A 72089-nucleotide genomic window follows, 5' to 3' on the forward strand; every position below is an offset into this window, starting at 1 on the left:
TGACTTGGCATCAATGAAAGTCCTTAAGTGTTCAATTAATGACCTTGTTAAGAGCCTTAACTTGTCAGCTCCACAATTACCTCCAGCAGGCGAGAATGTGGGCGGTCTCCCGGAAGCCAGGGTGACCTACCTGCCCGGGTTTGGGAGGGTGATGGGCAGAGCCAGCCTCCAATCACCCCAATCTGGTGGTAATCAGAGGTATAGATGAGGGGGCAAGGGAGTAGCATCTGACAGCCAATCCCTCCGCTCTGGCCCCTGAGCCCCCTGTCCCCATGACCCCAATGTCTGAGATGAAGGAAAATATGACATACCTTTCTGTAGCTCAATCTTCTCCCAGTAGGCATAGACTGATGGTCCTCAGATTGGCTGGCAGCATGTGGCCACATGACATGCCAGTGTTGAGGCACCTGATAGGCTGAAAAATGTGTCTTCAAGCTTCCAATAAACCGAGTGCATTGGTGGAGATGTGATCAGGTGAGTTAGCTCACTGATGGGGTTAGTATGTTCGTCACCATCTAACACCCCCAACTCCACACTTGGTCAAAAAAATGGGGGAGTCCCAGCTAAAGAGTAACTTCTCCACAAAACCAGTTAAAAAAAAGTATCAGTATTTTAAAATTGAGATTCAAGGATGGCATGGTAAAATACAACGTGGTACATTCAATTGATGTGTATTTATAACTACAAAGCAACTTTTAAGTCTTCACAAAGTAAAACATTTAATTGCCCTCCCAGGTAATTTGAAAGAGAAGTGACTTCTCTTCCGGAATTACGTGTAAAACTAATTGAGGACATCACATTGGGGTCTTTGTCTTAATTCACATGATGGGCCCTTGTGTACAAATTATTAAGGGTCAGTTGCTAAGGATGGTCATGCTTAATCCAGACTGGATCCATTCAACTGTGATAGTCAGCAAGTTTAGCGTCCCGTAGACCCTTGGCTACATGAAATATAGTAACATAGAAAATAGGAGCAGTTGCAAGCCATTCAGTCATTCAAACCTGCTCCCGTTCAATACGATCACTGCTGATCATCCAACTCAGTATCCTGTTCCTACTTTGTCCCCATATCCTTTGAGTCCTGAAACTTGAAAGGGCCAGAAAAGATTTACAAGGATGTTGCCAGGGTTGGAGGGTTTGAGCTACAGGGAGAGGCTGAATAGGCTGGGGCTGTTTTCCCTGGAGCGTCGGAGGCTTATAGAGGTATATCAAATCACGAGAGGCCTGGATAGGATAAATAGACAAAGTCTTTTCTCTGGGGCCAGGGAGTCCAGAACTACAGGGCGTAGGTTTAGGGTGAGAGGAAAAAGATATAAAAGGGACCAAAGGACAACATTTTCACACAGAGGTGCATGTATGGAATGAGCTGCCAAAGGAAATGGTGGAGGCTGGTACAAATACATCATTTAAAAGGCATCTGGATGGGTATATGAATAGGAAGAATTTAGAGAATTGTAGGCCAAGTGTTGGCAAATGCGACTGGATTAATTTAGGATATCTAGTTGGCATGGACGAGTTGGACTGAAGGGTCTGTTTCTGTGCTGTACAACTCTATGACTCTATGACTCTATAACTACGTTTAACTGCTTCTTGAAGGCAGTCAATGTTTTGGCTGCTTTCTGTGGCTGTGAATTCCACAGGCTCGCCACTCTCTAGGTGAAGAAATCCCTCTGTATCTCAGTCACAAGTTGTTTACCAAGTATCGTTAGATTCTAACCCCTGGTTCTGGGTTCCCCAGTTTTTGGAACATTCTTCCTGTTTTTATCCTGTCTAATCCTGTTAAATTAATCCTAGTTTTTTGGGATACTGATTAAAGTGCACTGTCCAAATCTGATTACAATTAAACAGAATCTCATCTTGTGTTACTTGATCAATACACTTTCATTACTTGACCGTTGCACATAGTTAAATGAAAAGCTACTTATTAAAGCTGAGCTTTCTTATCACAGTGCTGGTTGGTTATCTCAAATGCGCTCAATAAATATATTTTCCTTTTGCCTGGAAGAGCTTGTGGTGGGACAATCACATTCTCCTGATGGTCAGATCAGGGACTGGGATACAGCTCATGCTGTGGCTATTGTTTCTTTTATACACTCATGGGATGTGGGCACTGCTAGCTGGGCCAGCATTTATTGCCCATCCCTAGTTGCCCCTTGAGAAGGTGGGGGTGGGCTGCCTTCCTGAACCATTGCAGTCCATGCGCTGTGGGTAGACCCACAACGTCCTGAAGGAGGGAATTCCAGGATTTTGACCCAACAGCACAGAAGGAACAGTGATGTAATTCCAAATCAGGGTGGTGAGTGACTTGGAGGGGAATGTGCAGGTGGTGGTGTTCTCATGTATCTGCTGCTCTTGTCCTTTTAGGTGGAAGTGGTTGTGAGTTTGGAAAGTGTTATCTATGGTTCTTTGGTGAAGTTCTGCAATCCATCTTATAGATAGTGCACACTGCTGCTACTGTGTGTTGGGAGGAGATGTTTGTGGATCTCATGCCAATCAAGCCAGCTGTTTTATCCTGAATGGTGTCAAGCTTCTTGAGTGTTTGTTGGAGCTGCCCCCATCCAGGTAAGTGAGGAGTATTCCATCACACCCCTGACTTGTACCTTGGAGATGATGTTGAAGGTACAAATCTGTTGTGGAAGCTTGAACGGACAATGTAGAGCAGACATTGGAAGTTCTTCTATCAGTTTCAGTCAGTGTTACAGACACATTCAAGGCATGAATCACCTTCCTGGAACATTTTGAAGTCTGCGTTTTTAGATAAAATGCTTTATAAAACTCAGTGCAAGGGAAGCACTGGTTGGTCACTACAACAGATGAAAGACATGTTCCCTAGAACTGGGTAGTTTCAGGGAGAACACACACACAAACATCCTTTATGTGTCATCCAGAAGCTTCAAATGAAGACAAAATAAATATTAGTATTGTACCTCTAGGAGAGGTCTTTGGCTTTTTGGATAGAATCAAATCCAATGTTTTGTTTGTTTACGTGATTTGCAACTGTGCAGAACGGAACTGTTTTTGTGACAATGTATATGTGCAGAGAGACATTTTTGTGAATAAGGTATACTTTTGAAATTTAAAAAAAAAGACAAAATACTGCAGATGCTGGAAATCTGAAACAAACACAGAGAAAGCTGGAGAAACTCAGCAGGTCAGGCAGCATCTTTGGCGATAGAAACAGAGTTAACGTTTGGGTCTGGTATGACCTTTCTACAGAACCCTAATGAAGAATCATACAGGGTTTGAAGCATTAATTCTGTTTCTCTCTCTGCAGATGCTACCCGACCTGCTGAGTTTCACAAACTTCACATCCTGATTTTCCGATCTTGGCTTTGCAGCTGCAAAGGTTACATGAGAAAAAACGGTCAGCCTGGTGTGGACCGTGAGGAGGTTATTGGTTAGGAATGGGCCCATTGTACAATACAAATCCTGAAGAATCAAAATGGTCAGGGACAAGCTCAGAAAACCAACAAACCTTCCCAACGCTGAAGGGAGGAAATGTAGAAAAGTCCTTTGTGAACAAAATAGCCTGAAATTCCTTGAACATCATTCACTCCTCAATAAGCCCATGTGGATGTGTGCAGGCACCAGGAATTAGCAGGTACACCAATCCCATCTTGTTTATTCCATTCTCCATAGTAACCAGGAGCATCTTTATGTGCCCAGAGTTCATGGGGTAATGCAACCAGCAGAAAGTTACCAGAACAAGTTAGATTGCTTGTTACTTTCAACAGAAGCTTGGCTCAGGAGCTATTACTAACACTTGGGCTGTTCTCTAATGAGCTCAAATGTTTTCTTCATTTCTATTCGTAAGTTGTTTGCTTTTTCATTTACAGATTGTAACAAAGGCGTATCATTTCATGAAATTTCAATCTATAGCGAACTTACAGGGAATTAATCATTGTCCCCGGAAATGTGAATTTTGAAATGCACTTTTTTATTCACTCATGGATCACAGGTATCACTGGTTGGACCAGTATTTACCGCCTGTCTCTAGTTACCCCTTGAGACAGTAATGGTAAGCTGCCTTCTTGAACTACTGCTGTCCATCTGCTGTAGGGATGCCACTTAGGGAGGGAATTCCAGGATTTCGACCCAGCGACAGTGAATGAACAGCCACATATTTCCAAGTCAGGATGATGATCAGCTCGGAGGGGAACTTGCAGGGGATGGTGTTCCCATGTATCTGCTGTGTTTGCCCTTCTCGGTAGAAGTAGTCATGAGTTTAGAAGGTGCTAAGGATCTTTGATGAATTTCTGTAGTGTACCTTGTAGATAGTACACACTGCTGCTACTGAGCATTGGCAGTGGGGGGAGTAGAGGCTTGTGGATGCGATACCAATCAAGCGTCCTGGATGGTATCAGTGTTGCTCAGTGTAGATTATAAGCAGATCTCAATCACCATCTGGAGGTCAGGGTGATACTTTTGAATCAATTCTATTTTCTCAAGAACTTAGTCGGTGAGTGTTGTTTTCTTTCGGATTGGCAGTGGATGAGCGAACTGAAAAGAAAGAAACAAAGAATCGCATTCACATAGTGCCTTTGATGGTTTAGGACAGCACAGCCTGTAATTTGCATACACGGGGACCTCACAAAGAGCAATGAGATGATGACCAGATATCCTGAATCGTGGATATCTTTTACAATATAATCCATGACATAGTAAAAAACACCTCTCTTCTTTCCTTCTTCCATTAGACCATAGAATCATTGAAGAATTGTCGAATCACACAGTACAAAAGACACCCATTGAGTCTTCACTACCTATTCTGGGACCCTGGCCTTTAATGTTACAACACTTCTGTTTAAAGGTTGTGTGATTTTCTACCCCAACTACCCACTATTTAAGGGCATTGTGGCATGCTGTGACTCTGACAGCTCTCAGACGTTCCTTCCCATTCCCTGTAAATCTGCATATTCTTCCTGTCACCATCTGCTGAGGTGGGATTCGAACCCCTGTCCTGAGAGTATTAGCCTGGTGTCTAGATTATTCAACCATCTCTAAGGTACCACCTATTCCCCCCCAGTCTCCATGGGATCTGTGGTTGGGCTCAGCATTCAGGAGAGTCACAATCACAAGAGGGAAATGATCATGGAGAGTCCCTGTAATCTCCTTGGATCCTGCAGTATAGTTATTTATGAACTCCCCGCCCGTCAGTTTTCAGTGGAAGTGGAACTGCTTCACAGAATTCTCAGAAAAAAGTTGCATTTTTAATTACAATTTCCATTGCGTTACTCCCCCTTTATGCTGAGAATTGGGACCAGAGTGAGATTAACAGTTAGGCCTCTCCTCAGCAGAAGTTCAAATTTGTTGTATCACTTTACAGACGTACCATGGGCTCAAAGAAGTGAAGTCAAATCTGACCCGACATTGGTTCTGACTGTTGTTCAGGCATCTGGGGTGACTGTACAAAACAGACATTAGCCCCTTGTAGATGCTGATGGGGATCGTGATACCTGTATAACGAGCTTCACCTGAAGCTGGGACCTTTCCCTCATTACAGCCTGAGGCCTAGGCCTGGTCTGCTCAGGGTGGCTAAATGTAGTCCAGTCAATGAAGGAAATTTCACTGGAGCTTCAAGGGAGGGCAGGGTCATCTGCAGTACTTTCGATTGTTGCTACTTGGCTGTAAATAAAAAAGGTTGCATTTCTGTAGCACCTTTCATCAGCACAGGACATTGAAAGGTGCTTTACAGCCAGTGAAATCTTTTCTTGAAATGCCGTTACAGTTATAGTGGATTGTACAGAACACAACCTTATGAAGAGCAGTGCAGTGACCACGTACTTTGTGATGAAACTATGCAGATCTGGCAGCACCTGTGGAGAGAAAAGAGTGATTTTCTGAGTCCAGTGACCCTTCTATTCTTGTGCATTTCAGATCTCCAGCATCCACAGTTCTTTGTTTTATTTTACATACTTTTAATGTTGGTTGAAGGATATATATTGATCAGACATCATAAAGTTCTAGAGGTCTATAGCACAGAAAAAGGCTCTTCAGCTGATTGAGTCTGTACTGGTCAAATACAAGCACCTGAGTATTTGAATCCCATTTTCTAGTTTTTCACCCATCGTGTTGTATGCTTTGATACCACGGGTGTAGATCTATGGAGAGCTCCCACATTATTCTTTGAAATAGAGGCATGAGATATTTCATATCCACCAAATATATGATGTCTTGGATTATAGTGCTCCATTCAAAACTTTCAGCTGTGGCGGCGCAATGGTTCGGTGGTTAGCACTGCTGCCTCACAGGACTGTCTGTGTGGAGTTTGCACATTCTCCCTGTGTCAGCGTGGGTTTCCTCTGGGTGCTCCAGTTTCCTCGCACAGTCCAAGGATGTGTAGGTAGATGAATTGGCCATGGGAAATGGGAGAGAGGTGTGATGCTCTTTTGCAGGGTGGTGTGGATTTGATGGACCAAATGGCCTGCTTCCACAGTGTATGGAGTCTTTGATTCAATGCAGTACTCCATGACAACTGCATGGTGATTATGAACTTAATTCTCTGGTATGGGGAAATAGGCAACAATTCTTACCAGCTCTCCCATTTATAGTCATGGCATGATAGGCTGCATTTCTGTCAGCCGATTTGTAGGAATAAATATTTATGCACAGTGCATGAGTGTGAGAAACTTCATAAAATAACACACAGCCAACCAACAGGTTTGTAAATTACAGCAGGCTCTCTCTGTGGAGCAGTCAAGGGTGCCCATGCTGCTTCTTAAACTGTTAACACCTTGACCATTCATTGTTTAATCTTGCTGTCTTCCCAGTACTTTTATTTCACACTCTCTGCATTTAGATTTGACAATTTAAAGATTTGAAAAGCGTGATTAATAAAAGCTGATTAACACAGCTATCTCTCTCTCTCTCTCTGTCTCTCTCTCTCTGTCTCTCTCTCTCTCTGTCTCTCTCTCTCTCTCTCTCTCTGTCTCTCTCTCTCTCTGTCTCTCTCTCTCTCTGTCTCTCTCTGTGAGGGACAGCATCAGTTAAAAGTCTAAATGGAATTCAGCCACTAAAGTATCAGGGAAGTGGTAATTATTTGAGCCTCTTTAGGGAGAAAAGGGTTTGGTGGAGATTTCCCCAGAGCGCTAACTAACAAAAAAGTAAACATGTTCAAAATGAGGTATACAATCTGGTTACATAGCATCCTGGCTGCATTGGGATTTAATTGTGTTGAGCTGCCCAAGCCACATTACACCTGTGTGTTTGTTGCTGCTGCTTGTTTTTCAGCGACATGTCTGACATCATCAGCCAGGGGCTGCGCCCTCACCTTTATCTCTTCAGCTACACTTTAACAATTCCTTTGTACTGAACAGTTTACTAACCTCGGTCTCAAATATACTCAGTGACTCAGCGTCCACACCTCTCTGCGATAGAAAATTCTCAAGATCAACAAACCCTTTCAGAGGAAAAATTTCTTATATGTTCATCTTAAATGGTCACTTCCTATCTTCTGTTGCCGTGACCTCACCGTCTCCCCCTGCCATTATGTTCTAGATTTAGGAACAAAAGCGTCTTGGCATCTATCCTGTCAATGCCCTGTAAGAAATTCTTATGTTTCAATGTGATCACCTCTTTGAAACGCCAGCCATTGTAAACTTGATGTTATGAGCTGTTGATGCAGGGTGGGGTGGAGGGAGATGGTGAGAGGAGAGCAGAGGGGAGGGCTAGAATGAATAAGGGTGGCCCACCAGTTCCTGAGAAGCTGCTGGAAGGTAGTGGGGGCTGTGTGATTGGAAGATGGGGCGGTGGTAGTCTGGAGAACGGACCTCCAAGCCACAGAGGCTGACGCCAACTCTCCGACACCACATCCTACCTCCGCCTTGCCCGAGACCCACCAGGCCAAAATCACTGCACAGTCAGTGACCCCAATGCTTCCAATGATCTCCCCATCACCAGCTCCAAGCTCATAGTCCCCCAGCTCCACACTGCCCCAGCTCATAGTCCCCCAGCTCCACACTGCCCCAGCTCATAGTCCCCCAGCTCCACACTGCCCCGTTCTACCTGCTCCCCAAAATTAACAAGCACAACTACCCCAGCTGACCAATTGTCTCTGCATACTCCTGCCCCACCAACATCCACGACACCAACCACACTCTCCATCTCTTCAGCAACTTCCAGTTCCCCGGCACCAAGTGCTTTATCTTGACTATGGACATGCAGTCCTTACTCACAAAGACGGTCTCCAGGCCCTCCACTTCTTCCTCTCCAACAGACGCATTCAGTTCTCCTCTATCAATACCCTCCTCCACCTCACTGAACTGGTCCTCACCCTCAACAATTTTTCCTTTAACTCCTCCCATTATCCAGGAGGTGGCCATGGGCACCCGGATAGGCCCCAGATATGCCCGCCTCTTTGTTGCCCATATTGAACAGTCCCTCTTTAGTACCTACACAGGTGGTGTGCCCCAACCCTTCCGCCGTTACATCAGTGACTGCATCGGTGCAGCGTCCCACACCCAGGTTGAACTGGAGAAGTTCACTGACTTCGCCCACAACTTCCACCCTGCCCTCAAATCCACTTGGTCCATCTTGGACACCTCCCTCCCCTTTCTTGACCTCACCATTTCAATCTCTGGCGACAGTCTCCAGGAGGATGTTAACTACAAACCCACAGACTCCCATAGCTACCTGGATTATACCTCCTCCCACCCAATATCTTGCAAGAACTCCATCCCCTCCTCCACCTCCGCTGCATCTGCTCAGACGAGGAGACATTCTATTTGTGAGCATCCCAGATGTCCACCTATTTTGAGCAACCTGCTTTTCCTCCCTCTGTCATCCAGATAGCCCTCTGCCACACTACCTCCATTCCACTGCTCTAAACCACTCCTCCTCCCAACGCCATAAAGACAGAGTCCCCCTGGTCTTCACCTACCACCTGACCAGTCTCCGCATCCAACGCACCATTCTTAAACACTTCCACCAACTCCAACCAGACCCCATTACCAAGAACATCTTCCCCTTCCCCATCCCTCTCTGCCTTCCACAGGACCATTCCCTTTGACAGTTTTGGTTTGCACCACTCTCTCCACCAACATCCCTGAACACACAGGTACATTCCCCTGTAACTGGAAAAGATGCAAAACCTGCTGGCACACCACCCCCCTCACCTCCATCCAGGGCCCCAAATAGCCCTTAAGGTGAGTCAGAGGTTCACCTGCCTCTCCTCCGACCTAGTTTACTGCTCCCGATGTGGTCTTTTCTACATCGGGGAGATCGCACGTGAATGTAAGAAATGGTTCATCAAGCATTTCAGCCGGGTCTGCAGGGGCCAGCTGGACCTCCCAGTCACGGCCCATTTCCCACGCCCTTTCCTACAAAACCATCCTTGGCCTCCTCCATTGCCAAAACTGCCAAACTGGAGGAACAGCAGCTCATCTTCCACCTGGGAGCCTACAGCCCAGAGGACTCAACATTGAGTTCTCCAATTTCAAATAACTTCCCTCCCCATCCCCCAAATTCCTTCCCAGCCTCCCCCCTCCCTTCCACTGATCCCAGCCACCTACCGAATTAATTCCTCCCAACTGCCTCTAATGTCTTCACCTATTCCCCACTTTACCATCCTGTCCCCGCCACCCCTTGTATCTGCAGTTTGCTCCACACCCATCCCCAGTCCTGAAGAAGGGTTACACCTGAAACATCAAGTTCTCCACCTCCTGATGCTGCCTGGTTTGTTGTGTTCTTCCAGCCTCCTGCCTGTCTACTTTAGATTGAAGAAAGACCATTCAGTTCAGTATGTGCTTTTCATGATCTAAGGTTGTCCTAAAGTATTTTACAGTATTTATGAATGGAGTTCCTGCTGTAATTTAGCAGATTCATAGTTAATTCGTTCACAGTACGATCCCACAATAATACTGTGATAATTAGGATAATCTGTTGCTGACTGAGGATTAAATATCTAACTTATCGTCTATTCTTCGACTAGTTCAATGGGAAATTTTAAAACCAGTTCAGAGTACAGAGATTCCCTGAGAGGGGTCTCAGTTCTGTGCCTCAATTGATAGCACCTCGGTATTGACCTGTGTCGAGAGTGTGGTGCTGGAAAAGCACAGCAGGTCAGGCAGCATCCAAGGAGCAGGAGAGCAAAAGCCCTTCATCAGGAATGTTCTGTGTGACAGCCTTAGTTTATGTGTCGAGGTGTCCTGCTCGGGAGTTGACCCCATGGCCTGACCTGGAAGTGGTTCTGAGGCATGGCTGACCTCACTAACACCATAGTGGGAAGCAAACAGCCAAAGTGCCGAAGGGAGCTCCATATCAGTTTGAGGGGTAAGGCAGGAATGTGTGAGATGATGAATTCCTCAGAAACATTCTGGTCACATCTTCCTTACACATCCTCTCTCCTTAGCGTAGGTGTGAAAGCTGCAGACTTCCATTCACCTCAACATACAGTACTTTCCAGATGAGGGTGTGTGGGTTGGAAGTACATGCTCCTGCTCCTCCTCCAGCGGAAGACAGTGTAATTGAAGGCAGACTCAGACACCCTTCAATCACCATGGGGCCGGTGAAGAATCAATCCATCCTTCACACTTCACCTGAAGGCATCACATTGCAGCATCTGTTGTGCTCTGATTTTTATTTCATTCTTTGGCTCCGACACTTGTTCTGCACAGACAGGCTAAGAAGGGGTGGTCTTACTCCTGTTTAGGATTATGAAAACGATTCATTTGTTTGGGCTGATGAAGCTGATTTTGTGCACAAAATTTAAATCCTTTGTTCTCCTTCATTCTCATTCTACCTTTTATTAAATAAAAGTCAAATCTTGTGATGTAGTCACCACCGAGAAAGCCAGCATTTATTGCCGGTTCCTAGTTGTCCTTGAGAAGCTGGTGGAACCTCTGCAGTCCATATGCTGTATGTAGACCTACAATGTCCTTTGGGAGGAAATTCCAGGATTTTGACCCAGCGACAGTGAAGGAACGACGATATATTTCCAAGTCAGGATAGTGGAGGGTAACCTGCAGAGGGTACTGTTCCCATGTGTCTGCTGCCCTCGAGGGTGTGGGAATGAAAGGTGCAGTGTAAGTCCTGCTGCCTCTGTGTGTCAGTGGAGAAGGGAGTGAATGTTTAAAGGGGTGGATCCATTGCTGATCCAATGGGCTGCTTTGTCCTGCATGGTCTTTGGTTTCCTGAGTGTTATTAAAGCTTCACTCATCCAGGCAAGTGGTGGAACCTCCTTCATCATTGACAAAAAGACTTCAATGAAATGATTGTTCTTCAACTTGTCTTGGATGTTCAGAACACCAAATGTGTTGGTGCATTCACTTCTCAAATTATGAATGAGAGGTTGCTCGGTAAAACCATGGAAGTTTTGATGAGCAATGAAATGAAGAGGCATTCCTGGTCTATTGGATAGTGATTTGTATGGGTTCCTAAGGACTGTTAGACCACCAGTAATAAGGCCTAGGTGTGGAAAGAGGCCATTCAGCCCATCAGGTTTTCTCCATCATTCACTGTGATTCTAGCTGATCTGACAATCCTCAATCCCACTTTCCTGCCTTTTCCCTTTCACCATTAATTCCCTTACAGTTTAAACAACTCTCTAGCTCAGTCTTAATTGTAACCAGTGAGGCACCAAGCATTATTATCCAAATGGAGCCAACATGCTCATTAGACATTTGCAAAACCACAATTAAGTAAACATGGTGCAGAATTACTGGATCCACAATTCAGAAACACTCTCTCCAAACAGAATTCTTCGGCTAATTCTCAGGAATTCACTATTGGTTTCATGAAGTCAAAAACTGCATCAATGATTAACACAGTGTTATTCCAACCATTGCGACCTTCGAAGGAGAACGTTGGACTATGAATCAGGCAGTTCATTCATTTTAATGGCCAGTAAGGGCATTCTTCTATCGCGGTGGAATATTTGCTAAATATGCCGCTGGCAGCTCATGACAGAACATTAACAAGATGCCAACATTTATTTTTATCACACCAATAGGCTCTCGTAGTTTTGATCGTTTCCATGGCAACTCTGAGATTTCATCTGCCATTGAGTATCTCAATATGAGCTGTTGTTACCCAGCCGACATTCACAGAGCTAAAGTTCATATTTTAAATCCAAACATCATTAGATTTTCATTCCTGAACCAACTAGGAAGTTCGTACTCAGATTTTTATATATTTCTTATAAGGCTAGGAACCATATTTTTAATGTAAAACCTCTCTTGTATTCCATAGATATGGTACGGATGGGGGATTCATTATCTCTTACACATTGACAGACCTGAATATGCACATACGTGGTCTCTATACATCAATCTGGTCTCAATAGATCACTCTGGCCCCTGATCATCACTCTGATCTCCATACGGCACTCAGTATCTAAGTCAATGTTATCCGACTATATATCCATTTCTTGCTGCATTTTCACTCCATTTTAAGACCAGGACAGTGAAATTTGAGTTGTTTTCCATATTTTGTGTATCCGGTGTCGTGAATTGAGGACATTCTGGGTAGCTTCACTGCAAGGTGTATTTACTAAACCTGTCACAGATTGCCTCAAAAACTGGACCTTGGACTCACCGTCAGTAAATTGGTTTTCAATGTTGTGCATCTCCCTTCACCTTGGCCATCTGGTCACTGTCCCAGGAGTTACCCTGCATCACATCGCAGACAAGGACGGAGCAGTGACCTGGGCCTCTCACCAAATGTTGCTGACTCGAAATAGTCATCAAAACAGATTTGCTTAGTCTTTGGACCCAATCCAAAGTCTCTGCTCTGGTCTCTGAAGTGGACTATCACAGAGATGCCCAACATCCTGATCCAACGCTATTCATTATCAAAATCCTCAGATACTGTAATCTCTCTCAATTCCGAAAGGACAAGGCTTTATTCCTATTAATGAATCCTTAGTGGTGGATAACACAGGCAGTGCTAGGAATTTTAATGTTCCTACTATCTAACTTCCCAATTCTTTGACACTTTCTTTCTATGTAATAAGGCTACAAATGGAAGCAGCCCATCTAACAAAAAAGAGATCTATCAACACCTTCCCTTTATTCTTACTGCAAAATCATATGTCTCTGCAATGTTCCAGATCAAGTACAGTGGCAATTAGCTTAAAAAGGTTCTCCATTTATAAAGCACCTATTACAGCAATGCAATGATGTCCAGGTAATGGCTTTGAGATGCTGTTTACGATAAATATTGCCAGACGTGCAAGAGAACTTTCCCGCATCCCCGCACCCCCACCTCCCCCCACCCCCCCCCCCCCCCACCTCTTCAAATAGAGCTGAGGATCTTTTATTTCCACTTGTAAGGTGAGTTATTATCCAAAAGATGGTATCGACAATGGTGCAGCTCTCACTCAGTTCTGCCCTCAGATGGTCACCAGTATTATTTGACCCAGTCTGTAAAATTTGACTGGATATTCCACCTGGATTGTGTGCTTAAGACTCTCCAGTTCTAAACTGGGAGGACTCACACACCGTTGAGATTAGAAATTATCCTACAAATGTTATCCAGTATTATGTGATGTAGTACTTCTGGTATAAGGCTGGTAGCTCAGAATCTTGGGGTACAAATGCTGGGAATTCTGTCAGGACAGATCTCAAGTTTGGATTCAGTCAAATATGTCTTAAGGTGTCAGGTAGAACCATTAAAAGAAAATAGGTTCACTCAAAATCTGGCAACCCTACCCAGTCTGGATTTAAACATAACTCAGGAATGAGAGGAGATCTAACTGACGTCTATAAGCTCCTAAAGGGGATTGACAAAGTGGATGTGAAGAGACTGTTTTTCCATTTGGGGCAATCTAGAGTAGTTTTAGGATCAGGAGTATCAGATTTAAAACAGAAATGAAGAACAATTACTTCTCACAAAGGGTCATAAATCTGTCAAATTCACTACCTCAGAGTGTGGTGGATGCCAGGACTCTGAATAAATTTAAGCAGGCAATAGACAGATTTTTGATTAGTAACGGGTTGAAGCGTTATGGAGAATGGGCAGGAAAATGGAATTGAGGCCAAGGTGAGATCAGCCATGATCATAGTAAATGGTGGAGGGGCTGAATGGCCTACTACTTAGTTCTTGAGTTGTTATAACTTGGGTTCCACACCAAAATAGTTACATCCCAAGTGTATTCTGCGTATTGTGGGGACACTAAGTGTAAGGATCCTGGGATTGTATTCGTTGGAGTTTAGAAGATTGAGGGGAGACTTAATAGAGACGTACAAGATAATACATGGCTTGGAAAGGGTGGACTCTAGGAAATTGTTTCCGTTAGGCGAGGAGACTAGGACCCATGGACACAGCCTTCAGAACAGAAATGCGGAGACATTTCTTCAGCCAGAGAGTGGTGGGCCTGTGGAATTAATTGCCGCAGAGTGCAGTGGAGGCCGGGACGCTAAATGTCTTCAAGGCCGAGATTGATAGATTCTTGTTGTCTCGAGGAATTAAGGGCTACGGGGAGAACGCTGGTAAGTGAAGTTGAAATGCCCATCAGCCATGATTGAATGGCGGAGTGGACTCAATGGGCCGAATGGCCTTACTTCCACTCCTATGTCTTATGGTCTTATGGTAAGGAACATAGTTTAAAAATAAGAGGTCTCCTTTAAGACAGATGCATTTAGAAACATATTTCTTTCTTTCAAAGGGCCATTAAAGTGTGGAATTATCTTGCCCAGATGGCAATGGAGGCTAGCCTTCAAGCTGCATGGGTTTGATTTTCAATAGACAAGGGAGTTGAGGGTTATGGGAAGTAGACAGGAAATAATTTTAAGATCACAACTGCAACAGCTCTAATCTTATCAAATGGCTGGGCAGACTCAAAGATCTGAATAACCCACTACCACTCCTATGCCCAAGGTCCTAACTGCCTCAGCAAGCTATTTCATTGACTAGAGTGAGAACGGAATATAAAATGTACCCATGGAAATAACGAGGAGAAAGTGAGGACTGCAGATGCTGGCGATCAGAGTCGAGAGTGTGGTGCTGGGAAAGTACAGCAGGTCAGGCAGCATCCGAGGAGCAGGAGAATCGACATTTCAAGCATTTCCTGATGAAGAGCTTATGCCTGAAATGTCAATTCTCCTGCTCCTCGGATGCTGCCTGACCTGCTGTGCTTTTCCAGCACCATACAAATGGAAATAATGTCAAGTCAGCTGTCTCTCCACCATCCTAGTGAGCATGCCCAGGAAGCATCAGGCTTAAAAACAAAGCAGGATTCCTCCACATTGTCCCCTGTATCAAAACAGTGTGTTCCCAGAACATCCACCATCACAGCAATTGGCCACTCCTATTTGTCGTCCCATGTCCTCGCGTTCAGAGAGGGTTCTAATGCAGTCACTTACTATCATACAGAGCTGTGGCATTGCTGCTGACAGTTCTGCCACATCGGTCTGATGAAAGTACCTTCCTGGTCAGAAGGGAGCCCAGGAATTGAATATGGGGAATGATAACACTGAGAAAGCTACTTCAAATAATCAACATGTACAGACTGGTTTAGGCATAATCAGAGGATAATCTGGAGGAGTTGGCAAATTGCACAGAGATGAGAAAACATGATCTAAAGAAAATGACTCCCAGGTAACTGAAGCTGCTCTTTGTTTCTGAGAGTTAGTTGAGATCAGATGTTTCCTGTTGTGGGCAGAGCTCATGTAGACAGGATGTTCTGTTGAAACAAAGACCAATTCTCAATTAATGAGTTTTATGCAGTTCATACTGAAAAGGGGAAGAAAGTCTCAAGTTATTCAGTAAATCCTTTCAGCACAACGCTGTTTTCTGAAAGGTACTGTGTCAGCTGTTTTGATGGGAATGACCCAATTTAAAGAGCTGGTGGGTTAACATGTGTTTATTTTTAACAGTAACAATTCAACTGGTTGCCTAGAGACAGTCTGCCAGAACAGGAAATCAGTCTCCCTTCTCCCTTCTAAATGTTCCAAGAGCACATTCCAATGTTTCTCAAATGCAGCTATTCTGGCACAAGTCCACAAACTTAGTATATTGTCAAAACGCCCTTTAAACAGATAACACGTGGTCCCTCACAGCATGAAGGCCATGGAAGAAATGAGTATATCGGAAAAAAAACAAATCAAATTATTGCTCCTTATACATTTTTAACTTTTGAAAAAGCCTTGGTGAATGTTGTTGCTTCTGCATTGCTGGACAGGGGGCCAGTTTACCATTGCAGCTTTCACCGTGTGGGCCTTTGTCTGATTCTTAATGAATACTATTGCCTTGGCTTACAACAGAATAATAACTGGACTCGAAAGTTTAACTCATGAGGAAAGATTATGTAAGTTAGGCCATCAAAAAAAAATGCTAGAGAACAGAGAAGGTCAGACTCTGGAGGGACAAGCAGAGATAACCTTTCATCAGGTCAAACCAGGAAAAGTTTAACATGTAAGAGGTTTTTAAAAACTAACTTTATGCAAACCAGAGCTGCTGTCTCTGGAGTTTAATGGTTTAATGATTGAGATGGTCAAAGTTTTCAAAAATAGTTAAGGGTAACTATTTCTGCTGCGTGGTAAGTAGGTCTATGGGGTACTTTCTAAATATTTCAGCCAAACACATCAGGAGCAAATGAAACACTTTAAAATACAGAATGGCAGAAATTTGGAGCCATCTTTTCGCAAATGGCAATTGACTTTGGGTGAATTGTTAATTTCAAATCTAAGCTTGATGGATATCTAGATAGATGTCATAGATTAGCCATGATCTCATTGAAAGACAGAACAATCTAAAGAGGCTAAATAAGATGCCCCGTATCTGTCTTGGTATCTTTTAAGGTTAAACCGAAAGAACTACAGATGCTGGAAATCAGAAACACAAACAGCTGGAGACACTCACCAGGTTTGGACGTATTGTTGGAGAAAGGAACAGAGTTCATGCTTCAGGTCCAGTGACCCTTCTTCATATCCTTATCTTCGGAAGAAAGGTCACTAGACCCAAAATGTGAACCCTGATTTCTATCTCCTCAAATGTTGCCCAGCCTGCTGAGAATTTTCCAGCAGTTTCTGTATCTTTTAACGCTGCCTGATCCTTGCCTGAGATAGATATTTCTCGGTTGGGGGTCTTTGCCCAGTGTAGTCTGGCCCCTGAAGTCCTAATCATGAATCCTCCTTAATCTGTTTACGTGAGTACTGCTCAAAAGGAGGTGGAACAGCCAGTATGCTTAAATTTACACAATCGCCTGCAGAGATATTCCAGTGTGAGAGCACTGACAGCCCGGTAGTTAACCTTTGAATATGGTCCAAGCAGATAAATACACTGCAGTTGAAAACATGATCAGCAGTGGAAAATATGAATCACTGAAGGAAAAATCTCCAGACAATAATATCTGTTGTTTGAAATAAATTTGACAGTGTTGTCAGAACAAGTCCACTGGCTATAATCATATTGAGTGTCATGCATTTAGCTCTTGATCAGCAAAAACTGTAAAGTGATCACTTTTACATTGCATCATTGTGTGCACTGGCATGGAGATGGCAGAGGTGGTGGGGCTGGTGCGTGTATGTGAAAGGGGGGTGTCATGGGAATCTGAGTTTGGTGGGTTTCCTCCACAGAACAGAGCAGCCAGTCTGAGCATAGCATTTGTGTAAACTCTGCTGATCATATTTTATACTGTGAGATAATTCACTTCACAGGAACAGTGAGACATTGTTAATTTTGACTTCCAGATGGCTAGAATTTCCTTTTCGTCTCTCTTCCTTGTCTTATGTTGACCTGAGAGAATGAGATCAAAGTTATTCTGGGTGGGGGAGGTGGGCAGATTTGGATAAACTCTCCCACTTGCATTTCAATAATAGCAAGAGTAGAGAAATTCAGCATCTGGAGAATGATTGTTGTCAGACTATACTACTTTTTGCTCTGTAACGTGTAGTTGGAATTTAAACTGCAACTCCTTGTCTTTACCTTCTCAATTCCTCTTTCACCATTTCAGGCCTGTACACAGATGATGCCTAGTCTACGTGCCCCAAACTTTCTGGGTATCTCCTGATTATAGACTGACTGGTCAAGAACACAGAGCTCTGGGGCAGGACTCAGTTTTCTGAACCAGGCACTGGACAAAGTATCATAGAATCCCTTCAGTGTGGAAAAAGGCCATTTGGCCCAACAAGTCCACACTGACCCTCTGAAGAGTACCTCACCCATTCCCCTACACTATCAATCTACATTTCCCCTGACTATTGCACCCAATCTATACATCCTAAACACAATAGATAATTTAGCATGGCTAACCCACCTAACCTGCACATCTTTGGACTATGAGAGGAAACTGGAGCACCCTGAGGAAACCCACACTGACACGGGGAGAATGTGCAAACTCCACACAGACAGTCACCTGAGGCTGGAATCAAACCCAGGTCTCTGGTGCTGTGAGGCAGCAGTGCTAACCACTGAGCCACCATGCTACATTACAAAGCTGCTGTGATGCCCTTGCCTCACCTAATGCATAGGAACAGAGAAGACTATCTGAACCATTAACTCTGTACCCCTCTGTCTCCACAGATGCTGCCTGACCTGCTGAGCATTTCCAGCCTTTTCTGATTTTATTTCAGGTTTGCTTCACCCACAGTATGTTACCTCTGGGTCCGCGGTCTGAACATCAACAAAGATCCACCTGCTTCCCAGCATTCTGTGGTTCAAGTTGGATGTATCCAGCTACTATTTATACTCAGACTGAGACTGGTCCTAACTGCCTGAAGGTCAAATAACAAAAATCACAAAATCCTAGCAAAGTATCTGTTAAAAGATCCAAAATCTACACAAGACAGGCATCCTTAGTGGCCAAAATATTAACACGAACAGAAATTCTTGCAGAAACTCAGCAGGGCTGGCATGATCTGTGGAGAGATAAACAGAGCTAAGCAGATATGACTCTTAGAAAGCAAAAACATAGGTAATAGGAGCAGGATTAGACCACTCAACTTTTTGAGGCTGGTACACTATTCAATATAATCCTGGCAGATCATCCAATTCAGTCCCCTGTTCAAGATTTCTCTCCATACCCTTTGATTCCTTTAGCCCTAAGATTTATATCTATCTTCTTTTTGAAAACATTCAATGCTTTTGTCTCAATCCTTCTGTGGCAGTGAATTCCACAGACTCTGAACTCTCTGGGTGAAGAATTTTCTCTTCATCTTAGTCCAAAATGGCCTACCCTGTATCCTTAGACTGTGACCATCTGGTTCTGGAGTCCCTGGATTTTGGCAACCCCGTCTAGTTCTGATTTTGACTGCTCTCTTGTGTCTCTTGAGCGATCCCGTATTTCTAGGACAGCCCGTGGGAGGCTGAGAATCTCTGGGGTGAGTGATTTGGGTGAGGTGGAAGCTGGATGATGATAATGACATGACTCAACATGAGAAATTATATGCCATTTAGTGAATTTGATCCACTCCCTCCCCCCAACTATCTTGATGCTAAGACCTCAAAACAACAACCCACCCCCATATCCAGCGTTGAGCATGATGCCCTCACTCCAACCTTCTCCACTCTTACATTGACCAGCACCCACACCCCTTCGAACCGTTGTCCCTTATTTTATTTTATCCAGGATGGCTCACTTCAGGTGGAGTTTGGATCCGCCCTATGTCCCTCACTGCTGTTTTGTGGAAGCAATCACTTTTTCAACAACACAGTTTTGAGAGACATAACTGAATGGAGTTGAAGTAATTCACTGCAGGGCCGTGTGATGTTGAAGTGATCGAGTCACTTAACTAGTTTAACCGGTCGAAGAACAATTTTGTTTTGAAAAATGGCCCCACAGTGACAACACCTTAAATGAAAAGTGGGTTAGAAGGTTACAGCACAGATTTCGGCCCATCTGGTCTATGATTTACTTTCAGAAAAAAAAGTGATGAATTGGAAATGCTGACGCACTTTAGGTCTCAGGATTGTTTCCTCAACTACAGCGTTTCCCAATAGTTCCATTTATACCCTCCATTTCATCAACTAAATATGGGAAATGTTGATATAATCCACATGGGATAACCCCACAGTGGATTTATATCCCAGCATTCATCACCTTCGGACTGAAGCCACTGGAACAAACCATTGCAGCATAAATGTTTTTTCATTGATTCATGGGATATGGGCATCACTGGCCAGGCCCAGCACGTATTGCCCATCCCTAGTTGCCCCTTGAGAAGGTGGTGGTGAGCTGCCTTCTTGAACCACTGCACTCCATGTTGCCAGGGTTGGAGGGCTTGAGCCACAAGGAGCGGTTGAATAGGCCTGGGCTATTTTCCCTGAAGTCTGAGGCTGGGGAGTGACCTTATAGAGGTTTATAAAATTATAAGAGGCATGTATAGCGTGAATAGCAAAGGCCTTTTCCCTGGGATGGAGGAGTCCATAACTCCAGGGCATAGATTTAAGGTGAGAGGGGAAAGATTTAAAAGGGACCTAAGGGTCAACCTTTTCACACAGAGGATGATGCGTATGTGGAATGAGCTGCCAAAGGAAGTGGTGGAAGCTAGTACAATGACAGCATTTAAAAGGCATCTGGATGGGTATATGAATAGGAAGGTGTTAGAGGGGTATGGTCCAAATGCTGACAAATGGGACTAGATCAATGTAGGATACCTGGTCAGCATGGACGAGTTGGACCGATGGGTCTACTTCTGTGCTGTACAAAACTATGATGCTACATGCTGCAGTTCACAATGCATGTTGATCCACAATGCTGTTAGGGAGGGAATTCCAGGATTTTCATCCAGCGATAGTGAAGAAACGGCGATATATTTCCAAGTCAGGATGGTGAGTGGTTTGGTGGGGAACTTGCAGAGTGGTGGTGTTCCCATGTATCTGCTGCCCTTGTCCTTCTAGATGGAAGTGGTCATGAGTTTGAAAGATGCTGTCTAAGAAGCCTTGATCCCATCACTGGAGATCTAATCCATTAGTTCCAGGATGCTTTGAGAAAATGGGTTCACGTCCTACCACAACAACTCGCGGAATTTTAATTCAAGCAATAAATCTGAGGGATAAAAACCATCATCAATGGATGAAAACACCTTACGTGAGTCACTAATGTCCTGTAGGGAAGAAAGTCTATCATCTTTACCCACTTTGGCCTACACATGACTCCAGCCGCACAATAATGTCGGTGGCTCTGAAATGGCTGAGAGAGCCAATAAATTCAAGGGCAATTGAAGATGACCAATAGATGTTGTCCTTGATGCCCACCCTCTATGATATAACGAAGAGAAATAATCTCACTCTGCTCCGTAAAGTTTCTTTCATGAGATTGTACATGGCTCAGTTCACAGTGAGACAACAATTTGCATTTATATGGCTCCTTCTGATGCAGTAAGACATGAGAACATTATCAAACAACTTGAGACATAGAAGTAGAGGAAACAATGAAGCAAGTGGCCAAAGGACTGTGAATAAAATGGATTTGCAGTAATGCCTGAAAGTAAGAGAACGCAGGGAGAAGATATATGGAGGGAATTCCAGAGCCGAGAGCCACTGAGCTCTTGGCAATGATGCCGAGTGAAGCACGTCTTCACACATAGGGTAATGGATGTTCAGAACTCTCTCCCCAAAGCTTGAGTTAGAACGGGAGAGGGAGGTTCATTGAACTTTTCCAATCTGTGAGTGACAGATTTTTGGTAAGTAGGGATATTAAGGGTCGTGAACCAAGGAGGGAGAAAGACTGAGATACAGGTCACTGGGATTCCATTAAATGGTGGATTGTGGGTTAAAAGACCTCCCTACTCCAGATTTCTTCATGTATTTGACTCATCTCCTGTCAGTTTTAGGAAAAAAATATGGAATTTCAAGTCCCAGATGGAAACACACAAGAAGATCTGGTCTGAATAAAGTCTCCGAGGAGAAAGGTCAGCAGGGGCCATGCAGCCGATTGAATACTTGCCTCTTGCTGACCATGAACATTCACCACCATTTGGCCTCCTGAAGCACAGCTTGATGACCTGACCAAATTCGGTCCTGGTGTGTGGATATTAACGGCATGGCCAATATTTATCGTAGATACTGTTCCTGGCTGCCTATGGAGTTTGGTCCTAAGTCCTGACTTTCCCAGCGTCCCTAAAGGAAGAAACAAAAACAAAACATAATAATCACTCACCATAAAGCTTTACAGGATGATCATTGGCATTCAGTAGAGATATAAACAGTAGCAATATCCCACCATAAATCAGTTGAATGGCTATATAATTGTTGACTTTAGAATTCTTAAGGGACTGGATTATGTTACAAACTGCCCCATCTTGCCTTGAACAACCAGAGTTGATGCCAGCACCTAGTAACTCATTCCTGCTGGGTGTTTGTTCTCTCTGATTGACGCAGACACGGGGAGACCGTGCAAACTCCACATGGACAGCTGCCCGAGGCTGGAATCCCTGGCACTATGAGGCAGCAGTGTTAAACTACTGAGCCACTGTGGCACCCCTCAGCCCTGGCATCATCTCTGTGAAACTCTTCTGTACCCTCACAGTGGCAAGGTTCCTGAAGTCAGGCACCAAAACTAGGTCGATTATTCTAATCGCAGCTGAGCCAATGATTTGGAAAGGTTGAGCCTCCGAGTTTTGCTTTAGTATGTAGGAATTTGCTTTCGAGCTAAAAGCATTTCAGCTGACTGCTCGATATTGTTCATCAGTAATAAAGGAGAGGTAACATATGACCTGCCTGATGGACCTTTTTCTGTTTATCAGCAATTCCATCTGTATTTTCTGCTGCTGAGACAGTTTTCAATTCAATTAGATAATTTGCCATTCATTTCATGAGGGTTAATCTCATTAAAAGCCTCGTTAAAATCCAAATAAATGATGTACAATGAGAGGGCTATTAATTGGATGTATCATGGGAGTCACGTAATAATGACAATTCCAATTTTGTATTAGAAACCTCCTCATTTGAATTATTGCTGTTGTTTTCTGTCACTGGGGGAGAGATGGCAGAATGATGCTCCTTTTTCCCATCTCTTAACTGCCCTCAAACAAGGTGAGTTTAAAAGAAGTTTTGAACCATGTGAGTCTCTAAAACAATACAAAGCAGATTTCCTTCCTCTCTTGTTCTCAATGCCTGATTATAATCACAACAGCAGCCATTCACAAGACAGGCACGTGCAGGAAAATATGATTATAAAAGAAGTAGCAAGCACGTCAATCTTTAAAGAGTTCCAAAAGTCTCAATTACTCTGCTTTCCAAGATGGAAGCTAGATACATTGCAAGCTCAATAATTTCCGTTTGGTTTCCTGGTGAAAATAGAGGTTGGTAGATTCTGTTGACATCTCACTGTGCCTTCCTGCTTGTAGAAGCAGCTATTTGACTTTGTTCCAGCTGGATGACATGTCCTGAGGATCTGACATGGTTCTGCACGTCAGTAGTGAAAGGACAGCCCTAATCCTCTGCCTGTTAAATGGATTTGAGGATGGGTAGGATCCCTTCTGTTTGTGATCTGTTTCCCAGACTGATTGATGTGTGCATCTCAAGATGTCTGCTTGCAAACGGTTCTTTATCGTAAGTTGCTTTCTGTCAGGTGACCATAGTGTTGGTGTTTCCATTGTCCATACAAATGATAGCCCTGATGATTGTAGCAGCCAATCACAATGGGGTTTGCCCCCGACAATGTCATGCCTTAGTGTGACAGCATGGAATTCTTTCAGATAGCTTACATGGAATTTAATTCCACAGCCATTAGCTGTGTAGCCATTGTTCATTAGTTTCTGTAGAGCCTTCAGAGAATAGTAAGTAGCAGAGATATCGCATGTTTAACATCTCTTCAGGATAATGTCCTAGAAAGTTTGTTTGCATGTTAATTTCTTGATCAGACAACCAGGCTACTTCCATGTTTCAGCAGTTTCATGTGTACCAACTGGGAAGGAGGCAAGTCACCTGACCTCATTGCCTCCATCTTGTTATAACGCAAATTGTCCATTCTCTTTTTGAAAAGTAAAATGCTCATTTTCTCATAAATTATGGGAAAAACTGCTATCCTCATTGGTCTGACTGACAGTGACAACCCACAGAAATGTGGTTGACTCTCAAATGCCCTGTGGGCAATTAGTGGTGGATAATGAATGTTGGTCTAACCAGTGACGCACACATCCTGTGAATGAATAACACAAATGAGGTATGCAGTCTGTATTTGAGTATCTGGATTGGAGGTTCTCTACCTGCATTGTCTATAGGATTACATTGCTACTTGAATTGTGGCAGGCCTCTCAGCTTAACTTTCTCATTCTTTAGACGTTGTGCACTGAAGTATTCCCCATTTAGCACTATAAAATCTGACAAGATTGGGTTTTATGAATCTGATTAGCTGGTGAGGGAGTTCCCCAGAATAAAATGAGCTGCTTGGTTGATGGGTCATGTGGGAGGTGAGGATGTCATGACAGGAAGCTGTTAAGGGAAGAGAAAGAAAAACAAAATTAAAAAATGCAAAGATGACTGTCGGTGAATAAAGCCACCTTCTGTTTTCTTGAATGAAGATGTAAGATAAATACACAAGGGAATGAACTCTGCTTTAGAGTGAGTCTGAAGAAGAATTTCAATCCAATGAATTATGGCACTTGGTCAATTTAGTTTTATAACAAAAGGAGGATGAAATAATATACAGATTGGGACTGGTCCTTCAAACTTTCAAGAAGCTTTTTCCTGCTGCTGAGGTAGTTCAGCATCCTCACATATTCTCCTCAGATATTGCAGACAACTTTGGTTACTGATTGTAATTACATTTTAGCAACATTTAACTACCTAGCACCCAGGAAAGTCTAATTGTTAAAAGCATCTTGAAGGGACATTTGGTAGAGTAGGAGGGACCTGGGACTCAGATTGCAGCACTTTGTGGGGAGATCCATGAACAACACTGGGGTGCAACTTCAGCGTGACCAACCAACATAGCCAAGGTTCTGAGCCTCTGGAACTCTACCTTCCCATTCCTGTGCTTGTTTGGTTTTGCCAATGACCCTTAAGTTGCTTCTCTCAGGAGAGAATCATTGCTCTCGAGACAAAGTCACTACTCTCAGTTATTGAGTAAAGACAGATATTTTAGGTTTTTTTACTGGGAATGTGACAAGAGATGAAAATGTGTTGCTGGTTAAAGCACAGCAGGTTAGGCAGCATCCAAGGAACAGGAAATTCGATGTTTTGGGCCAGAGCCCTTCATCAGGAATGAGGAGAGTGTGCCAGGCAGGCTAAGATAAAAGGTAGGGAGGAGGGACTTGGGGGAGGGGCGATGGAGATGTGATAGGTGGAAGGAGGTCAAGGTGAGGGTGATAGGCCGGAGTGGGATGGGGGCAGAGAGGTCAGGAAGAAGATTGCAGGTTAGGAGGGCGGTGCTGAGTTGAGGGAACCGACTGAGACAAGGTGGGGGGAGGGGAAATGAGGAAACTGGAGAAATCTGAGTTCATTCCTTGTGGTTGGAGGGTTCCCAGACGGAAGATGAGGCGCTCTTCCTCCAACCGTCGTGTTGTTATGTTCTGCCGATGGAGGAGTCCAAGGACCTGCATGTCCTCGGTGGAGTGGGAGGGAGAGTTAAAGTGTTGAGCCACGGGGTGGTTCTAACCTGCTGCGCTTTTACCAGCAACACATTTTCAGCTCTGATCTCCAGCATCTGCAGACCTCACTTTTTACATGTGACAAGAGATGTTGACAACGCAAGTGCACAGGTAGTAAATGATGTAGTCATGTCCTATAGTTTTAAAAATTTAAACAGAAAGCAGCATTGGACATTTTAAATCAGGTCACTCGACTTCAGTTCTCACAATGTTTCTCAGTAATTTCTCTTTTGTTTGTTTCGGATCTCCAACATCCACAGTTCTTTGTTTTTATTTTCGTTGTTAAAGTAGGGGCTTCCACCGATGGGAAAGGCAGTTCTCAACAAGCAAGTTCTGTTGTAGTTATGGTTACTTCCATTCTTCATCCAGCTTCAGACCAGACATCCAGGTTTCTTTTAAACAACATTTATTCACAACAGTTGCACACTGGTAAATCTGCAGAGCTCCACATCACTGAGCTGCTCTGCGTCCAACCTTCTAGCAGAGTCCAAACGCATGATGACTGAGTTAATGGATACATCACAACATACCTCAGCGTCAAGTCACATTCATAAAATTCTGTCTCGGCAGAATAGATAGAGCTAAATGAGAAATGCTTCAATGCAGAAAGTCTAGGGAAAGAGGAAGCTGAGAGTTGCATCACAAGTGACAGTGTAATCCTGTAGACAATGCAGGTAGAATACCTCAAATCCAGACTACATGCCTCATTTGTTAATTCATTCACAGGATGACATCACTGGTTAGGCCGGTATTCATTACCCACCATTAATGCCCCAGAGAGCAGTTGATAGTCAACCACATTGCTTTGGGTTTGGAGTCACTTGTATGCAGACCAGGTGAGGATGTCAGATTTCCTTCCCTGAAGACCATCAGTAAACCAGATGGATATTTTTCTGATGATTAATTCATGGTCATCACAGACGTTTAATTGCAGATTTTTATTGCATTCAAATTCCATCAAGAAAGGATTCGAACCCAGGTACCCAGGGTCAGCCGAGCGAGAATACCACTGGGCCATTGCCTCCCTTAAAATGCTTGATCAAAACTTTTAACCTGTACCTGGACAATTGGGCCAGGACCCTGCATAGGTGCAGTGTGGCTGCAGGATAGTGATCCTCTGCTCACTGTTCTATCCCATATTCTGAATGACCCTAGACCCTGCCTGACAAGGAATGTCCCAAACTGGCCATGGTTCCAACTGTCTGACCTGAAATTCCAACATATCCCAAATTTGGCATAGCCTCAGATCTCTGAGTGCTGAATTAGGGAAACTGGATCTGCACTGAGTCATGGCTGAAAGCAAGGGAAGAAATGGTAGCTTGATATTCCTAAATATAGGAATTTTGGGTGAGATAAAATAGAGGATAAAAAAAAATCGATTTTAAAACTGATAGTTGTTGAAAACTGATTTGAAAGATATTAAAGGGGTCATCACATCACTACAGAGCTCCCAGATTGGGGGTCAGTTAGCTGGACAGTTGGCTTTCAATGCAGGATGATGCCAGATGTGAGGATTCAATAACCACACTGCCTGAGGTTCCCATGAAAGCCTCTCCTTCTGAACGTCTCCCCTCACCTGAGGCATGGTGACCTGATTATCTGTAAGACTCTGAGATCAGGTTTTACCTTGGTGAGAGGAAGGATTGAATGAATAATGATGTGGATTTTCCACATGGATGTATCCTAGATTCACACTGTAATCCCAGGAAAACAGCAGGACATTGGGAGAACAACACGGAACATTTGACTGCAACATAATCATCCCAGATTTTAGAAGGTCACCTCTATAACAACCATTTCCAGCGGGCTGACGCCTCTATTTACCAGAAAGCTCCACAGCATCCCTTGCTGCAAGGACAGATGGCTGGTCATTTAGTGTCTGGGTGCAGTTGAGTTTTGATGATGATTTGTGTCCATTACAAAGTGAGCAGACATTTTTCACACCATCCCTCATTGCCAGTGGCGTCTGTCGACTTGCCCCATTAAAGTCGACAAGTGTGGTGCTGGAAAAGCACAGCAGGTCAGGCAGCATCTGAGGAATTCCTAATGCAGGGCTTATATTTGAAACCTCGACTCTCCTGCTCCTTTTATGCTGCCTGACCTGCTGCGCTTTTCCAGTGACACAGCTTTCGACTCTGAGTCTCCAGCATCTGCGGTCCTCACTTTCTCCTTTCCCCATTAAAACCCATATGGACAGACAACCACATGGTGGCCCCTTTACTTCTTATGTATATTCATGAGATTTTGGCTGGGCCAAAGCTTTCTCAATGCCCTTGAGAAGGTGGTGGTGTTGCCACATTCTTGAACCTTTGCAGACCATGTGGTGTGTCAGTCAGACACAGTCAGAGAGTCATAGAATCACAGAGATGTACAGCACGGAAACAGACCTTGTGGTCCAACTCATCCATGCTGACCAGATATCCCAACCTAATCTAGTCCCAGCATTGGTCAGCATTTGGTCCATATCAGTCTAAACTCTTCCTGTTTATGTACCCATGTTATAACTGTACCAGCCTCCACCACTTCCTCTGTCAGCTCATTCCATAGAAGCACCATTCTGAGTGAAAAGGTTGCCCCTTAGATCCCTTTTAAATTTTTGCCATCTCACCCTAAACCTATGCCCACTAGTTCTGGACTACCCCAACCCAGGGAAAAGACCTTGTCTATTTACCCTATCCATGTTCCTCATGATTTTATAAACCTTTATAAGATTACCCCTCAGCATCTGACGCTCCAGGGAAAACAGCCCCAGCCTATTCAGTCTCTCCCTATAGCTCAAACCCTGGCAACATCCTTGTAAATTTTTCTGAACCCTTTCAAGTTTTACAATATCCTTCCTATAGCAAGGAGACCAGAATTTCATGCAATATTCCAAAAGTGGCCCAAACAATGTTCTGTACAGGTACAATGTGACCTCCAGTGCAATTAGGAATGGAGTTATTAGGGAGCTGCAAGTTTTATATTAACTGGAGCAAGGACCTATGAGAAAAATGATAGCAGTCCTTAAGTCTGACATCATGCTAAATGTTTCCTCTTAGTCAGTGGCACTGAGGAGGAGTAATGATGACCTTCTTAGTGAATTGAGGGAATGGGCGTGTGGGAATTGAGTTGAGAGCATAATGCTGGAAAAGCCAGCAGATCAGGCAGCATCCGAGGAGCTGGAGAATTGATGGTTCAGGCATAAGCCCTTCATCAGGAAGGGTGATCATCTGATCTCCAGCATCTGCAGTCCTCACATTCTCCTATGGGAATTGAGAAGAGAATCCTAATTCCGTCCCATTCAGTCTGCCTCAATCTAATGTTAGCAAAATGTTATAGAGCTTTAGGTAGTTATTCTGCAATTTAAAAATAGAACAATATACTGAAAAGAGGAAAAAATCCTTTTAGGAAGTGAAAGGTTTTGGGGACAGTCAATTTTCTCAGAAACGAATAGTTCTCTAATCATTCCAAGGGATTAGATTGGCTAATGCTCAATGTTTTTGTGTTAATTTTGAGCTGGAGTCAGACCAGAAACGGATGTGACTCTGGGCCAATGAATCAGTAACTTTCATCAGTTTCTGCTTTTTTCTCTTCAGCAAGAAGTTTAGCTTGGCTCGGGAACAGAGAGGAATACAGGAACAGGCTTTTTGGCCCCTGTTCCACCATTTCATGAGATCAGATAGTCTGCTCCTTGGAGTATCTCTCCCATGGTTCATCGAGGATACGTTCCCCATATGTGCACATTCTATCAGCTCTCTCCCTGTGATGCATGTCTGGGTGATTCTCTCTACAAGTATGTAATGGGACCCCTTATACAGTTACCCCAGACAACCATACACCAGGATCCATGCCCCATCACCCTATGGCACAAACCTATCAAATTTCCAAACTTTGCTTGCTTTGCCAATGATTTGCCCAGACATTGGATAGCACCCATATTCTTTGTCATTCATTTTCAAGATCTGGGTGTCACTAATAAGGCCAGCTATCATTACAAACAAACAAAAAAACGAGAAACAGAAATTGCTGGAAAAACTCTGGCAGCATCTCTGGAGAGAAATCAGAGTTAATATTTTGGGTCCAGTAACAATTCTTATGAAGGGCTATCATTTCCCCGCGCTAGTCTTTGAATGGGAGCTGGGGAGATGCCTTCTTCATAAATTATTGCACTCAGTGTGTGGGAGATCGCGGAGTTATTACGATGCAGAAGGAGTGGAGTCGCAGGTAGATAGGATAGTGAAGAAGGTGTTTAGTATGCTTGCCTTTATTGGTCAATGCATTGAGTATAGGAGTTGGAGTTCATGTTGCGGCTGCACAGGACATTGGTTGGGCCACTTTTCGAATACTGTGTTCAGTTCTAGTCTCCCTGCTATAAGGCAGGATGTTGTGAAACTGGAAAGGGTTCAGAGAAGATTTACAAGAATGTTGTCAAGGTTGGAGGTTTTGAGCTATAGGGAGAAGCTGAGTAGGCTGGAGCTGTTTTCCCTGGAGCATCAGATGCTAAAGGGTGACCTTGTAGAGGTTTACAAAATTACAAGAGGCATAGATAGGGCAAATAGGCGAGGTATTTTCCCCATGGTGGGGGAGTCCAAAACTAGAGGACATAAGTTTAGGGTGCGAGGAGAAAGATTTAAAAGGGACCTAAGGGGCAATGTTTTCCACACAGAGGGTGGTGCGTTTGTAGAATGAGCTGCCACAGGAAGTAATGAAGGCTGGTAGTACAATTGTAGTATTTAAAAGGCATCTGGATGGGTATATGAATAGGAAGAGTTTAGAGGGATATGGCAAATGGTACTGGATTAATTTAGCATAACTGATCAGCATGGACGAGTTGGAGTGAAGGGTTTGTTTCCATGCTGTACAGCTCTATGCCTGACACCAAGTGTACAGTTTGGAAGTACTGTAATTGGGCTGGATTCTCATGAACATTAACTCGTGTGGACAAGTTTAGAAGCTGCTGGTGAGGCTCTTAAGGCTCAGCTGTAGTGTCTGTTCCTCTGGGCCAGGAGGCCTGGGTTCAAGTCCCACCTGCTCCAGAGGTGCAAAACATCGCTGAACGGGTTGGCTAGAAAATATTCCCAAAGCCGCTGGACCAGAGGGCATCGTCTCTGCTGGTTTGGTGAAATGTGTGTCACTGCTGATGGGGATCAATCATTCTCCAGCAGAAACTCAAAACTTACGAGATGTCCTTTCAAAATTTGCAGAAAACGTGCTGGTAATTCCCGTATGGAATAAGGCCAGTGGGGAGCAGGCTGATACTTTCTCTCTCAGTCCTCACCCCACAGACATGTGGTGCTGGCCTGTGTCATGAGAGCAGATGGGATTTGTGAGTCAAACACTCTCAATGGAGGCCATGGTCTTCCCAATGGGAGACAGGGAAAGGTTGACCAAAGTGACACCTCCTTCCCACACTGCACCTTCGTCTCCAAACACAATCAGAGAATCCCTACAGTGTGGGAGAAGGCCATTCAGCCCATCATGTCCATATTGAGCCTCCAAAGAGCATCCCACCCAGATCCACTGTACTCCTATTATGCTGCATGGCAAACCCACTTAGCCTGCACATTGTTAGGTATTATGGGTAATTGAGCATGGCCAATCCACCCTAACGTGCACATCTTTGGACTGTGGGAAGAAACCAGAGCACCTGGAAGAATCCCACACAGATGCAGTAACAGATAGAATCCCTACAGTGTGGAAGCAGGCCATTCAGCCCATGTGCAAACTCCATATAGACAGTCTCCTGAGGGTGGAATTGAACCTGGGTCCCTGGTGCTGTGAGGCAGCAGTGCTAACCACTGAGCTGCCCCTCAGAAAATGGCTCACGATAGCCAGGGGATATAAAAAAAGCAACAAAAATAAGTTTAGGGTGGCACAGTGGCAGGTTAGGTGGTTTGGCCATGCTAAATTACCCATCGCATCCAGGACTGTGCAGGTTAGGTGGGTTAGCCATGCTAAATTACCCATCGCATCCAGGACCGTGCAGGTTAGGTGGTTTGGCCATGCTAAATTACCCATCGCATCCAGGACCGTGCAGGTTAGGAGGGTTAGCCATGCTAAATTACCCATCGCATCCAGGACTGTGCAGGTTAGGTGGGTTAGCCATGCTAAATTACCCATCGCATCCAGGACCGTGCAGGTTAGGTGGGTTAGCCATGCTAAATTACCCATCGCATCCAGGACTGTGCAGGTTAGGTGGGTTAGCCAAAGGGTATGCAGGTTTACAGGGATGGGGTGGGTCTTCCAATGGTCAGTGCTGACTTGGTGGGCTGAATGGCCTGCCTCCACTCTGTACGGATTCTGTTTAATACTTTCTGAACAATATCAGTTTGAAAAGAAATCCACAATAACATCTAAGTTGTCTTTTTTTGGTCATTAAGTTATTCATTATTATTTATTAAACATCTTTTAGCATTTTTGTCAGAATACATGAAATATAGCCTATTGCAGCCTTGTAACATATTGCTGTTCTCCACTTCCAGTCCACAGCTGTTCCCAGTGAATATTAGCTTCAATGAGTTTGATATTGTCCCAGTGTGAAATGGTGACAGTGCTCATTCCTAATTTATCCCTCCTCTGCATTCCCAGTTTACCTCCTTGTCCTCCATGCCTCACTGCACATCTCCTCAGCTGGAGCTGACAGCAGTACCGTGGTAGCTTTCCCTGTGAAATTGTTTTTTTAAAGTTCCTGTCTGCCCACTCAGGTGAATGTCAAAGACCCCATGGTTCAATTGGAAAGGAAGTGGCGCTCAGAAAATGTATTTTTAATCTCTTTCAATCTAAACTGAAACCAGGCCAGAATTCCTGAGGATGAACGAACCTGGCCGACAACTTAGGGGTCACAATGGGCCTCATCGGAGGAGGATTGGTGAAATTGGTGCAATATTTAGCCATCTGTAAGCATTCCCCGTCAGCGTTAGGATGTGTTTAATTCCTGTTTAGGTAAATACTGAGATTTTCTATCAGAAAAATCAAGTAAGGTCCCATCACCGACTCAGTGAGATTGTCACTGCTTGCTGTTCACGTTGTGGGACTTTGCAAATACCCCATATTCATAAGATACTAGCCCCAGCCCAATGCTCAGCAATAGGCTCCTGATTTTAACGTCAAAATTCACACTGCACTGGACACGGAGTTATGTCCATCAAGGGTGAATCATACATCAATTTAAATTGTTTCCATTGGGGATTTTACGCTCAGTCACCTATTTCAGGAGATGCGGGTGTGTTAATCTCGAACTGGCCACTGCAACGAAAGCAACTCTGAACGTCTCTGAGAAATAGAAGATCACTTTGGAAAGTTTTAAATCCTTTCACATCTGGAGAGCACTTTTGCTCTGGTTCCCACATGTAGCTGCAGCACAAGTGGAACTGACCAAGGAATGTGAAACTCCAGAATACTCACTCCGAGTTTACTATCTGACTTCCAAGATGATCAATGTTTCAATTTCATTCACTGTCTGAAAGGTGGGTGCTGCTGGCGTTTCTTTCTCTGCAGCAGTTAGTCTGGAGAAGATGGTGACGAACCATTGCGAGTGATGAAGGTGTGTCCTCAACCCCCGACAGATGGTTGATACCCTGCCTCTCCGATGAACAGAGGGGATCCCATGGAGTGGTTATGAAGGAGAACAAGGAGTACTGTCCAATTTCCTGGCCAACATTTATCCCTCAATAAACATCGCCAGAACAGGTGATCAAGCTGCCTGCGTACAAATAAGTTACGGATTTTCCTTTGCAAACAGCAGACAGTACAGCAACTGGGAAGCACTCTGGGATGGATCGACTATGGTGATGATAAGCGCTATATAAATGCAAGTTTGTCCTTCATTTTCAGCAGGTTTATGATTCTGATATATGAAGATGAATGAAAGATGGTGCACACCTAAGGGGAACTTGAAGAATTGTTGTCCAGAGCATTTGGCAGCCCCACTGACTGAGCATGATTGGCTGAATCTCTGAATGCACTGTCGAAGAGAGAGCCTTCCTATTTAGGTAAATACTGAGATTTTCTATCAGGAACTGAAGACACAGAGGAAAAGAATCACTTGAATTGTGGATATATGCTGGGATCTGGGGCCTCCTCTGCATAGGGAACCCTGATTCTTCCTGGGAGACAGAGACAGGTCAATCCAGAGTGGTGAATCCTGGGAAAAAGCTCTCCTGGTCAGGACCCCCAACCAACACATCCCCACCATGGACCTGCTCTAATGCAGGTCAGTCAGCTAGTGGGAGAGTGAATGGGTCACAGGATATATTCTGAACAGAACTAAGACTTCAGCAGAACCTTTCTGGCAATGGAGATCAGGAAAAATTTAAGGCATTATTTTCATACAATAGCTGCACATTCACATGCTGTCTGCAACCTTCAGTCTGGTCGCGAAACCTCAGGATCTTCTTTCAGATTGCTCTGTATACTGTGCCCTATTGTCTCTCTGTAAGGGGTAGGACATCTTTAAATGTGGAGTTGATGCTGTCAATCCTCTGTTGTATTTGAATCTCAAATTCCCGTTTGTTCTTCATGACCAGTTGGTTGACTGCTTCCTTTGTGGCAGTGTAGCCTTCCTGCAGTTGTTTGCGTTTCACATTAAACATTGGATCGTCAGGGCTCATATTGATGTTGGTCTCTAAACTAGAGATTTGGTCCCTTAGATGCTTCTGAGAGATCTCAACATAAGTCCCCGAGATCATGTGGCAGAGATTGGCAATGTTGCAAGCCTGAAAGGCTTCTGTGTAGATCATGTCCTTGATGAAAGCATCTTCGGAATATCCTGGGAATGGCTCATAAGTCTCACTGTCACTGGTGAACTGTGTGACAGTGTCGTTGAGAGAGACCTGAATCAGATTAGACATCATTTGGAAGAAGTTGCTCATCTTAGCCCATTGCTCTTTGACCTGGCTCAATGCATCCAGGCCAATCACCAGCAGCTTGAGGGTTGTGTCATAATCTATCTCCTTCACTTGACACCTCATCATGGTGACCAGGGTCTCATCGAGATCTTTAGTCACCTTCTCCTTGGTCTCAGACATTTTCTCGTACTCCTCTCTGGTGGAATCCAATTGGGTTTTCGCTTGTTCTACCTTAAAGCAGGCTTGATCCAGGACCATTTTAGAAAGACCTTCTTCTGCCTTCTCCAGGTTGGCAGCTTGAGTGAGATTTGGCGGTTGAGGTGCAAAGGCTGGGACGTTGGTGGATTTTTTGATGTCTGAAAGGTACTTGAGAACATTGGTGTTCTGCTCCTTGATGGCTGTGGCAAGGCTTTCCAACTGGGGCTCACTGGGCTTCTCTATCTTAGCGACTTCCTGCAGCTTCTCGCAGATTGCGAGCCCGTCCCCACAGAGCTTCACCGCCGCTGCCTTGGCTCTGCCATCCTCTTCCTGTTCAATCTTGCTCAGGCTGCTCTGAAACATGAGCTTGTAGTCCACGGAGTTGCAGTTCTGTGAGTTGTCACTGGGCAGCTGGCTGGGGTCGATGGTCCCCTTCTCAGAGACCAGGTCGTGTAGGAGGGCGCTGGCCATCACCATCTCCATCCCCTTCAGGTAGATGCTCGCTGATCGCCCCAAGCTCTCGTCCTCGTCCTCGTCTGTGGAGCCTGTTGCCTTCTTTTTCTGCACCTTCTTCTTGATGTGACCCACGGCTGTCTCACTGATTTCAAGGGCCAGGCTCAGGGGCTCGGTCATGCCCATTGTCACCAGCTCCGTGGCCAGACTGTTTGTCAAGTCGAGCAGAGACTGAGTGACATAAACCCCGACCAGGTTCTTCCCGCTCGGGATCATCTTCATGGCCTTGCGGTAGACAGCCCGAGCCTCCTCCATCCTGGCGCACACATCACTGAACTGCACCTCCACCCTCTGCTTTTCCTTCTCAGCTGCCTCCTTGCGGAACTGGGACTCTGCCAGCGTCTGCTTGACCTGCTCCAGGGAGGCGTGGTGCTCTGTTCGGGAGCTGGCACAGAATTCCAGCAGCTCCTGCACCAGCTCGATGAGTGAGGTGAACTCCTCCTCGACAGACACTGCCAGCTGCTGGCACTGCTCTGCCACCTTTCGGATGCTGTTGAGTCGGCTGGGCAGCATGGCCTTGACCACCTTGGGGTCCCGGCGACTCAACACCTGCACAGCGCTGGCCAGGTGCTTCGGAGCTGCCATGGAGTAGAGCCGGATCTGGTCCATGTTCCTGTGAGCTTTGTTGAAGGCTTTCCAACCTTGGTCGCTGACCTGCATGAGGCAGGCGTGGAAGGATTCCGGGTGCCGTAGGAAGCGGAATGTTTTCCCAGCCACAGTGAGCTTCACTTGGAACGCCTCGGCTGCGGAAATGAATATCAGCTCACCCAGGATGGCGATGGAGAGTGGGCCCGGTGTCAGGAACTCTTCCCAGTTGGCATAAGGCTTCATGATGAGCTCCAGGTCAGACTTCACCTCCTCTGCTGCACTGAGCATGTTGATACTGCTGTTGACCTTTGCCACGATCTGGGCCCCTTCCGCTGACATGGTGAGCGAGTGTATATCCTGTCGACAAAGGCAGGCACGTTTGGTTTAATCAAAGACAGAAGGGAGGCAGTGACGACTGTGGCTAAGTGGCTAGCTCCCTCAACACTGAGACAGAAATTACACTGCATGGGTTTCAGACATAATCCAGCCAGGGCAGTACATTGGGAGTGCAACACTCTCTCAGGTGCCAGCTCTTCGATGAGGCATTCATTGGGAGTTTTAAGACGGGGATAAAAAAGTCCCAGCGTACGTTTTGATGAGGAGCTGGTGAATTCTCCCTGGGGACTCACCATCAATGTGGCCCTCAACAGACAAACTGAGACAATCATCTGGTCATTATCACATTACAGATTGTGGGAGTTTGCTGTGCTCAACCAGCTCACTGCATTTCCTGCTTTAAAACACTGCCTGCTCTGGAAACATCCCTCAGGGGGTGAGGTGGGTGTTGGTTGAGATTTGGAGAGAGGAAGTGGGAAGGGGGTCGGGGGTTCATAGGGAGACTGAGGAAACAGGCTTGGACAAAGTGGCAGTGTGATGACGCAGAGACAGTTGGATGCTGCTGTGCTACAGGGTGGAGGGGAGTGGGGAGAGCTGGGAGAAGGAGATATCCAGACCAGCAGTCTGGAAACACAGGAATGAATTCCATAAACCACACTGAGTTGTTCTGGACTCACTAAATACTCAGTTTGTTAACTAGAAGGTTTTGTTATTGCACGGGATGATCATGCTGTGATTGGCTGGAATTGGGAATCTTTGAGTAAAAAGTGAGGTCTGTAGATGCTGGAGATCACAGCTGAAATGTGTTGCTGGTTAAAGCGCAGCAGGTCAGGCAGCATCCAAGGAACAGGAAATTCGACGTTTTGGGCATAAGCCCTTCATCAGGAATGAGGAAAGTGTGTCCAGCAGGCTAAGATAAAAGGTAGGGAGGAGGGACTTGGGGGAGGGGCGATGGAGATGCGATAGGTGGAAGGAGGTCAAGGTGAGGGTGATAGGCTGGAGTGGGGTGGGGGCGGAGAGGTCAGGAAGAAGATTGCAGGTTAGGAGGGCGGTGCTGAGTTCGAGGGAATCGACTGAGACAAGGTCGGGGGGGGGGGAAATGAGGAAACTGGAGAAATCTGAGTTCACCCCTTGTGGTTGGAGGGTTCCCAGGCGGAAGATGAGGCACTCTTCCTCCAGCCGTCGTGTTGTTATGTTCTGGCGATGGAGGAGTCCAAGGACCTGCATGTCTTTGGTGGAGTGGGAGGGGGAGTTAAAGTGTTGAGCCACGGGGTGGTTGGGTTGGTTGGTCCGGGCGTCCCAGAGGTGTTCCCTGAAGCGTTCCGCAAGTAGGCGGCCCGTCTCCCCAATACAGAGGAGGCCACATTGGGTGCAGCGGATGCAATAGATGATCTGTGTGGAGATACAGGTGAATTTGTGGCACCCGATGTGGCCTCCTCTATATTGGGGAGACGGGCCGCCTACTTGCGGAACGCTTCAGGAAACACCTCTGGGACGCCCGGACCAACCAACCTAACCACCCCGTGCTTCAACACTTTAACTCCCCCTCCCACTCCACCAAGGACATGCAGGTCCTTGGACTCCTCCATCGCCAGAACATAACAACACGACGGTTGGAGGAAGAGTGCCTCATCTTCCGCCTGGGAACCCTCCAACCACGAGGGATGAACTCAGATTTCTCCAGTTTCCTCATTTCCCCCCCCCCCCCCCCCCCCCCACCTGGTCTCAGTCGATTCCCTCGAACTCAGCACTGCCCTCCTAACCTGCAATCTTCTTCCTGACCTCTCCGCCCCCACCCCACTCCGGCCTATCACCCTCACCTTGACCTCCTTCCACCTATCACATCTCCATCGCCCCTCCCCCAAGTCCCTCCTCCCTACCTTTTATCTTGGCCTGCTGGACACATTTTCCACATTCCTGATGAAGGGCTTATGCCCGAAACGTCGAATTTCCTGTTCCTTGGATGCTGCCTGACCTGCTGCGCTTTAACCAGCAACACATTTTCAGCTGGAATTGGGAATGATCATGCTGGGATCAGGTGGAGTCAGGAATGATCATGCTGGGGCTGGCTGGAATTGGGAATGATAATGCTGGGATCCGGTGGAGTCAGGAATGATCATGCTGGGGCTGGCTGGTGTTCACTTCAACGTGTCAGAAAAAGACAAAAAAAGTAGGCTAATGGACATCTCCTGACAAAAATCTCTTTTTTTTGTCATGTTTTCGGATGAGGTATAGCAGACTGAAAACAGAGAAGAGGAAAGATTTCTCTACTTAAAGAGTTGTGAATCTGTGGAATTGACTATCCCAGAGTGTGATGGATGCTGGGACATTGAGTAAATTTAGGGGGGGGATGTAGACAGATTTTTATTCAGCAATTGGGTGAAGGGTTATGGAGAGCAGGCAGGGGTTGATGCTGGGATGAGATCAGCCATGATCATATTAAATGGCAGAGCAGGCTGGAGGGGCTGAATGGCCTCCTCCTGATCTTATGTTCTTAACTGGATGATAAATCTTAGCCAGGCCATGAGCAAAAACACCTCCATTATTCTTTAAAATACTATCACCTGAGCCCAGAGGGAGTACAGGGTCGGAGTTTACCATCTGAACCTAATGATGGTAATTCTGACAGTGTTGTTCTCCTTCAGTACTGCACTGGGAGAGTCAGCCTTTGGGTTCAAATCTCTCACTCGGGACTTGAACCCACAACCCTGTGACCCTGAGGTAAGAGTGTTTTCCCTGTAAAATCTGATGATCAAATAGAGTTCACATCCTGTGATCTGCCTGTGTACCATACCCCCTTCACTCCCCTCCAATGAATGGCATGGCCTCCAGCCATCACTCCCCTGCCATCCAACATTGCCTTTGTACTTCCCACCCAGCCTCGACACCAATCCTCTTCTGACTCCCTCCCTCGACTTCTGTCACTGCAGCCACACCATCAGTCAGCTCATCCTCCTTTCTTCTCCACCTCACACTCTCCTGGTCCCACAGACTATAAGAGATGGGAACAGAATCAGGCCATTCAGCCCATCAAGTATGCTCCACCATTTGATGAGACCAAAGCTGATCTGATAGTCCTCAACTCCAAACTCCTTCCTTTTCCCCCATAACCCTTGATTCCCTTCCTGATTAAAAATCTCTGTATCCCAACCTTAAATATACTCAATGGCCTCAAGGTTCTGAGAGTATGCCCCCCTGTTACAGACTCTCCCACAAGGGGAAACAACCTCTCCACATCTACTATCAAGAACCTAAGAAGTTTGCATGGTTCCTATCCCTTCTCCCCTATTAAATCCCCCACTGAGACCACAGTGATACCAGAAACCACAACCAACCTGGGGATGGATTTGTGAAACTAAACTAGAAGTCATGTCTTCCTGAGTGAGCGGTTAATTTTGGGAACATGCTCTCACAGGAAACAATGGTGTTCCACTGCCCCTAGTTTCTCTGTTTCTAGCTAATTCCTAAATCCTATTTCGATAAATCAAAGTTAATGACATCCTTGAGCCAATTATTGCATAACCTGCTGAAGTCACAACATGAATTCAAGTTTATTTTAACCTGAGACTGATTAAGTTGTATTATTAACCCATCTTCGAAAGCACTGTAATAATATTCCCCTTGAGCACACAGCAAAAGCCAACAGCATCTGCGAGCAACGTGTTGAATGAGTCTCGTCACCGTGAGATATGCTGCTACATTATAGCTGTACATCTCAGACTGACTCCCTCACCCATTCCAACACAATGTGGAGAAGCCCATCTTTCCCAGGGAGATGGGTTTGGATCGAGCTGTGCTCGTTTCCCTTTTCACTCCTGTCAGCCTCCTCTGTTTCTATCATGACACCTGTGAGAAGAGACAGTCGCTCTGCCATAGACCATAGAGTTGCCATGGTAACTGCCTCTGCTGGCGAGCACTCATTACAATCAGCTTTTGCTGTGTTCTGCCCCTTCTTTGGGGAAAGAGTTAACTCTTCTGTTGTCGAGTTTGCCTGGTGCCAGCTAAAAGGAGAGGCTTTTCTTAAATTCATTCTTCACATGTTTCGTGTTAGGGGCTGAGTCAGCATTACCCATCCCTAGTCTCTGACAGAGTGTGGTGAGGCCCTGTCGCAGGAGATTTCCTCTCCTCCCACCAACACTCTCCCTCCACATCCCCGAACTTTCACAATTCCCTGACTCTCCATGAGCCTGACCCCACCCCATTCCTGCACTACAGCTCCCAACCCCACAGTGCAATTGCAATATAGCCCCTGACCCTGCTGACCCTCCTTCCCAGACACACCAGAACCCCAGACTCTCCTTATATACCACAACCTCCCTCTTAATACCATCTATACATCCATTTACCCCTTCCCTCTCAGATGCTGCCTGATTCACTGCAGCATCTATTTAGCAACCACCAGCCCAGCTACTTCCTGGACAGAACATGAATTTTCTTTTGCCAAATGGAGATTTTTTTTGTTTATTCCCAAAACTGGCAGTGCTGAGGATTTGCTGCAGGATAAAGATGTACACGCCATCTCTCTCACACATACACATAAATACAGCGTTTGTTTCCTATTACTGGGCATGAGCTGGCAGTAGACTCTGCTGATACAGACTTTAAAATATTTCAGTGAGGCCTGTTGAGCAGGATTATCACTGATTTCCATCTCTCGCTCGCTCTCTCTCTCTGACACTTGCTGAATACTCAGACTCAGCTACATCTGGACTGGGGCTGTCACTTTTATAGTTCAGTAAGAATTGTACCTGGGGAGGTAGATGATCAGCAGGCTGTGGTTGCTGTTCGAATCGAGCAGGCCTTGTACACTATGGATTAAAGCACAGTCACTGAGCCACTCCCTATATGTTTTGCCAGCTGCTGCCTTCACTGAGCGATTCCCCAGGGCTCTTCACTTTCTCACTCACTCAATCACTCACTGCATTGATGATTTCCTATCACATGGCCAGCCTGCTGGCTGCTCGTCTGCTGTTTACCTTCCAGAAACACCGCTATGCAATCTTTAAACACTTTCCAAGCTTCTTGTCTGCAGACGAACAAACGACAGGCATTCTGCGATTGTGGCATTAACCGCTTTGGAAGGAAATTGTGGTCTATTCGAAGCTCTGCAGTAACTAGAGAACTAGTTTACCATAAATGAATTACAACAACATCTGAAAAATAGAACAGGCTTCAGAAATAAAACTGAAACAGAGATTACTGTCCAGTCTCTGCAATGATTTAATGGCTTTTTTTTTAAACCAGCTAAATTAGTACCTATTTCAGAAATATGTCTTTTTTTAATGAAAGCTGAAAGAGCTGCGGATGCTGTAAATCAGAAAAAAAGAACCTTTCTCAGAACCTGCTGAGATTTTCCAGCAATTTCTGATTCTGTTTTTGTGAATAAAGTTGTAAATAGTTAAATTACAAAGATAAGTTTCCTTGACTAACTCCTATTGATTCCCTCAAGTATAAGCGATTAAGGGGTGCTTTGAAGCAGTTTTATTGGATTTGTTGTGTTAGAGAGTGCGCAACATTGAAATGTACAAAATAGGAGCAGGAGGAGGCATTTTGGCCCTTCAAACCTGCTCCATCATTGTATAGATCATGGCTGATTATCCAACTCAACCCCATTCCTGCTTTCTCCTCATATCCTTCGATCCCAGCATCCCTTAGTGGCATGGTGGCTCAGTGGTTAGCACTGCTGCCTCACTCCACCAGGTACCTGGGTTCAATTCCACCCTCAAGCAACTGTCTGTGTGGAGTTTGCACATTCTCCCCGTGTCTGCATAGGTTTCCTCCCACTACCGAAAGGTTAGGTGAATTGGCAAGGCTAAATTGCCCATAGTGCCCAGGGATGTGTAAATTTGGTGGATTAGCCATGGGAAATACTGGGTGTGAGGTTAAATACATGTGTGGGATTCTCTTCAGAGAGTCAGTGTGGACTTGTTGGGCCAAATGGCCTGTTTCCACTCTGTAGGGATTCTATGAAAATTATATCCAAACTCCTTCTTGAAAACGTTCAATGTTTTGGCCTCAATTGCTTTGTACAGACTCCCCACTCTCTGGGTGAAGACATTTCTCCTCAGCTCAGTCCAAAATTGCCCAACCTTGTATGTTTAAACTGTGAGCTCTGGTACTGGGCTCCCCCATTATTGAGTAAAAAATGAGGTCTGCAGATGCTGGAGATCACAGCTGCAAATGTGTTGCTGGTCAAAGCACAGCAGGTTAGGCAGCATCTCAGGAATAGAGAATTCGACGTTTCGAGCATAAGCCCTTCATCAGGAATAACCCCATTATTGAGAACATCGATCTACATTTACCTTGTCTCATCCAGTAGAATTTTGTAGTTCTTTTATGAGAGTGCCCCACTTTCTTTTAAACTCCAGTGAACAGAATACAAATCGATCCAGTTTCTTTTCACACATCAGTCCTGCCATCCCAGGAATCAGTGGCGAAAGTATGGTGCTGGAAAAGCACAGCAGGTCAGGCAGCATCCGAGGAGCAGGAGAATCCATGTTTCAGGCATAAGCCCTTCATCAGGAATCACTCTGGAAAACCTTCAGTAAAGTCTCTCCACGGTCAGGACATCCTTCTTCAGATGAGAGGGAGCCGTTGTTGGGCTGTGACGGACAAAGTTAAAATTCTTCATCAGGTGGATGAAGGAGCAGCGCTCCGAAAGCTAGTGCTTCCAAATAAACCTGCTGGACTATAACCTGGTGTTGTGTGATTTTTAACTTTAACCTTCCTCAGATAAGGGAGACTAAATCTGCACACAATATTCCAGGGTGCGTTCTCACCGAGGCCCTGTAGAATTGCAGCAAGGTATCCCTGCTCCTGTACTTGAATCCTCTCACTCTGAAGGTTGGAATAGCGATTGCCTTCTTCACCAGCTGCTATGCCTGCCTGCTTCCTGTTGTTTTGGGGTAGGGACTGGTTCAAGGGGTCGTAACCGAGAGCCTGTTCTTTCAAGGTTGGTTAGGAAATGAAAATATAAAAGCCCCTGTCCCATAAAGCTGAAAGTGCTGAGGGTTATTTAGTGCTATCGAGATGGATAGGTTTGGATTGTGTCAGCCGACATAAGGCCAGAGCTGAGGGATAGATCGAGAGAGTTGTTGAAGCTCGAGAGGCTGAGCAGTGTCCTCCTGTTCCAGGTTCTGAAGACAGCAGTGTCAGACACAGGAGCAGAAATTAGGCCATCGAGGCCGCTCTGCCACTCAATCATAGAACATAGAACATAGAACATAGAAAAATACAGCGCAGTACAGGCCCTTCGGCCCTCGATGTTGCGCCGATCCAAGCCCACCTAACCTACACTAGCCCACTATCCTCCATATGCCTATCCAATGCCCGTTTAAATGCCCATAAAGAGGGAGAGTCCACCACTGTTACTGGTAGGGCATTCCATGAACTCACGACTCGCTGAGTAAAGAATCTACCCCTAACATCAGTCCTATACCTACCACCCCTGAATTTAAAGCTATGCCCCCTCGTAATATCTGACTCCATACGCGGAAAAAGGTTCTCATTGTCAACCCTATCTAAACCCCTAATCATCTTGTACACCTCTATCAAGTCACCCCTAAACCTTCTTTTCTCCAATCAAGACTGATAATTTTCTCAACTCCATTCTCCTGCTTTCTCCTCGTAATTCTTGATCCCCTTGATACTCAAGAACCTATCTATCTCCGTCTTAAATAGACTCAATGGCCAGGTCTCCATAGCCTTCTGTGACAGTGAATTCCATAGATGCCAGGCTGCATCATGGGATTGCAGCACAGTGTAGGCCATCTGCAGTTTGTCTCTGGTGGTGGGTACAGATGTGAAAACAAGGTCTCTGCCCTGTCACCATCTCACCTATCATTGGAAGCTGCATCCAGAATGCAATCTTATTGGGTCAAGGGCGCTGCACTCAGTCAAAATATAGGAAAGAGCGAACAGGCCAGGGCTCTTTACTCTTGGAAAGACAAGACTGAGTAACGGTTACCTGGCAGACATCTTTGAAATTATGGGAGGTTTTGTAAAGGCAGACTTGGAAAAGGTGTCAGTGAGGTTCAAACTAAGGCCCTTTGGAGAGTTACAAATACATTCAATCAGAAATTTAGGATAAACGTCCTTTGCCATGGGTATGGTGCAACAGGGAATGGTTGATATGAATAGCCTGGACCCTTTCAGGGAAATTAGTTAAATCCATGAGCTGAAAGGAAAGAGTGAAATGACTCAATTGGAGAGGAAACACAAACATGGACCAGATGGGCTGAATGGCCTGATGTACAGTCAGTAACCTACCTGCATGCTCTATTGTTACTTTTTTCAAATATTTACCCATCTACTTTTTTGCTTCCCTCACTGTTGGCTGGCAAACCCATTCTCTAACATATATTTCTGCCATATTATTGGGATCAGCATCAAACAAACAAGCTGCTTATTCACTTTGGTGGCAATGGTGGGACCTTGATATGCACAGATGGCCTAATGTGTACAGCCAAGTAAGAACACTCTCAGGATGTGGGCATTGTGAGTGAAAGTGGCATTGACTGCCCCTTCCTGTTTACCTACAAAGGTGTTGGTGACCCTTTGCTGTGAACCTCCATGTGATGCAGGTTTGTTCCAACTGGTTGCTCAGTGATCTCCCACCAGGGTGGCTCAGTGATTAGCACTGTTGCCTCACAGCACCAGGGTCCCAGGTTTGATTCCATGGGCAGCACAGTGCCTCAGTGGTTAGCATTCACAGCACCAGGGTCTCAGGTTCGATTCCAGCCTCGGGTGATTGTCTGTGTGGAGTTTGCATGTTCTCCCCGTGCCAGCATGGGTTTCCTCCCACAGTCCAAAGATGTGGTGGTCAGGTGAATCGGCCATGCTAAATTGCCCATAGTGAGGCACATTCAGAGGGAAATGGAACTGGGTAGATTACTGTTTGGAGGGTCGGTGTGGACTTGTTGGGCTGAAGGGCCTGTTTCCACACAGTAAGGAATCTAATCACACCCGACCCCAAAGGGGGACTGAATTCTAAAATACAATGTGGTTTTGGCTGGAGTCACAACAGGCTCCAGATTTGGAAAATACTTCACATTTCCTCCTCAGATGGATGCTAATGAGCTCATTGAGTTTTTAATGACCATCAGACAACTTGGTAATCACCTTAATCCCGGTGTCAGCTGTGTATTTAATTCCAGATTTTTTTACAAACGTGCATCAAAACTGTCTATTGTTGAATTTGAAACCGCCCTTGTTGGATTTCTGGTCTGGATTATGGATGCCATGCCATTACCCCCACAAGCCCAACCAATAATTCATGAAGCATAGAGCTTTTGGAGACACTTCCGAGGGCTGGATTCAGACTATCTCTTGTTGATCGTTTATTTCCAGCTGACACCCCCTCATTACCGAAAATGGATGTGTCTGTCCGGACTCCAACTCTCTCCAGCCAATGTTCAAGTGGTCCCAGGCCTGGCACCGAGATGCACAATGATGTATCTCAAACTCAAGGCTGTTCTTTTCTGTAACCACCTGGCCTTTACACAGTTCCTGGGCCAAGATCTTATGACTATAAGACTCTGGAGCAGAAGTAGGCCATTCAGCCCATCGAGTCTGCTCTGCCATTCAATGTGATCTTGGCTGACCTGATAATCCTACCTTTTCCCCTGAATCTTTAACTCCCACTGGCTAAAAGTCTACCTGCTTCAGCCTTAGATATACCTAAAGACCCAAACTCAACAGTCTTCTGTGATAAAGAATTCCACAGATTCACTCCCCTTTGAGAATGAGATTCCTCCTCATCTCTGACTTAAATGTGAGATTCTGGGATGATGTTCCCTGATCCTAGACTCTCTCACAAGGGGCAACGATCTTTCTGCAGCTACCCTGTCAAGTCCCCCTCAGAATCTTGTATGTTTTAATGAGGTCGCCTCTCTACAACGAATACGGGCCTCAAGCTCTCTCCCTCTGGTCTTCAATCAGCTACTCTATAGCCACAATCAGCCTGGAGAACCTTCTCTGCACTGCCTCCAATGCCAGCATATCCTTCCTTAAAAATGGGGCCCAGAACTGTTCACAATATTCCAAGGCAAATATCTTGAACAGTTTTAGTAAAGGTCCCTTCTAATTGTTCTGACTGAGCTGAGCACACACTCAGGGACCAGACGTAAAGGAAACAAGAGCAGCTTTTTTTTTTGCATTCAACATATTTACCTTGAGAAAAATGTATTTATTTCATGTGTTATGTCTCAAACTCCTGTGAGGTTTAGCTTCTCTAAGTGATATCTTGCTTGCATCCTGTAGCCTATGAATAAATCGATCAAGCTTCTTTTACTGGCCATCTGGGTTTGAAGAATGAGTTGTTTGTTGTTTTTGGAAATGTCACACTCTTTCCTTGTTGAGTCTTGGTCTGAGAGGGTTCTTCCATCCCTCATACCAGCAGAAGGGGTGGGGGCTGGGGGGAGGAAGCGTGTGGATTCAGTCATTTACGGTCATTAAGGGGGGTGGCTCCCACCTATCACCCACCAAATGGAATGGGGAAGGGAGCGCAGTTGTCGGAGGAAGTCAACAAATCTTGCTCCAGCCCAAAGTCTGTGTCCAAGTGGGATTGCTGACTGACCAAATCCTGACAGAGGTTGTGATGTTTCTGTGGGAGAGAGGAAGTGAGTCGCATCTACTCACTCTCCCCTGCCAAGAAAGAGGCTCTGGCCTGATGTCAGGACAGGTTGTGGACTCTTTGGACAATTGCAAAGAGGAAGGGAGAAAGCAGTGACCACCATCTTGGTTTTATCCCCTGGTTTCCAGCATGTTTTGAAAGTACACGATGGCATTCAATGCGAACAAGGGCAGGGTAACAATACCAGGAGCCAATAACAGAGAACCAACATCTCCAAACCATAAGCCATCTCCACCTCTTCAGAATGCTGTTTTCCTCTCACAAGTTGAAGACTTCAGCTGTTTCAGATAACCCACATTACAACTGCTTAATATGTCTAGTTGGGTCTTACAGATTTGTTGCACTTAGTTCTTTGATTTTATACATTCCATAGATTTCCTAGTATAGCCTTTTCAAACATTTGCAACCATCAACATCCCAGTATTCTGTGTTTCTGCATAGTGCAAACATCACTCCAAGCACAGACTTAGCAGAGACCGGATCTGGCCATGTAGAGAAACTACCTGAGTGAACAGTGGAACTAAGAAAGTAAAATAACTTAAGACTGTGGGTTAAAAACAGAGGGGTTGGTTAACCTGAGATGGTTAATGAAATTAGGAGTGTTTGGAAGGTCAAAATTTTGATTTGATTTGTTATTGTCACATGACAACTGGGAAGAGGAAGTCAACTGGGAGTCAGGTTTTAGGAAATTGTAGCTCAGCGGAAAATATAAAGAAGGATATAAACGATGTGGGACAGAAGGAGATATGAGGAAAGGATGAAGGGCGTTAAGTCATTATAAAGGTGCAGTGAACAATGCACACCATGTTCAGATTATTCACAGTTACACCAACTTTAACACAGCTGCAGAAAAGACAAAAATCCACCTGAACTCTCAAGAGTAGATGCAACCGGTTGGGGGTATGTGTTTCAATATGTTACCAACTGTGATATAACGTGCAGCCCTACCGACCTCCTTACTGCCATCTGGCAACTTAATAGATTTACCATGTTGGTCTGTTGAATTGTGTCCTCCTGTCCCTTCACCCTTGGGTCCCACATTGTGTCTAGTATTAAAACCTCTCTGTTACAATAGCAAACCGGAATTCCTTGTGCTGATGTAAATTCCCCATCATTCTCTCTAGCTTTGGGGAACCGGGAACCCACAGCAGGTATGTGGAAACACGGTCACTGCTCTTTGTCAGGTTTCTCCCACATGGGATAGATCAGCTGCAATCCCACCAGTAACAGAAAATTGTTTATTCATGTCCCAAATCCAGCGACGACAATGCCAACAGGAATGAAAGAAACTGGGAACCCTGCAGCCTGCAGGACTGAGTCTTGAGTTCAATAATTTTAGGGCCTGAACTCCTCCTTCCGTGTCTTTTACCCCTCAAAAGCCCAGGTGTTCTCAATTTCTCAGCAGAGCTGACCCATTTTCACCCATTAATGGGGCTCATTTTCAGCGTGTCTTTCTCCCAGGCTCACCATTATCCATCTGTTTGTTTTCCTCGCTGTCTTACTCTTCCTCTGAGCTCCACCATCACCTATCCTCCCATTCCTTTAACTTTACTGTGCCCCACACCACTGCCTATTTTCAGCACATGTACCATCTTTTCCTCATTGCTCTTAGTACTAAAGAAGGACTAGTAGACCTGAAACTTTAGCTTTCTCTCCACAGACCCACAGAGTTTCTCCAGCAATTTCCATTTCTGTTTGCGATTACTAGTCCAGTGCCAACCCCTGCCAATTGTTCAACATCCCAAATCCCTGTGGCTCTTCCTCAATGGTCAGACACATGGGAGGGAAGAGTGTGTCGCTGGGGTATTAAACTGTGCCCACAACGCATAAACGGGAATGACAGCCCCCACTTTGCAAACGGTGTGAGCTGAGGTGCATGAGTTACCATGGAGAAGGTGCTGGGGCAGAGGAATGATGGGATCACCCTGGGCTAGAGGATTGTCTGATTGGACAGTGCAGGGAGTGGAAAAGTGCGGTGCTGGAAAAGCTCAGCAGGTCAGGCAGCATCCAGGGAGCAGGAGTGCGCCACACTTTCCGGCTCTGAGTCTCCAGCATCTACAGTCCTCACTTTCTCTCTGGACAGTGCAGTGAGGTGGTGTCTCATTCAAAAGCAATCAGTTGATTTGTTTTCAGATTTCACCTCACACAGTTTAAAGCAGAGGCAGTAGTGAATCAAATTTCCAAGAAATAATACACAGAGGATTAAATGGAAGAGATTTCATTCAGAAATGGAGGGGCCCTTGCACACAGAGCCTGTAGAACTACACTGTGAGAGTTAGTGACTGAATCAGTGAACAGGAGAAGCTGGGTTCAATAGTTGCCTGCAGGGAAAGGGGAAGGAGGGAGTGTGAACTATTACGTGGCTGGGGATACTGCTGGTTAAACTCCAACACGGACTGCTTTCAGGAAATGATTTGTTTCTATGTAGTCTTTCCAGTGTAACACTGCAATGTTCAACTGTGAGGAAATACTACTGAGTCTCACTGTAAATTCCAAATAAACAGCAGACACAAAGACAATAATCTCTCAAATATAATTGATGCAGGACTGAGTCTTGAGTTCAATAATTTTAGAGCCTGAACTCCTCCTTCCATGTCTTTTACCCCTTAAGAGCCCAGGTGTCCTCAATTTCTCAGCAGAGCTGACCTATTTTCACCCATTAATGGGGCTCATTTTCAGCGTGTCTTTCTCCCAGGCTCACCATTATCCATCTGTTTGTTTTCCTCGCTGTCTTACTCTCCCTCTGAGCTCCACCATCACCTATCCTCCCATTCCTTTAACTTTACTGTGCCCCAGGTTTGTGTGAGTGACTCAGTGGCAGATTGATCATGGGGATGGTCTGGAGGGTAGCCTGCACAGTGACAGGTGCTACAAGGAGAGGCTGGATAGGCTGGGACTTATTACACTGGAGTATAGGAGGCTGAGGGGTGACCTTATAGAGGTTTATAAAATCATGAGGGACATGGATAGGGTGAGTAGTCAAGGTCATTTTCCAAGGGTAGGGGAGTCTAAAACCCGAGGGCATAGGTTTAAGGTGAGAGGGGAAAGATATAAAGGGACCTGAGGGGCCACTCTTTCACACAGAGGGTGATATGCATGTGGAATGAACTGCCAAAGAAGTGATAGAGGCTGGTACAATTACAACATTTAAAAGACATTGTATAGGAAAGGTTTAGAGGGATATGGGCCAAACGCAGGAAGGTGGGACTTGGTTAGTTTGGGAAACTTAGGACAAGATGGACCGAAGGGTCTGTTTCTGTGTTGTATATATATCTATAACAAGGGTTACATAGCAAATACACTTAAAGCCAATCTTACATTTCTGAAACAACTCTTTCCACTCATTGAAGGGATTTCTCCTGTATCCTAAACATTGCAGAGTACTGCCTCACTAATGACCTCAGCTAAACCAAGACATGCTATGCTAGAGCATTCAGTTCCAAAATCATGTCTCTGTTGGTTACAAACAATTCAGGGACATAATTCAAGACAATGTTCCTTTCCATTGACTTCAGTTTAGAGAAGAATGTGACTGGGTTTGTGAACAGTGGGGACGGCTTTCAGACAATGTCAGATTACAGAATTGTCAGCTATGGTCTGTTGTTCATTCCAAACGGGAACATCATCTCCCTTCACAAATTTGACACCTGGGCATTGTCACTCAAATCATTGTCTCCTTTTCTCCCCCTTTACCCATTTAAAATTTGAAAACTGACAATGCCAACACACTCTACACTAGGACTGCACCTTATTCACACACACAAGTGATGTTTTGGGGGGAAATGCACAGTTAGGCACGTGGACAGTCAAAGCAGAAATCACACCTTCAATGGTCAGAAACAAATATTAACTTCACCCATCAACAGGCAGCTCAGCAACTTACAAAACACCAGATTTTAATGGAAGTGATTAACTTTCACCCTAACTCTATATTAAGACCCTAAACCCAACAGCTAAAACAGCTTCGATTGAATTCAAACACCTAACTCTTTTCTCTGTTAAAAATTTGCTATGATAATAAAGGATTCTCCAAAACTACTCACCAATTGGAGCTCAAAAATGGTGCATAAAGTTGTCTTGTGAACAGTTTGATCCTACACTGGGGAGGGAGGGTAGTTTGCTGTGACTGAGCTGCTGCTGGAGAATATCTGGCTGGAAAGGCAGTTGATGTTGGTTTTATATCTGGGTGGATGGTGGGGCAGTACCTCTGCAAGATACATCACAACCCATGGGTGGAGCTAGTCTAATTCAGCTCTAACAGGAAAGCCAGCTTCTCTCCAGCAGAACTCTACATCTTACCTAGAGTTTCTCTGGTTTGGGAGCCCCATTAGCTGAGCTCAGACGCCTGTGTGGGCCTGTAAAACATTTTGAACCATTTCTTCCTTTGTCCCTCCTGCGACATCCACTCCCATTTTCCTCCTCACCCTCCACCACCAAGCCCATGATGAGATCTTGCTGTACACATTTTGGCTCACATGCTAACTGCACTTTACAGCTTTCATTCATGATGAATGCACAGAGCTTGACAATGTTTTAATCAGTGAGGGGTTCAAGGGTTATAGGAAAATGGCAGGAAAGTGGAGTTGAGCATTATCAGAGCAGCCGTGATCTCATTGAATGGTGGAGGAGGCTCAATGGGCTGAATGGCCTACTTCTGCTCTTGTGTTTTACCTCAGATGTTTGTGAATGATGCTGTTATTCAACACTGTTCTCTGATTCCATCCAAATCGTTATTACCCAGAGACTGGATCGATGCAATAGCCAACACAGTGATAGTCCTCCTCCTCGCCTCTCTCCCCTCCTCTTTCCCCCTCTGCCTTTCCCTTCCTTCATGTCTCTCTCTCTCTCTCTCTCTCTCTCTCTCTCCTTTCCTCCCCCCACAACCACCCCTACTTCTTCCTGACTTGGACCTGCAGTGCTGGTTGGTCACTGTTGCCGGGTCGATACGCTGGCACTCCTGCCACACTGCATTGTGGGTATTCCTCCACCCCCAAGGACGGTAGTGGTTCAAAATGGCAGCTCACTTGCACCTTCATGACCGTGACTGATAGGCAACAAATACTGGCCCAGCCATTGACACCCGTACCCTCAGATGTGGAGGAGTTGAGTGCAATTTACAACAGGTCCTGACACCAGACTGAGGGTGCAGTGATGGAAGTCTGTACTCATGTCCTGTTTCAGAATGTTTGCTTTGATCTGATGTTATCAGCTGAGGATGATGAGTTCTCAACAATGACCCTACCGTCTGCTGGGACCTTCCCTCTGCAGTAACCTGGGGGACAGTGTGATTACAGCTTCACTGGGGTCTCTTACAGAGCATCACTGCAGACACGGGCTGATTGTAAAACATCCCTTTGATAGAATTGGTCTAAAGCACATGGAATGAGAGACCCGTGCACCCATCCAACTCTGCTGCTCACTGGTGACCCATCCCATCCACACTTTCAGGAAACCTACACCCATTTGTTGAAAGTGTAGGATTGAGCAAAAATCGCCAATATTTAAAATACCAGACAAAACCCTGCACTTTTCAAAACTTTTAAATGGGAAAGCTGGACTGAATTCTATGGAAAATACATAAACACAACTGGCAGAATGGAGATTGCTGTGTGGAACCATTGTCCGGTCTGGAATTCCAATTTACACCTTCTCTTCAAAAGGACAATCAACCAAAAGCAACAGCCCAAGACAAAGTTAAAAATCACACACCAGGTTATAGTCCATCAGGTTTATTTGAAGCACTAGCTTTCAGAGCGCTGCTCCTTCATCCACTAGCTCCAAAAGCTACTGCTTCCAAATAAACCTGTTGGACTATAACCTGGTGTTGTGTGATTTTTAACTTTGTCCACCCCAGTCCAACACCGGCTCCTCCACATCATAGCCCAAGACAGGTTTACCCCTCAGGGTACCCAGCGCAGACAGTACAGAGCCTACAGAGATACTGGGTGTTCGACCTCAATCAAAATCCACTCACACAAAATCTAACGATCGGAAAACCAACTAACTTCAGGAAGAACCACAATGAAAATTGCAGATTTGGTGTGAAGATAAGGGGCCTGCAGTAAGTATAATTGCAGACCCTGATCTCACCTGGAGAGCATCAGAGAGCTTCCCAATTGAGAGCTACCAGACACAGGCCTCTTCCAAACCAAAGGAGCCAACAGCTGCAGAAGCAAAGATTGACAACTCAGCAAACCAACCGACCCGACCGACACCACAAAGCCCCAGGCCCATCCTGAGGTGACACCCGGGGCCTACAAGACCAACCAGAAATAAAGAAAACTGTGTATTCACCTGATAGATCCACCACGCACCTTACCGCATCAACAGAATCAAACTAGAAAAGCAAACGCATCCCAATGTCTTCATCCAGGCTCCGGTTTGGCAAATGGGAATAACCAGGTGTATTTCAAAATCGTGCCTTCCTCAGCGGTGAGCATGAACTCCGGAGACCACAAAGTTCCGACCTAGCCAGCAAGGAGAGGAAGCCGGGTGATGACAGTACATTGGGACCCCCAGCGTAGGAATTCTGATTAAAGATGCTGTAATTAAAGCTGTTGTTTTCCTCTGTGCATTAGTGAGATAAGGTTCTAATTGTGTTAATCTAGTAAAGAGTGTGATGTAAAATACGACAACTCTCTGAATAATTAATTGTGTCAATTTCTTTGTCTATTGCATGTACCTGTTTGTTTTGTATGATATTTGCCATTGTATTTTGAATAAATGCAGAGAATCTTTTGCCATGAAACACCTGTCTACCACCTCTTCATTTCGCATTCCCTGAATAAGTCCAGTGTCCAGAACCAGGGATCTAGGGGTGATTCGAACCACTTAAAAATCAGGAAATAACTGATTGCAAACCAGCACCCCACGAAGGAAACTTTATGATTTCCCATTAATAATGTGAATTGTTTCATTTCAACATGGCGCAGTATCGATGGTCAAGTGTCACTTCTTCTTGGAACAGCTGTGCGCTTTTCTGAGCACCTCACCAATATTACCACCCCCTGCCCACCCCCGCCCCCCCACCAAGGTCCCTTACAACACCTTGATCCCAAAGATAAAGTCGGTGCTCACCCCACGGCTCTATCTGTGAGTTCAGCTTCCACTCACAAAACAATAGCTACTACACTTCAAAACTAATTCATAGGCTGTGAGTCACTTTGAGACATCTTGAGGATGTGAAAGGTGCTATGTAAATGAAACCCTGTCCCATCTTTAAATGTCTGATGAAAGTGTACCACTCGGGAATAGTCTTGCAATGTCGAGTGATGAGCAGAAATCCACCGGGAGTATTACACGATCAATATCAGGCATGTCACCATTGTGGGACTGGGCTGAGTCAGAGACTTGGTTTACTCAGTTGATCAGGTTGCCCTCAGTATGGGAATGATGGATGTGATTCTCCCCCTTACTGGTGGTGGCGATAATAATGGAGTGAGTTGGCCCCTGACCTCACCAATGAGGCTTCTGGGGACTGGGTCCATTGTGGGTTTTTTCTTTCTTTTTTGTTTTCTTTTCTCTTACCCCCACACTCCCGCCTAACTGCGGTAGTGCTTATTTTTTCCCCAGCGCCCATGCTGTATGTTTGCAGGTGTGAGACACAGTGAGAGACACAAGGTGCCAGTGTGGACCTTATCTGCTCTTTGGCTATCAGCTTCTAATGAGCTGGTTAGTGGGAGACTGAATAGTGGGGGAGATGTGTTAGTCATCATCTCACACACACTCACCTTTGTAAAATAAAATGGGAAACTATGTCCCAATGTCTGCAAGTTTGCCTATGTCAATTTTCCTTTACTTCCTCTAACTCGACATTGGCCCAAGACTTCTCAGTCCAACCACCTTCCATTGCTTTGTTTACAACTGTCCTTCTACCCTCTGTCGAGCAGTTCCAATACATACTTCTCAGGACAGACCCAGAGCTGCACTAACAAGTGGCAATGAGTTAAGATTCACATCACATGAAGGCCACCAGTACGGGGCATGACCAGAGGCTGGAGGTTTTATTGGACTCCCATAGTACACGTGTGGATGAAAGAGTAGGTCAGGGTTTGGATATTCTATGGTGATTTGATCATCCCCTTATCCTGCCCAGATCCTTCCCAAAGCTCAATTCTGGTGAATGCCGGTCAGGAGGACTCACTGTGCCCCTGATATATCAGGATATTACAGGCAATCTTCTTCAACTGAACTATCCAGCTCCACAACCTCTACTGCCCAGAAATCACCAAGAGTGAGACAGCCACCAACCCGGAGTCAGACATTTTATCCCTGACCCTTCATGGTCGCTGGGTTAAAATCCTGGAGCTCTCTCCCTGGCAGCATTGAGGGTATCCCTACAACAGGAGGTCAACAGCTGTTCAAGGAGACAGCTCACCATCACCTTCTCAAAGGGCAGTAGGTACTGTCCCAGTCTGCCATGCCCTCTTCCCAACAGGAGTACAAGAGGAGATAAAGCCCTTCTATTTTCTTACATCAGCAAAGACTCATGTCATCCTCCTTACTCTGTACCTTCCTCCAAGCTGTGAGTTGCTTCTGATGATCCCTTTGCCTCTGATCATAGATTTGTTCCACAACATTCCTTTGAACTAAACTTGTGCAGCTCCCTCTGTCTGCCTCTACTTTTTCTCTTGCTCACTGAGCGAGATCTTCTGCTCAGGCAAACTAACTCAAACCAACCATTGATGTTCATGTATCTCCCTCATCTGTAATAGCTCCGTACTAATTAATGTTGTAAGTTTGCACGTTGAGCTGTTGGATGTGTTCTCAGACGTTTCGTCATCATGCTCGGTAACATCATCAATGAGCTCCCCGGTGAAGCATTAGCGTTCTGTCCCACTTGCAACAGTCTTAGTCTGTTGTGGCGTGATAAGACTTTTGGTTCTGTTTCTGAGAGGTTGGTAAATGGGGTCCAAATTATTGTGTTTGTTAATGCAGTTCTGGTTTGAATGCCAGGCCTCAAGGAATTCCCATGCGTGTCTTTGTTTAGCCCGTCCCAGGATGGATGTATGGTCCCAGTCAAACTGGTGTCTCTCTTTATCTGTGTGTATGGATACCAGTGATAGTGGGCCATATCGTTTGGTGGCTAGTTGGTGCTCATGTATCCTGGTGGGTAGTTTCCTGCCTGTCAGTCCAATGTAATGCTTGTTGCAGTCCTTGTAGGGTATTTTGTTTATTCTGCTGGTGCAGGGTCCTTTAAATTCATCAGAAGCTGTTTCAATGTGGTGGTAGGTTTGTGGGCCACCATGATGCTGCGGGCCGGAGTAGTCTGGTCATCATCTCCGAGATGTCTTTAATGTACGGCAGGGTGGCTAGAGTCTCTGGGCGTGTTGTGTCTTCCTGATTAGGTCTGTTGTGCAGGAATCGGTGGACTGTGCTTATCGGATACCCGACGTTCCTGAATATGTTGTGTAGGTGTTTTTCTCAGCAGAAAGAAAGAAGGGAATGCCTTCAACATACAGGAAAGGAAAGCCATGGAAGGACTCAGGAAAGACAGAAATATGGTAATCCTACCAGCAGACAAAGAGCACATGACTGTCATCCTGAACAGAACACAATGCATTGAAAAAGCAAACATACTACTCGCAGATACCGACACCTACTAACGGGTGGCGATGGAACTGACTCCACAGCTAGAAAACCGTATTACAGCAGAACCTGAGGGAACTGCACAAGACAGGTGAAATTAACAAGAAAGACCTTCAAAGAATGAAACCTGAAGGATCCAACACACCCCGTTTCTCCGGATTACCAAAGGTACATAAACAAGGGGCCCCCTCAGACCCACAGTCTCACTTCCCAGCACACTGAAATGCAGACTAACAAAGGAACTTTAACACACTTCAAACTGAAACACCTGGTAGAAGATTCAAGCCACTGCATCCACTCTATCCCGGAATTCCTGAATCTCATCAAAGACACCAAGGTAGAGGATGACAAGGTCATGGTTTCCTTTAATGTGACCACCGTATTCACATCAATAAACATCATCCTGGACAAAGAAACACTGGCCTCACTGCTAGGAGAACCAAGGACAGCATTCTCAAACTAGTAGAGCTGTGCCTCACAACCCATTTCACCTTCAATGACAAGACATACAATATCAGGACTCTTAGCAGAAGCAGTTATGCAGAGGTTAGGATGAACAGCCCTACCGCTGATCCTGCCCAAGCATTGGATCCACTACGTGGATGACATCATGAAACACAACTCAGCAGAAGAAACCCACAAACACATTAACAACATCCTTACTGGTATAAAGTTCACTGAAGAGGAAGAGAACAATAACAGACTCCCCTTCCTAAACATCACAGTCAAATGAAAAGCCGTGGAGAGCTGCAGACCGGTGTCTATAGGAGAGCGACAGGACACACACAGACCAGATACTCAACTACAGGAGCAATCATCCCAACACCCAGAATCGGGGCTGCATCAGGACATTATTTAAATGAACCACAACACACTGCAGCACCCAGGAACTTTTAGAAGCCTAGGAAAAACATATTCATACAACATATTCAGGAACATTGGGTATCCGATAAGCACAGTCTGCCGATTCCTGCACAACAGACCTAATCAGGAAGACACAACATGCCCAGAGACTCTAGCCACCCTGCCGTACATTAAAGACATCTCGGAGATGATGACCAGACTACTCCAGCCAGCGGCATCATGGTGGCCCACAAACCTACCACCACATTGAAACAGGTCCTGATGAATTTACTCGACCCCGCACCAGCAACCAGCAGAATGAACATCAAAAACAAAAGGACTGCAACAAACACTATATTGGACTGCCGGGCAGGAAACTACCCACCAGGATACAGGAGCACCAACTAACCACCAAAAGACATGAGCAACTATCACTGGTATCCATACGCACAGACGAAGAGAGACACCAGTTCGATTGGGACAATACATCCATCCTGGGACAGGCTAAAAAAAGGCATCCTCAGGAATTCCTTGAGGCCTGGCATTCAAACTGGAACTCCATCAACAAACACATCGATTTGGACGCCATTTATCAACCTCTCAGAAACAGAACCGGAAATGATATCACCCACCACAACCAAACCGAGATAGTTAAATAGCAAATGGGACAGAACACCAACAGTTCACTGGAGGCCCACTGATGATGTTACCGAGTATGGTGACAAAACATCGGAGAATAAACCCAACAGCTCAGTGAGTAAACTTACAATCTGACCCATAACCTGAGCTACAAATCTTCTCCAAAATCTCAAAACATACTAGCTTAGACTCAACACTTGTCCAACCAAACTTTGCCCTTACACTTATCACAGGGAAACCTTGGAAATCCCATTGAAAGGAAATAAAGTTCTGAGTAGCTATTGCAGACATTACTATATAAATACCAGTCTCATTCATGAAAGCCTATGCTTTACATTTAAATCTCTTCAAGTGCTTATTCCCATACAAAACAAACATTTATATTCAGAATCCCACATAAAAGACAGTTCATCATTTAATAATTTCTTCGAGCTATCAATCAATTTATGATTTGGCAGTGCCCCCTAAGGCTGTGATAGGGTTGGGTTGTGGGCAGTTCCCTGCTGTATTTCTTGGTGACAGGACGGAAAATGTTGTTATGTGTTAAAAGCTGCCCCAATTCCTGTTTACCCATAACCTCTTTACTCAAGGACGTGCATTGGCTCCCAGTCACGTGAGAACTCCATTTTACAATGCTCCTCTGTGGTTTACAGTTCATTTCATTTCCTCCTGCCTCTCGCTATCTCTGTAACCCCCTCCAGGTCCAGAACCCTCCCAGAACCTTGTCTGGTCTCTCATACATCCCTAATTATATTCACACCATCATTAGATACCTGCTCTCAGTTGTCTGGCTCCTAAACTCTGGAAACTTCTTCATAAATATTACCAATTTTCTGTCTTTCTTTAACTTTCTCCTTAAAACCTTGGTCTTTGATCAGATTTCTGATTACACCTCTTCTAATATTCCTCTGTGCCAGGCCCATAAGCTCCTGGAGTGCAATTTTCAAACAACTATCTGGGTTTGCTCCTTCTTTATCACTTTTTATACCTGATGTTGTAAGGCATGCTTCTGGGTTTATACACTGAACAAGGTACACGCACAAGGATGTCTCTGATGTCCAAAAGAATTTCTGATGTTCAATATCATCACTGAATCCTCCACTATCAACATCCTGGAGGTTACCATTTACGAGAAACTCAACTTGAGTGTCCATATAAACATAACAGCTACAAGAGTAGGTCAGAGGTTAGGAATGCAGCATCATCTTCTGACTCCTCAAAGCCTGTCCACTATCTGCAAGACACAAGTCAGGAGTGTGATGGAATACTCCCCACTTGCCTGGATGGATGCAGCTCCAACAATACTCAAGAAGCTTGTCTCCATCCAGGGCAAAGCAGCCACTTGATTGGCACCACATCCGCAAACATCTACTTCCCCCATCACCAACACTCCAGAGCAGCAGTGGGTACTATCTACAGGATGCACTGCAGAAATTCACCAAAGATCCCGAGAGAGCACCTTTCAAGCCCATGGTCACTTCCATCCAGAAACACAAGGGCAGCGGATCCATGAGAACACCACCCCCTGCAAGTTCCTCTCTGGGGAGTGTTGCCAAACAAAGAGAGTGCACATGTATAGTCCCCTCAAAGTGGCATTGCAGGTTGGCAGGATGGTGAAGAAGGTGTTTGGTACATTTGCCTTCATTGGTTAGAGACAAAAAACTTCAAATGCTGGAATCTAAGGTCGACAAGCAGGAGGCTGGAAGAACACAACAAGCCAGGCAGCATCAGGAGGTGGAGAAGTCAACATTTTTGGGTATAACCTCTCTTCAGGACTTAGGGTGGGTGTAAGGGAGAGCTGCAGATAAAGAGGGTGTGGGCCAGAATGGTGAGGTGGGGATAGGTGAACACAGCTCAAGGGTATGACCTGGTTGGTCAATGGGAGGAATGAATCTGGTTTTTAGCTGGAAGGTAGGGTTGGTCAGAGGAATGGAAGGGACATGGATGGGCTGGGAAGGGAGTGGGGGGATAAGACGGGAGGTTATTTGAAATTAGAGACATCGATTTTGAATCCTCTGGGCTGCAGTCTGCCCAGGCGGAAGATGAGGTGTTGTTCCTCCAATTTACAATTTTGTTCATTGTGGCAATGGAGGAGGCTAAGGATGGTCAGAACATTGAGTACAGGAGTTGGGAGGTCATGTTGTGGCTGTACAGGACATTGATGAGGCCACATTTGGAATACTGTGTATAATTCTTGCTGAAAAATGTGTTGCTGGAAAAGCGCAGCAGGTTAGGCAGCATTCAAGGAGCAGGAGAATTGATGTTTCGGGCATAAGCCCTTCTTCAGGAATGAGGAGGGTGTGCCAAGCAGGCTAAGATAAAAGGTAGGGATAAGGGTCATGGGGGAGGGGCGTTGGGAATGCGATAGGTGGAAGGAGGTTATTGTAAGGGTGATAGGCCAGAGAGGGGGTGGGGGCGGAGAGGTCAGGAAGAAGATTGCAGGTCCAGAAGGCGGTGCTGAGTCCGAGGGTTGGGACTGAGATAAGGTGGGGGGAGGGGAAATGGGAAAGCTGGAGAAATCTGCATTCATCCCTTGTGGTTGGATGGTTCCTCAGCAGAAGATGAGGTGCTCTTCCTCCAGGCTTCGTGTTGCCGTGGTCTGGCGATGGAGGAGGCCAAGGATCTGCATGTCCTTGGCGGAGTGGGAGGGGGAGTTAAAGTGTTCAGCAACGGGGCGGTTGGTTTGGTTGGTGCGGGTGTCCCAGAGGTGTTCTCTGAAACGTTCTGCAAGTAGGCAGCCTGTCTCCCCAATATAGAGGAGACCACATCGAGTGCAACGGATGCAGTAAATGATGTGTGTGGAGGTGCAGGTGAATTTGTGGTGCATATGGAAGGATCCCTTGGGGCCTTGGAGAGAAGTGAGGAGGGAGGTGTGGGCGCAAGTTTTGCATTTCTTGCGGTTACAGGGAAAGGTGCCGGGAGTGGACGTTGGGTTGGTGGGGGATGTGGACCTGACAAGGGAGCCACGGAGGGAGTGGTCTTTCTGGAACGCTGATAGGGGAGGGGAGGGAAATATACCCTTGGTGGTGGGGTCTGTTTGGAGGTGGCGGAAATAATGAAGGATGATACGACGTATCTGGAGGTTGGTGGGGTGGTAGGTGAGGACCAGTGGGTTTCTGTCCTGGTGGTGATTGGAGGGGTGGGGCTCAAGGGCGGAGGAGCGGGAAGTGAAGGAGATGCGGTGGAGAGCATCGTTAACCATGTCTGAGGGGAAATTGCGGTCTATGAAGAAGGAGGCCATTTGGGTCATTCAGTATTGGAATTGGTCCTACTGGGAGCAGATGCGGCGGAGGCGAAGGAATTGGGAATATGGGATGGCGTTTTTACAGGGGGCAGGGTGGGAGGAGGTGTAATCTAGGTAGCTGTGGGAGTTGCTCAGTTCATAGCAAATGTCCGTGTTGAGTCGGTCGCCCGAGATAGAAATGGAGTCGACCAGGAAGGGGAGGGAGACGGTCCAGGTAAATTTGAGGTCGAGGTGGAAGGTGTTAGTAAAGTGGATGAACTGTTCAACCTCCTTGTGGGAGCACGAGGCAGCGCCGATACAGTCATCGATGTAGCGGAGGAAAAGGTGAGGGATGGTGCCTGTGTAGTTGCGGAAGATGGACTGTTCCACATATCCTACGAAGAGGCAGGCATAGCTGGGGCCCATGCGATTGCCCATGGCTACTCCTTTGGTTTGGAGGAAGTGGGAGGTTTGGAAAGAGACGCTGTTCAGAGTGAGGACCAGTTCAGTCAGTCGAAGGAGGGTGTCAGTGGAAGGGTACTGGTTGGTGCGGCGGGAAAGGAAGAAGCGGAGGGCTTTGAGACCTTCATGATGGGGAATCGAGGTGTACAGGGACTGGATGTCCATCGTGAAAATAAGGCGTTGGGGTCCGGGGAAGCAAAAATCATGGAGGTGGTGGAGGGCGTGGATGGTGTCCCGAACATAGGTAGGGAGTTCTTGGACTAAGGGGGAAAGGACCGTGTCGAGGTATGTAGAGATGAGTTCGGTGGGGCAGGAGCAGGCTGAGACGATGGGTCGGCCGGGGCAGTCAGGTTTGTGGATTTTGGGCAGGAGGTAGAAACGGGCGGTGCGGGGTTTTGGGACGATGAGGTTTGGAGGTGGTGGATGGGAGATCCCCTGAGGTGATGAGGTTATGGATGGTCTGGGAGATGATGGTTTGGTGGAGGGAAGTGGAGTCATGGTCAAGGAGGCAGTAGGAGGAGGTGTCCACGAGCTGGCGTTTAGCCTCAACGCCGGCCCCCAACACCTTATCTTCACCATGGACATCCAGTCCCTATACACCTCCATCACCTATCATGAAGGACTCAAAGCCCTCTGCTTCTTCCTTTCCCGCCAAACCAACCAGTACCCTTCCACTGACACCCTCCTTCCACTGACTGAACTGGTGCTCATTCTGAACCACAAGAAATGTAAAACGTGCGCCCGCATCTCCTCCCTCACTTCCCTCCAAGGCCCCAAGGGATCCTTCCATATCCTTCACAAATTCACCTGCACCTCCACACACATCAGTTACTGTATCCGCTGCACCCGATGTGGCCTCCTCTACATTGGGGAGACAGGCCGCCTACTTGCGGAACGTTCCAGAGAACACCTCTGGGACACCCACACCAACCAACCCAACCACCCCGTGGCTCAATACTTTAACTCCCCCTCCCACTCCGCCAAGGATATGCAGGTCCTTGGACTCCTCCATCGCCAGACCATGGCAACACGACACCTGAAGGAAGAGCGCCTCATCTTCCGCTGAGGAACCCTCCAACCACAAGGGATGAATGCAGATTTCTCCAGCTTTCTCATTTCCCCTCCCTCCAACTTATCTCAGTCCCAACCCTCGGACTCAGCACCGCCTTCTTGACTTGCAATCTTCTTCCCTACCTCTCTGTCCCCACCCCCTCTCCGGCCTATCACCCTCACCTTAACCTCCTTCCACCTATTGCATTTCCAATGCCCCTCCCCCAAGTCCCTCCTCCCTACCTTTTATCTTAGCCTGCTTGACACACTCTCCTCATTCCTGAAGAAGGGCTTATGCCCGAAAAGTCGATTCTCCTGCTCCTTGGATGCTGCCTGACCTGCTGCGTTTTTCCAGCAACACATTTTTCAGCTCTGATCTTCAGCATCTGGAGTCCTCACTTTCTCCTATAATTCTTGCTGCCCTGCTACAGGAAGGATGTTGTTAATCTTGAGATGTTGCCAGGGTTGGAGGATTTGAGCTACAGGGAGAGATTGAATAGGCTGGGGTTGTTTTCCCTGGAGTATTGGAGGCTGAGGGGTGACCTTATTGAGGTTATCAAAACATAAGAGCATGGATAGGGTAAATAGACAAGGTGTTTACCCTAAGGTGGAGAAGTGTAAAACTAGAGGGCATAGTTTTAGGGTGAGAGGAGAAAGATATAAAAGGGACCTAAGGAGCACATTTTTCACACAGAGGATGGTGCATGTATGGAATGCGCTGCCAGCGGAAGTGATGGAGGTTGGTACAATTGCAACATTTAAAAGGCATCTGGATGGGTATGTGAATAGAAAGGGTTTGGAGGGAGATGACCTAAATGCTGGCAAATGGAACTAGGTCAGATTGGGGTATCTGGTCAGGGAGGGACGAGTTGGATTGAAAGGTCTGTTTCCATGCTGTACATCTCTATGATTCTAATACCTTCACCAGCCTGACTTGGAAATATATCTCCGTTGCTTCAATGTCGCTGGGTCAAAATCCCTTCCCAGAGGGCATTGTGGTTCTACTACAACACATGGACTGCAGCAGTTCAAGAAAGCACCTCACTGCCACCTTCTCAAGGGGCAACGAGTTGGATGAGTGAATGAAAAATAGACAGGATCCCAAAACAGTCATGAATTTTAGTGATGTTAAATGGGAGCTAAATATTTTCCCAGAATACCCAGGATTTCTTGCCCATTCTGCTCCATCTCCTCCAGTGGGATCATTAGCACCCACTGAGAGAGGAGGCAGAAGCTCTGATTAAATCTTGGGGGAGACCTGGGGCCAAGCATTGGCTGAGTTCTGTGATGACCACAACCATCATTACATCACTACCGGAGTGTTATGATGGCCAAAACATTACCATCCCCCGACCCACCCCACTGCAGGAACCTCCTTTATTTTCCCAGTGACATTCTCAGTGACCACAGAGACAATCACAGTGGCCCTGGGGAAGGGAGGGACAGAAAGTGAGGACTGCAGATACTGGAGATCAGAGTCGAAGAGTGTGGTGCTGGAAAAGTACATCTGAGGAGCAGGAGAATCAACGTTTTGGGCATAAGTCATTCCTGATGAAGGGCTTATGCCCAAAACGTCGACTCTCCTGCTCCTTGGACGCTGCCTGACCTGCCATGCTTTTCCAGTTTTCAACTTGGGAAGTCAGAGGGTGGGGTGAAGCATGTCTCAATGTGACAAATTAAGTCATGAGTGTGGTGCTTATCTCTCAGCTCCACGCGCCCTGACTTTGTGACGTTGTGTGAGGGTCATGGAGATAATCTCAGAGCTATCTTCAGTCCTTGCACTCCTTTAACAATATCTTGTTCGTGCTACCAAGTGTCGGTGTGCTATTGTCAGTTTATCTGATCAACAGCACCATTTCCAGACTCTACACAATGTGATTTTCCACTGTTGTGGGGGAGGGTGAAAAATAACTTTTTGGAAGATTCCTTCCCAGCCATTGGTATACAGAACACACCCTGTTTCCCCAGAACAGTATATCATAATCCTTCTGTTTGTAATCTTCAGAACAAGTTCAACAAGCCAGATTCAACCAGTTTCAAATTTCTGGATTTCGACAGAATGAGTTACAGCTGGTTTGAATCATTTAGAAGCAGGAATTAAAAATTAAACACTGGTTTCAGAATTTGCACATGCTTGCTTAAGATTTTATATCTGGCACACGCCTACACACGCACACACACTCACACAGATAAACTCACACATGTGCAGCACAGTCCCAAACACACACTGACCCCTCCTCCATGCACAAACATACACACGCACACAAACATAGACACATACACGTACAAACACACACACACACACACACGCGCGCGCACTCTCACTCTCTCTCTCACACGCACACACATATACAAACACACACATGTACACACTCCTTACACACACACACACACACACACACACATACACACACACACACACACACACACAAACCTCCCCACCCCTGAAGCAGGGCTCCTGAGCTGGAGCTCCTTTGTTCTAATAGCTCTTTTTTGTCCTTTTCATGTTCGTTTTTCCTTCATAATTATTTCCTTTATAATTATTCCCTATCCTTGAACAGCATCAGTGGTGGTGAGCTGAGCCAGCACAGACTCAAGGGACTCCAGGCTTCAAGGTGAAGCCCAGCGTGGACTTGGCTGCGTTTATTTATTATTCTCTCTTTTTCTGCTTTAGAAGGTCTGTAATGCCGAACTTCTCATTTAAACCTAAGATTTTGTACCTCGGCACCTTTGAACTTAAGATGATGCTGAAAATGGCGACTTTCTCTTGCTCTGTTCTCTCACAGACACATATGTGTGTGTGTGTGTGTATAGATATATATATATATACATATACACATACAAACAAACACACACATACACAAACACACACACAAACAAACACAACATGCACAAACACACACAAAACACACAAACACACATACACACACAAACAAACACGCACACACAAACAAACACACACATACACTCACACAAACACACATATACAAACACAAACACACACATACACACACACAAACATGCACACACAAACACACATATACAAACAAACACAAACACACATATACAAACACAAACACACACACATACACACACACAAACACACATATACAAACACAAACACACATATACACACAAACACACATATACAAACACACACACATACACATATACAAACACAAACACACACTCACACAAACACACATATACAAACAAACACAAACACACATATACAAACACAAACACACACACATACACACACACAAACACACATATACAAACACAAACACACACATACACACAAACACACAAACACACACAAACAAACGCACACATACACACACACAAACAAACACACACACAAACACACATACACACACACATAAACAAACACACACACAAACACACACACGCATACAGTCACACAAACACACACATATACAAACAAACACAAACACACACAAACACACATATACAAACACAAACACACACATACAAACACAAACACACACACATACACACGAACACAAACAAACACACAAACACACACACACATACACACACACACAAACAAACACACATACAAACACACATAAACAAACACACACACAAACACACACACGCATACACTCACACAAACACACACATACAAACACAAACACACATATACAAACAAACACGAACACACATGCACAAACAAACACACATATACAAACACAAACACACACAAACACACAAACAAACACACAAACACATCAAACAAACAAACACACACATACACACAAACACACACACACATAAACAAACACACACATACACAAACAAACAAAAACACATGCACACAAAAACACATACACACACATACACACACATACACACAAACAAACACACACACAAACACACACATACACACACACTCACATTTAAACACAACATTGAGAGACTGAAGCAAGGTGCTAGAATTCTGAAATACAAACTGAAGCAGTTGCAAATGTTCAGTATTGCAAACTCCCTGTTTAAATGATCCCATGACAAGCCCTAATTACTCAAGGAGGAGGGATTTCCCTTAGTGACCTGACCAACATTCCTTCCCCAGCCAACACCAACAAAAATAGCACTGCTATTTCATTCCCTTAGTGCTCGTTAGTGGGATTTTGCTCAGAGTTAAATGGCAGTGAGTGTATGTGTGGGTTATGTATTTGTATATGTATATCAGTGTGTGTGTATGTGTGTATCTGTACATACGTGTCTATCTGTCTGTGTGTATCTGAGTGTGTGTATCTGAATGTGTTTGTGTCTGTGTGTATGTTTGTGCATGTCTCTGTGTATGTTTGAACATCTGTGTGTGAGTTTGTACGTATCTCTGTGTGACTGTGTGGGTGTATGTGTGTATCTGTGATGAATTTATGATTAGCTATTTGTCTGTGTATCTGAGTGTGTATGTTTGTCTATGTGTTTGTGTGTGTGAATTTGTGTGTGTGGTTGTGTCTGTGTGAGAATGTGAAAGTATGTGTGTATCTGTGCATGTGAGTTTATGGGTATTGACATATGTCTATCTGTGTGTGTATGTGTGTGTGTGTGTGTGTGTGCGCGCGCGCGCGCGTGTGTGTATGTGTCTGTCTGTCTGTCTGTGTGCTTTCTCTCATTCAGAGCATGTCTAAGTGGGTTGTAATGTCTGGGTCTCATTCCTGATGAAGGGCCTTTGGCCAAAAGGTCAATTCTCCTCCTCCTCAGATGCTGCCTGACCTGCTGTGCTATTCCAGCCCCACTCTAATCTAGACCCATATCTGGGCCTCAGCCTCATTTGAGACAGAATCTTGAATACACATGGAAGACACTGGCAATGCCATAGCGAAAGTGTGCTATACTGTCAGAGTGATCTTTCAGTTGACAGGTAAAAGCCTTCTCCTCTCAAGGAGATCACAAAGATCCCCAGATACTGTTCTGGAGAGGAGAGCTTGGCTACTTCTAGATCTGCTAATAGAGAGAGCTAATAGAGAGCTAATATTGCTTCCACAACTGACATCACTAAAACAGATTAACTGGTTGTGGCTTATGGGAGCGTAGCGGGATGTCTTACAGCATTCCAATTCTCTGGGTGGTAACCTCAATGATTTCAGGATTTCCAAGCCACAGTTCATGCCTTAAATCTAGCTCAGCTGGAGGAGGGATTGAAGCCCAGGCTGTTGGCATCTGACCACACAGTAAGTGGGCTAACTGTTTCCTGGCCCCGTTCTGCCAGTCACTCAGAGTCCTCATCTACCACAGTGTTAATGCCAAATCACAGCCATCCCTGGCAACATGGGAATGACTGAACGCTTTTCACTATCAGTGTCATCTTAGTCATAGCTAACTGAATCACAGAGAGAGATGTTTATTCAGCTCACGGAAGGGACTGTGCAAAACATGAATCAAGACTGTCACAACACAGGACACTACCTCTCCATAACCAACTCTCACACATTGACTAAGCTGCCCTGCAACATAGGCCTTTGTTCAGAGACTCATTATCAAGGGGCCTGTGTAGGAAGGGAAACCATGAGGTGTGGAGAGATACCAGCTCCTGACGCTTGCTGTACTCAGCTGTGACCCAGTTTAAACATTAACAGTGTGTTGGTCTGAAAGCCAACACCTCCTGCAAAGAACTAGAAGAGATGGGCTGTTCAGGAACATCCGCTAAATGGTCACCTATAACTACAGCCAGACTGATATCCCTGAGAAACTGGGGGTCAGAGACAGGCACATTTACAACAGACACTTTGCCTGGAACCTTCAATTAGAGACTGTGTTGTGTCCTGGAACTCCATCATAGAAAGCATTGAGGGTGATGTTGGAGGGAGAGCCTCTGACCTATTGTCATGAGCAGCTCAGAATGGGTTCATTGGGTGTTCCTGAGTTTAAATGGACACAAATGTCCCAATAAACGAGAAACAGGACAGTGGGGGGACGTCTGGAATCTTTGCAGTGGTAGTGTCCCAGCCTCTGAGCTAACAGGCCCAAGGTCAAGCTCTAGCTGCTTCTGAGGTGTGTAATAGAATTTCTGATTTGAGCATATTTCACTTCCTGCTACCTCTTTCTCCATCCCTCCATTCCCTCCCTCATTCCTCCTTTTCTTTCCTTCTGGTCAAAATGATGAGGGATTTTGACGAGTTAGTAAGAAGCTGATTGTGGGAGAAAGCAGATGCTCAGTAACGCTCACAGATTGAAGATGATTCCCAATGAACCAGAAAGGCAGAGGACACTTGTCTACACAGTGAGTTGCTACTATCTGAATGCAGATTGTAGAATGCAGAGGAAAAGATGACGAAGGAGTAGGGCTCCTGAGACAGATCTCATCCACTCTGACTGCTTTTATTTTCCTTTCTTTCTCTCTCCTTGTTTTTTACTTTCTACCTTATATTTTTCTTACTTACCACTTGAGCTCGGACAGCATTGGCAACAGACCTCGGGTGAGCCCAGTGTGGAGGATAGTAGGCCCAGCGTGGAGGAGAATAGTCCCAGCATGGAGGAGAATAGGCCCAGCGTGGAGGAGAATAGGCCCAGCGTGGAGGAGAATAGGCCCAGCATGGAGGAGAATAGGCCCAGCGTGGAGGAGAATAGGCCCAGCGTGGAGGAGAATAGGCCCAGCGTGGAGGAGAATAGGCCCAGCGTGGAGGAGAATAGGCCCAGCATGGAGGAGAATAGGCCCAGCATGGAGGAGAATAGGCCCAGCGTGGAGGAGAATAGGCCCAGCGTGGAGGAGATTAGGCCCAGCGTGGAGGAGAGCAGGCCCAGTGTGGTAGAGAGCAGGCCCAGCGTGGAGAAGAGCAGGCCCAGCGTGGTAGAGAGCAGGCCCAGCGTGGAGAAGAGCAGGCCCAGTGTGGTGGAGAGCAGGCCCAGCGTGGAGGAGAGCAGGCCCAGCGTGGAGAAGAGCAGGCCCAGCGTGGTAGAGAGCAGGCCCAGCGTGGAGGAGAGCAGGCCCAGCGTGGAGGAGAGCAGGCCCAGCGTGGAGAAGAGCAGGCCCAGCGTGGTAGAGAGCAGGGCTAGCGTGGAGGAGAGCAGGCCCAGCGTGGAGGAGAGCAGGCCCAGCGTGGAGAAGAGCAGGCCCAGCGTGGTAGAGAGCAGGGCTAGCGTGGAGGAGAGCAGGCCCAGCGTGGAGGAGAGCAGGCCCAGTGTGGTGGAGAGCAGGCCCAGCGTGGAGAAGAGCAGGCCCAGTGTGGTGGAGAGCAGGCCCAGCATGGAGGAGAGTACACCCAGCACAGGGAGATAAGGCCCATCGCATGGGAGAGCAAGCTCTCTTGAGGAAAGCACAGCTTGGAGTATCTGCAAGGCCCATTGCTTCAGAACTTTTAACTGTATTTTTCTTCTTTTTTACTAAGAAGACTGTCATGCTGAACTTTTAAGCTTATTTCTTTATCTCTGTAACTAAGATTTTGTACCTGGACATCTTGTACCTAAGACGATACTGTGTATGCGGTGACATTGTAAATTTTTCACTGTGCTCTTGTATACTGCACTTGAGTACTCATGGCAATAAAAGCCTAAATCGCAATTTAACTGTCTGAAAGGCGGCAGAAGCAGACTAAATAATAATGTTCAAGGTAAACTTGGTTAAGTTCTGGAAAAATAATTACAAAAGCTACAAGGATCAATTGGAAAAAGGGAGTGTTGCTGAACAAAGAGACCTTGGAGTATAGGTTCATAGCTCTTTGAAAGTGAAGTCAAAGGTAGATAGGATAGTGAAGAAGGCGTTGGTATGCTTTCCTTTATTGGACAGAGCATCGAGTATAGGAATTGGAGTTCATGTTGCAGCTGTACAGGACATTGGTTTGGCCACGTTTGAAATATTGTGTTCAATTCTGGTCTCCTTCCTATCGGAAAGATGTTGTGAAACTTGAAAGGGTTCAGAAAAGATTTACAGGAATGTTGCCAGGGTTGGAGCACTTGAGCTACAGGGAGAGGCTGAATAGGCTGGGGCTGTTTTCCCTGGAGCATCGGAGGCTGAGGGGTGACCTTATAGAGATTTATAAAATCATGAGGGGCATGGATAGGGTAAATAGACAACGTTTTTTCCCTGAGGTGGAGGAGTCCAAAATGAGAGGACACAGGTTTAGGGTAAGAGAGAAAAGATACAAAAGGGACCTAAGAGGTAGTTTTTTCACACAGAGGGAGGTGTATGGAAAGAGCTGCCAGAGGAACTGGTGGAGGCTGGTACAGTTACAACAGTTACAAGGCATTCTGATAAGTACATGAACAGGAAAGGTTTAGAGGGATATGGGCCAGGAGCAGCTGGTGGGAGTCGTTTAGTTTGGGGTTATGTTCGGCATGGGCTGGTTGGACTGAAGGGTCTGTTTCCATGCTGTATGACTCTATGACTCCATGAACTCTTTCAAAGAGCTCGCAGAGACAGGATGGGGTGAATGGCCTGTCTCTGTATCCTTCTATAATAGAGACTGACTAGCTTTGGTTGATTAACAACAGGGTCCATCGCTGCAGTCTGAACACTGCTCGTTACCTTTCCAAACCAACGTGGGTGAAGAGTGATTTGTCAGGACTTGCCTGAAGCAGCTGGCAGGAATTCTTCCTGTTCCTACAGGCTCTGGGGAGAAGCAGATGCTGGTGGGATTGTTTTGTTTAAAGGGACGCAGTGTTTACATGTCAATGGGGAAACGTTCAGGAGCTGGGTTGGGTCAGAGTGAGTGAGTCACTGATGAAGTGTCTGTCAGCCAAAACTCCACAGCTTTAGCCTCCAGTAAATGGGAGTGACTGGCTCAGAGTCAAACGCAGTACATTTCACCCACTCTCCGATGATCAAGTGACAGGGAGGTTTTCTGTATGTGAACTCCAACAGCGCCATCTTTTACATTCTTATTACAACACAGACTTACAGAAAATAAAACGAGTTATTGGAATTCAGACAAGACACAAGAATGTTTTGAGATCAAGTTAAAAAGATGGGTTGAAGGAAAGAGGGTGACAGATATGAGAGCAGGGCAGGAACAAAGGGTTGAGATGCTGTTTTATACAGAGGATAATCTCCGGCATGGACGGATTGAGTAGAGTCCCTTCATTACCAGGTTGTAAATACTTTGCCAGATCATTACAATGGGTTGTGTGACAGGAGTTGATTTGCCGAGGGATTTTCCTGCAGAGAGTTTTTCTCCACAGTGCCAGTAGAGGTTTGGATGATGTATAATCACAGAATTCCCAGGCATCATCACCAGTTATGGCATTATGATGCTGAGTTATCGAACCATACAGCATGGAAAATGACCCTTCGGTCCAACCAGTCCATGCCAAACATAATCCCAAACTAAACTAGTCCCAACTGCCTGCTCCTAGCCCATACCCCTCCAAACCTTTCCTATTCATGTACTTATCCAAGTGTCTTTTAAACATTGTAATTGTACATACCCACCACTTCCTCAGGAAGTTCATTCCACACGTAAACAACCCTCTGCGTAAAAAAAATTGTCTCTCATGTCTTGTTAAAATCTCTCTCCTCTCACCTTAAAAATGTGCCCCCTGATTTTGAATCCCCTATTCTAGGGAAAAGATGACTACCATTAACCCTGTCTATACCCTCATCCTTGTAAGTTTCTTCTAAATCCTCTCCAGCTTAACTATATTCTTCCTATAACAGGGCGACCAGATTTGGAGACAGTCTTCCAGAAGAGGCCTCAACAATGTCCTGTACAACCTCAATATGACGTCCTAACTCCTATACTCAAAGGCCTGAGCAA

At 45.6% G+C, this 72089-nt stretch overlaps 1 protein-coding gene across 5 annotated transcripts; it reads right to left on the reverse strand.

Annotated features, from left to right (window-relative positions):
* Nucleotides 1–21823: 21823 nt before the first annotated feature.
* On the reverse strand, nucleotides 21824–50694 carry LOC132819621 (uncharacterized). 5 transcript variants are annotated; one of them, XR_009645103.1, is made up of 4 exons: nucleotides 50606–50694; nucleotides 42232–42531; nucleotides 32853–35950; nucleotides 21824–21996 (listed from the first exon to the last, which is right to left on the reverse strand). XR_009645103.1 is itself a non-coding variant. In XM_060831203.1 (3 exons), exon 3 carries the CDS (start codon nucleotides 35930–35932, stop codon nucleotides 33869–33871), a length of 2064 nt encoding a protein of 687 aa, XP_060687186.1. In that variant the 5' UTR covers nucleotides 35933–35950; nucleotides 42232–42531; nucleotides 50606–50694; the 3' UTR covers nucleotides 31807–33868. The 5 variants fall into 5 exon arrangements, 4 of the variants coding, with proteins under 4 accessions (XP_060687186.1, XP_060687188.1, XP_060687189.1 ...); XM_060831203.1 differs by lacking the exon at nucleotides 21824–21996 and having other exon boundaries at nucleotides 31807–35950; XM_060831205.1 differs by lacking the exons at nucleotides 21824–21996; nucleotides 42232–42531 and having other exon boundaries at nucleotides 31807–35950.
* Nucleotides 50695–72089: the final 21395 nt, after the last annotated feature.

The sequence above is a fragment of the Hemiscyllium ocellatum genome, chromosome 10 (genome assembly GCF_020745735.1).
Source record: "Hemiscyllium ocellatum isolate sHemOce1 chromosome 10, sHemOce1.pat.X.cur, whole genome shotgun sequence".
NCBI lineage: Eukaryota > Metazoa > Chordata > Chondrichthyes > Orectolobiformes > Hemiscylliidae > Hemiscyllium > Hemiscyllium ocellatum.

What these genes read in the sequence shown, in the direction of transcription:
- LOC132819621 (XM_060831205.1), bottom strand. Translation starts at nt 35,932, where the DNA reads ATGTCAGCGGAAGGGGCCCAGATCGTGGCAAAGGTCAACAGCAGTATC.